This window comes from Musa acuminata, chromosome BXJ1-9 (genome assembly GCF_036884655.1).
Source record: "Musa acuminata AAA Group cultivar baxijiao chromosome BXJ1-9, Cavendish_Baxijiao_AAA, whole genome shotgun sequence".
NCBI classification, from domain to species: Eukaryota; Viridiplantae; Streptophyta; class Magnoliopsida; order Zingiberales; family Musaceae; genus Musa; species Musa acuminata.
The window spans coordinates 41,783,635-41,853,530 of record NC_088335.1 but is presented as its reverse complement, the minus strand read 5'-3'; the positions used below and the strand labels follow the sequence as shown (position 1 = coordinate 41,853,530).

General features: G+C 41.9%; 7 protein-coding genes and 2 long non-coding RNA genes across 14 annotated transcripts; 7 read left to right on the top strand and 2 right to left on the bottom strand.

The window, feature by feature from the left end:
• Window positions 1-19,868: 19,868 nt before the first annotated feature.
• LOC135594343 (GTP-binding protein SAR1A-like) lies at window positions 19,869-21,107 on the bottom strand. The gene is made up of 3 exons (XM_065084736.1): window positions 20,825-21,107; window positions 20,603-20,734; window positions 19,869-20,359 (listed from the first exon to the last, which is right to left on the bottom strand). The coding sequence occupies exons 1-3, from the start codon at window positions 20,951-20,953 to the stop codon at window positions 20,039-20,041; spliced, it is 582 nt and encodes a 193-aa protein (XP_064940808.1). The 5' UTR covers window positions 20,954-21,107; the 3' UTR covers window positions 19,869-20,038.
• LOC135594344 (uncharacterized) lies at window positions 20,273-20,522 on the top strand. Its single transcript, XR_010480067.1, has 2 exons — window positions 20,273-20,411; window positions 20,491-20,522. It is a non-coding gene; the product is annotated as an uncharacterized LOC135594344 (long non-coding RNA).
• Window positions 21,108-23,663: 2,556 nt separating the features above from the next.
• LOC108951194 (uncharacterized) lies at window positions 23,664-24,430 on the top strand. 2 transcript variants are annotated; one of them, XR_010480066.1, is made up of 2 exons: window positions 23,664-24,142; window positions 24,255-24,430. It is a non-coding gene; the product is annotated as an uncharacterized LOC108951194 (long non-coding RNA). The 2 variants fall into 2 exon arrangements; XR_001975510.2 differs by having other exon boundaries at window positions 24,243-24,430.
• A 2,526-nt stretch (window positions 24,431-26,956) lies between these two features.
• On the top strand, window positions 26,957-27,322 carry LOC108951203 (NRR repressor homolog 3). The gene has a single exon (XM_018818043.2). It carries the CDS (start codon window positions 26,957-26,959, stop codon window positions 27,320-27,322), a length of 366 nt encoding a protein of 121 aa, XP_018673588.2.
• A 760-nt stretch (window positions 27,323-28,082) lies between these two features.
• LOC135584576 (histone-lysine N-methyltransferase ATXR4-like) lies at window positions 28,083-34,060 on the top strand. 3 transcript variants are annotated; one of them, XM_065083693.1, is made up of 9 exons: window positions 28,083-28,423; window positions 28,505-28,636; window positions 28,993-29,048; window positions 29,745-29,871; window positions 30,004-30,073; window positions 30,175-30,354; window positions 30,429-30,627; window positions 31,482-31,553; window positions 31,674-31,743. In XM_065083693.1, exons 1-7 carry the CDS (start codon window positions 28,151-28,153, stop codon window positions 30,440-30,442), a joined length of 852 nt encoding a protein of 283 aa, XP_064939765.1. In that variant the 5' UTR covers window positions 28,083-28,150; the 3' UTR covers window positions 30,443-30,627; window positions 31,482-31,553; window positions 31,674-31,743. The 3 variants fall into 3 exon arrangements, with proteins under 3 accessions (XP_064939765.1, XP_009418369.2, XP_064939764.1); XM_009420094.3 differs by having other exon boundaries at window positions 30,429-30,640; window positions 31,674-31,736; XM_065083692.1 differs by lacking the exon at window positions 30,429-30,627 and adding an exon at window positions 32,197-34,060 and having other exon boundaries at window positions 28,084-28,423; window positions 31,674-32,110.
• LOC135593556 (protein WHAT'S THIS FACTOR 9, mitochondrial-like) lies at window positions 32,359-35,823 on the top strand. 2 transcript variants are annotated; one of them, XR_010479691.1, is made up of 2 exons: window positions 32,359-33,824; window positions 35,432-35,823. XR_010479691.1 is itself a non-coding variant. In XM_065083691.1 (1 exon), exon 1 carries the CDS (start codon window positions 32,359-32,361, stop codon window positions 33,739-33,741), a length of 1,383 nt encoding a protein of 460 aa, XP_064939763.1. In that variant the 3' UTR covers window positions 33,742-34,060. The 2 variants fall into 2 exon arrangements, 1 of the variants encoding a protein (XP_064939763.1); XM_065083691.1 differs by lacking the exon at window positions 35,432-35,823 and having other exon boundaries at window positions 32,359-34,060.
• Window positions 35,824-38,467: 2,644 nt separating this feature from the next.
• On the top strand, window positions 38,468-46,399 carry LOC135594120 (protein SMAX1-like). Its single transcript, XM_065084537.1, has 2 exons — window positions 38,468-38,473; window positions 45,230-46,399. The coding sequence occupies exons 1-2, from the start codon at window positions 38,468-38,470 to the stop codon at window positions 46,397-46,399; spliced, it is 1,176 nt and encodes a 391-aa protein (XP_064940609.1).
• Window positions 46,400-48,532: 2,133 nt separating this feature from the next.
• On the bottom strand, window positions 48,533-52,480 carry LOC103998590 (thioredoxin domain-containing protein 9 homolog). Its single transcript, XM_009420093.3, has 4 exons — window positions 52,322-52,480; window positions 51,936-52,208; window positions 49,033-49,191; window positions 48,533-48,944 (listed from the first exon to the last, which is right to left on the bottom strand). The coding sequence occupies exons 1-4, from the start codon at window positions 52,343-52,345 to the stop codon at window positions 48,765-48,767; spliced, it is 636 nt and encodes a 211-aa protein (XP_009418368.1). The 5' UTR covers window positions 52,346-52,480; the 3' UTR covers window positions 48,533-48,764.
• An 8,741-nt stretch (window positions 52,481-61,221) lies between these two features.
• On the top strand, window positions 61,222-64,834 carry LOC103998589 (ACT domain-containing protein DS12, chloroplastic). Of its 2 annotated transcripts, XM_009420091.3 has the most exons (10): window positions 61,222-61,493; window positions 62,059-62,116; window positions 62,186-62,311; window positions 62,475-62,569; window positions 62,775-62,859; window positions 62,984-63,043; window positions 63,915-63,970; window positions 64,211-64,316; window positions 64,394-64,462; window positions 64,615-64,834. In XM_009420091.3, the coding sequence occupies exons 1-10, from the start codon at window positions 61,357-61,359 to the stop codon at window positions 64,675-64,677; spliced, it is 855 nt and encodes a 284-aa protein (XP_009418366.2). In that variant the 5' UTR covers window positions 61,222-61,356; the 3' UTR covers window positions 64,678-64,834. The 2 variants fall into 2 exon arrangements, with proteins under 2 accessions (XP_009418366.2, XP_009418367.2); XM_009420092.3 differs by lacking the exon at window positions 62,059-62,116 and having other exon boundaries at window positions 61,296-61,493.
• Window positions 64,835-69,896: the final 5,062 nt, after the last annotated feature.

The window sequence follows — 69,896 nt, the reverse complement described above, 5'->3', positions numbered from 1 at the left end:
CCTTTTAATTAATTAATATTTTCTGAAATCAGGGACATAGAGGAAATTTCTGTATTCATAAGGGTATTTTCGTAATTTGGATAAAAGACAGAAACTGGAATTTCTCAAATTCCGAGGGGCAAAACTATCTTTTTGCCCAGAAAACCCTAATGCCCTTCTCCCCCTTGCTGCTGCGCCGCCGCCGCCGCCACCCTACTGGCGCGGCCTGTGCGGCGAGGGCGAGGGCACTGCCCTCGCCTGCAGGCGGCACGCCCGCTGGGGGCGCTGCCGCTGCAGGTGGGCGCCCCCGCGGGCGCCGCCGCCTCCGCGGGTGGTTCTGCCCGCGAGTCACACCCGCAGGTGGTGCTGCCTCGCTAGCGACCGCCCCTTCGGGGTTTTTGCCCGTGGGAGCAGCGGCCACAGGCGCCGCTGCCCTACGGTGCCTCAGCCCGCGCTGCTGCCCCACAGCGCCTCTGCCCGCGGGCTCAGCGGCCGCAGGCGTTTCTACCGCGCGGGCTGCCAGCCCCGCCGGCCGCAAGCCTGCTGCAAGCAGACCGCCGGCCGGCTGCTGCAGGCACTGCGCTTGCGCATGCGCCGGCACCGTGCTGCCTGGCTGTGGCTGCGACTGGCTGCAGGCATGCAGATCGAGGGCAGCAACAGTTGTTGCCCTTCCTCGCTTTTGCGTCAACGATTTTGACGTCAAAATTCTTCCTAAACACAACACACGCAGTTCAAAACCAATCATTCGCACGAACAACCTGGCTCTGATACCACTGTTGGGAAATCAATGGGGGCGACATCACATGCGCAGCGGAAGAACAAGAAAACAAAATCCCCGATTCCCAAAAAGATGTTCATTGTCGTGCGAAGATTGGTGCGAAAAATCCGCGAAACATAAAACTGCGTATATTGATTGTGTTACCTAGGGAGATCGTATATCCCTGTTTCCTTGCAGATCCTTAGGAGAGGGTGAAGGAGGTCAAGCGTCCTCCTCTCTAGCGGAGATTCACACAGCATGGTTGCGACGACGCTCCTCAAAACTCCAGGCCTACTCTGAGGTGGAGAGGGAGAGGAGAATAGGAAAGGCAAGCAAAGACTCTAGCCTATGAGGCTGTGAATCCCTCCTATTTATAGAGATCCCGTGTCAAACCCTAATAGGTCCTTCCCTAGTGGGTATTGGATCTGCATCCAATAAGACAAGGGCTCCGTCGGATATCTCATATCCGAACCTCTACTCATCGCAATGCCTACCATATGTGTGTGACCCTCTAGGCCCAATATCGAGCTGGTCGTGAGTCATACCTGTCAGAACTCCTTCTAACTCAGTGAATTATTATCTCTGTAATAATTCACTCGACTCATCGACTACGGACGTACTAGGCCACTACGCCGTAGTCCCCAGACGATATAGGGGAATCCAATCCATTGGACCTGTCTGTCCTCAGTTACCATGTACCTATAGTCCCTCATCCATTTAATATCCCATAGACCGTATATCAAGCATGGTGCTGTCAGACCCATACGGTTTCTACTCGAGTCTCGCTCTAATCGGATTCTCCCGGAGAACTCTTTCTCTCTCAACCCGAATGACCCTGGCCAGGGATTTGTCTGAGCAAGAACACATAGGATATTCCTCTCATGACGCCGAGAGTGGATGATCCTCTATTGACACCTAATAGCCCTCGTAAGGTCGACTACCACTCCCAATGACCAGTTGTACTAGATCTGGGGACAGCCAAACCTATAAGTCTGGTATCAAAGAGTGGAGCACTCATACAGGACATCCTTGGTGTCTCAAGTCTAAGGACCAGATACACCACTAGGACTACGGAATCACTGTCTGACAATAAGGCATCATCAACCATCCAGCATTCCGTAAGCGGATCAATCAGTGAACTCATTCTCCAATGAGCACCTGTACTATATCCCTAGTGTCCCTACACGAGCAGCTATGAGACCAGCTGCATCCATCATATGAACGGGTATACAGCACACCAGTCTATCCGGTTATCACGATGTCCCTCTCGAGTAACCTATGACCGGGATTATTTATGATATGTGTTTAAAGGTGAATCGATCTCATTATCGTGATCTCATCACGATCCGATTCCCATTGTACAAATCCAAGGACATCACAATATATGTATGCATTTATGCAATAGTTATAAAGTGATATATGCCAAAATATAATAAGCAAAAAGATTCTGTATCAAGTCACACGTGTCATCACTCACGTGATTGGCTTGTTGGGCACCTATGACTAGCAGCAGCTACCCGGCCCGCCGAGGCGTAGGGTGAGCCGGCCCGACCTGCCCATGCTAAGGTCGCCGCTCCCCGCCTTGGGAACTTCCTGAACGCAAATATTTCTCTAGATAAAAGAGAAAGGGCTGCTCCGGACCCCCAGCCCGATGAGGAGCCCACGGGATCTCGTAGACCAGATGCGGTATTACCGTTTCCACCGACAAAATGGGCACGACATGGAATAGTGCCGGGAGCTAAAGCGATAGATCGAGGAGCTGATTCGAATGGGGCACCTCGGCCGCTACCTACGACGAGATAAAGAAATTTCCCCGCGGCCCGAGGGCCCAATCGAAAGGCAGATCAACGTGATCATGGGCGGCCCGACGTATGGGGGAAACAGTATGTTGGGGCGGAAAGTGTATGCCCGCGCCACCGAAGACTATGGGATCAGACCCGGTCCCAAGGTCACATTTCCCGCCGAGAGAGCTGAGCAACCCGAACACGATGACGCGTTGGTGGTGACCGCCAGGATCGCCAACGCTTGGGTAAAAAGGATCATGGTCGACATTGGAAGCTCGGCCGATATCCTTTATCTGGAAGCTTTCCAAAAGCTCGGGCTCCTCAGCGATGCCCTGGAGCCCATGAGCTCAGCGCTCACCGAGTTCATCGGCGAGTCAGTTTCACCTTTGGGCGCGATCACCCTGCCCCTAACCCTCGGAGAAGAACCAAGGACAAAGACGGTAATGGCAACCTTCTTGGTAGTCGACCTCTCTACCGCCTACAATGCGATTCTGGGACGCCCCACCCTCAATAAGTTCAGAGCGGTTATCTCCACCTACCACCAAACCGTGAAGTTCCTGACCCGGGAAGGGGTCGGAGAAGTCGGCGGGAGCCCTCGCGAATCAAGACGATGCTACATGACTGCGGTCTCCCTACACAAGAGGAGGAAGGATGAACCGCCCCTCGAAGACCCCCGAGAAGCAAAAAAGTCATCCCAGCATCCCGAGCCTACATTAGATGTGCCCATACTAGAAGGACGCCCAGATCGAATGGTGAAGATCGGGTCTGAGCTTCCCGATCAGGAGCGAGCCCAGCTCATCAATCTTCTCCAGGAGAATGTGGACCTCTTCGCTTGGTCACCAGCTGACATGCCAGGTGTCAACCCAGAGGTATCTCAACACCGCCTGTGCATCTCTCTCGATGTGCAGCCGGTGAAGCAGAAGCCTCGACAACTAGCCCCCGAACGCCAGCGGGCCGTCCGAGAAGAAGTAGGGCGACTTCTGGCGGTAAGCTTCATTGAAGAGGCCAACTACCCCCGTTGGTTATCCAATGTAGTCCTCATAAAAAAACCTAATGGGAGCTGGAGGATGTGAGTTGACTACACCGATCTTAATCGTGCTTGCCCAAAGGATTGCTACCCCCTCCCGCGGATCAACCAGTTAGTCGACGCAATGGCCGGCCACGCCCGCCTTTCCTTCATGGATGCCTTCTCCGGCTACAACCAGATCAGGATGGCGCTTGAGGATCAGCAGCACACCGCATTTCTCACCGACCAAGGAGTATACTTCTACAAGGTTATGCCATTCAGATTGAAGAACGCGGGGGCTACGTATCAAAGGACCGTGAACAAAATGTTCGCCCACCAGATTGGGAGGAACATGTAGGTCTACGTTGACGATATGATCGTGAAAAGTCGCACGACAGCGACTCATTTGTTCGACTTGGCGGAGACTTTCGACACACTATGAAGATACAACATACGACTTAACCCCGCCAAGTGCGCCTTCGATGTTAACTCGGGCAGATTCCTCAAGTTTATCATACATGAAAGGGGAATCAATGTGAACCCTGAAAAGGTACGGGCAATCGTCGGCATGCAGGCCCCTCAGACAATTAAGGAGTTGTAGCGCCTGAACGGGAGGCTTATCGCCATGTCAAGGTTCTTGTCCCGATCGGGCGACCAGTGCCTTCCCTTATTCCGGGCTCTGAAGGACCCCAAGGACTTCGAGTGGACGGCGGAGTGCGAGGAGGCTTTCACCCACCTGAAGGAGCATCTGGTGTCCCTCCCTCACCTCGCTTTGGTATCCCCTCGGGAAAAGCTGGGTGTTTACCTGGCCGCCTCACGTCACGCAGTAAGTTCTGTCCTGGTCAAAGAGACTTCTAGATGGCAGTTACCGGTTTACTACACTAGCCACGTCCTTAATGGGCCCGAGGGGCGATACCCTCTGATCGAGAAACTGGCGCTGGTGCTCGTATTGACCGCTCGGAAGCTACAACCCTACTTCCAAGCTCATCCAATCGAGGTAATCACCGACCAACCGCTCCGATAGATTTTGTCTAAATTTGACCTCGCAGGTCACCTCCTCAAGTGGTCAATAGAGCTCGGTGAGTTCGATGTTCAGTACATCCCTAGGACCGTCGTCAAATCGCAGGTGGTGGCCTACTTCATCTCCGAACTAACTCAGCCCGAGGCCGAAGGGCCGGAAAGCCTGAAGATGGAGTGACTCCTCCGCGTTGATGGATCGTCCAGTCGTAAAGGCGCGAGGGCCGGGTTGGTGCTAGAGGCCCCCGACGGGCGCTCGTTCGAGCGCTCCCTTCGCTTTGGATTCAAGGCTAGCAACAATGAGGCAGAGTATGAGGCGCTGCTGGCGGGACTCAGACTGGCCGAAGAAATGCAAGTTGGCAACATACACGTCCATTCCGACTCGCAGCTGGTAGCCAAGCAACTCTCCGATGGGTATGAGGCTCGGGACCCAATCATGTCGAAGTACATGGTGGAGGTAAGAGCCCTTGTCACCCGCTTTTCCCGCTTCACATTATCCAGGGTGCCAAGATGCCAGAACGATCGTGCGGATACATTGGCAAAACTGGCTTCTGGTTCCAAGGGCGAGCCCGACGTGGAGGAACTCCCTGCCTGATCCATTACGGTCGTAGCGGTGGCCACCACTAGCCCACCAACAATATGGGTGCAGGAGATGCTACGATTCAAACGTCACGGGACGTTTCCCAAGGACGAACCCACGACTCGGTGTCTGCGCCGAACCCAGGCCTGGTACTGTGAAATTGGCAGATGGTTATACATTAGGTCATATTCACGCCCCCTCCTGCGCTGCCTGGAGCCCAAAGAGGCTCAATCGGTTCTCGCTGAAATCCACGACGGCATTTGCGGTGAGCACATAGGTGGGCGTACCCTGGCGTTCAAGGCGCTTCATCAAGGTTACTACTAGCCCACCATATGCCGTGATGCGAGATCGTATGCGCAGAAGTGCGATGCATGCCAGAAGCATGCACCAATGTCCCGGCAGCCGGCGGTACCGCTGACGCCCATCGATTGCGCATGGCCTTTCGCGTAGTGGGGGATGGACCTTCTCGGCCCCTTCCCCCCGGCTTCGGGGCAACGGAGATATATCATCGTCGGGGTAGACTACTTCACCAAATGGATCGAGGCCGAACCGCTGGCATCGATAACGGAGCGTCAGGTAGAGAGGTTTGTGTGGAGGAACATGTTGAATCTCGGATTTTGATGATGAAGTCAATTGTCATTTGTTGTCTAATCTATGTGTTGAGATAAGTGTGCATGATTAACTACGATGAAAGTTAGACAAGCAGCAGGAGTTGCGTCGGAGTCAAGTTCATGATCACGTTGGGAGTTCGAGAGTTCGACGGAAGTTCGGACGGTCGTCGGAGGTTCTGCGGGAACAGATCCGAGAAGTCCAGAAGCTGCAAAACTGTCTTGGAAACTTGTTCGTAAAAGCTGCAGGAGTTACATTTACGTTTCGATTCTGCAAAACTGTCTTCTGCGCTTTTACGAACAAGTTTCCAAGTTCAGATCCCTTTGAAACTACGTTTAGACGTAAATCTACGTTTAAGCGTAAACTGCGTCTAGACGTAAAAACTGCGTTTAGACGTAAACTGCACAAACTATGTTTAAACGTAAAACTGTGTTTTTGACGTAAACTGCACAAACTGTGTTTAGACGTAAAACTGTGTTTTAGACGTAAACTACTTTCAGACGTAAAACTGCGTTTAGACGCAATCTGCGTTTAGACGTAAAACTGCGCTTAGTCGCAAACTATGCTTAGATGCAATCTGAACTTAGACGCAATCTGCGTTTAGACGTAAAACTGCGCCTAGTCGCAAACTGCGCTTAGACGCAATCTGAACTTAGACGCAATCTGCATTTAGACGCAATCTGCATTTAGACGCAAACTGCATTTAGACGTAAACTGCGCTTAGACGCAAACTGCGTAAACTACGCTTAGATGCAAACTGTGTTTAGACGTAAACAGCGTTTAAACGTAAACTGTGTCTAATCTTAAAATCGGCTTTTACATCGAAATCATTTTTATCAAAAGTACGCAGCTTTCAGTTTTAATCGAAGAAAGATTTCCGCTGCACTAATTCACCCCCCCCTCCCCCCTCTTAGTGCTCTCGATCCTAACAATTGGTATCAGAGCAGGTTAACTCTCTAACGGATTAAAACCCAAGAGAGATGGCATACGCCGGAAACCAAGAGGGGCATTCTATTACGCGTCCACCCATGTTCAGTGGGACGGACTACACCTACTGGAAGACCCGAATGAGGATCTTCCTTATTTCTATGGACTTTGAACTGTGGAATCTTGTCGAAAACGGATTTTCGAAGTCTTCTCTTCCAATGATCGATTGGAATGATTTGGAGAAGAAGGCTTTCGCTCTTAATGCAAAGGCTATGAATGTCTTATTTTGTGCACTTGATAAAAACGAGTTTAACCGTGTTTCAACTTGTGAAACTGCATTTGATATTTGGCACACACTCGAAGTGACCCACGAAGGCACAAGTAGAGTAAAAGAGTCAAAAATCAATTTGCTGTTACATTCTTTCGAACTTTTCCGGATGAAACCGAGTGAAACCATTGGCGACATGTTTACCCGTTTCATGGACGTCGTCAATGGTCTAAAAGGACTCGGAAAAAGCTTTTCGGATTTTGAGCTTGTTAATAAGATACTAAGATCCCTTCCTAAGAGTTGGGATCCAAAAGTAACTGCTATTCAAGAAGCAAAAGATCTACGAAATTTTCCTCTTGAAGAACTAATCGGGTCATTAATGACCTATGAGATGACTTGTAAAGCTCATGAAGAGCAAGAAGGCATCCTTCCAAAGAACAGGAAGGATATGGCACTTAAAACTTCTGAATGCCACTTGAGAGAAAACTCAAGTGATGAGGACTGTGATGATGATTTGGCACTTCTAACAAGAAAGTTTAAAAAGTTCTTTAAAAGAAACAAGTTTAAAAATGATGAAAAAATAAACTTGAACCCAAGAAGGACCAAGTAATCTGCTATGAATGCAAAAAGCCTAGACACTACAAGAGTGATTGTCCCCAAGTCAAAAGGAGAACATCCAAGAGGAAGGCGCTTCAAGCAACATGGGATGACTCGAGCGCATCCGAAGAAGAGGAGTCCAACACCGAGCAAGTTGCTCATTACGCCTTAATGGCTATCGAAGATGAGGTAACAAATTCAATAGATGCATATTTATCATTCGATGAATTATTAAATGCTTTTCATGAATTGTTTGATGAGTGCAAGACTATCAGTAGTAAATACAAATTGCTAAAAAAGGAGCATGATAGTCTTATTTGTAATTTCGATAAGTTAAATGCTGAACATCATGATAGTTTAAACTCATGCATAAAATGCCATGATCTAGAAAACTTCCAAAAGGAAAACTTGCTACTTAAGGACACCTTGAAGAAATTCGAGGTTGGTAGCAAGTCATTGAACATGATCCTTACGAACAAGGGTCACGTGCCAAAAAGAAGTGTAATTGGATTCGTGAGAAGTCCTCACCAAAATCCAACCACCTTCATAAAAGGCTCCATCTTACATATTCAACATCAAGACAAATGTAACTTCTGTTGCAAATTTGGACACAGGACGCATTATTGTCCATTCAAGAAAATAAGTCCAAACAAATTAATCTGGGTTCCTAAAGGAACCATGACAAATTCTATGCAACATGATAAAAAATGTAGATCTATTTATGAGGCACCCAAAAGCAAATGGGTACCTAAACATCATCCTTTCTTGTAGAAAACTAAACCATCGCAAGCTAGGAGCAAGAGATGGTACCTTGATAGTGGATGCTCAAGGCATATAACCGGAGATCCATCTCAATTCTCTAAGCTTACTAGCATAGACGAAGGATATGTCACCTTCGGAGACAACAACAAGGGTAAAATCATTGGCAAAGGAACCATAGGTAACAAATCCAACTTCTCTATTGAAGATGTTTTACTAGTTGATGGTTTAAAACATAACCTCTTGAGCATTAGTCAATTATGTGATAAAGGATATATTATCAGATTTGAATCTAATGCTTGCATCATTGAAAAACCACACAAAAACATATCTATGATTGCATTGAAACAAAATAACATATACACTATTGACATCAATGATTTGTGTAATGAAATGTGTTTTTCTGCTTTGAATGAGGATGCTTGGATATGGCATAGAAGATTAGGTCATGCTAGCATGAAACTAATCACTCAAATATCATCCAAAGAACTTGTAAGAGGAATTCCTCATATCAAGTTCATCAAAGACAATGTATGTGATGCTTGCCAATTAGGTAAACAAATTAAGAGTAGCTTCAAATCTAAAAATCAAATAAGCACATCTAGGCCCTTACAATTGATCCATATGGACTTGTTCGGACCAATCTCCACATCAAGCCTAGGAGGTAGCAAATACGCCTTCGTCATCGTGGATGACTATAGCAGATACACATAGACTTACTTCCTAAAACAGAAAAGTGAATGCCTTAGATCCTTTACCAAGTTTTGTAAACTTGTTCAGAATGAGAAAGGGTCTACGATCTCATCAATTAGAAGTGATCATGGTGGTGAATTTCAAAACCATGATTTCCAGGAATTTTGTGAACTCAATGGTTACAACCATAATTTCTCTACTCCTAGAAATCCTCAACAAAATGGAGTTGTAGAAAGAAAAAATCAAAATTTACAAGAAATGGCAAGAACCATGTTGAATGAACATAACCTACCGAAATACTTTTGGGCCGAAGCCGTAAATACTGCATGCTACATTTTAAATAGAGTTCTAGTAAGACCTCTACTAACCAAAACTCCCTATGAGTTATGGAACAATAAAAAACCCAATGTTTCATATTTTAAAGTCTTTGGGTGTAAGTGTTTTATCCTAAATGAAAAGGACAACTTAGGAAAATTTGATGCTAAATCCGATGAAGGAATCTTTCTTGGTTATTCTACTGTTTCTAAAGCCTTTCGTATCTTCAATAAAAGAACTTTGATTATCGAAGAATCCATTCATGTTGTTTTCAATGAGATTTCCGAAATCACGAAAAATGATCTTGACGAAGATGTTAATTTTGATTCCTTGAATTTAAATGAAAACCCTTCTCCAACTAGCAACTTGGATACATCCACTCCCGAAATATCCTTACCCAAGGATTGGAAGTATGTAGATGCTCATCCCAAGGAGCTAATCTTAGGAGACACGTCAAAGGGGGTTCAAACACGATCTTCTCTTAAAACTTTTTTGTGCAAACGTCGCCTTTCTCTCCCAAATTGAACCCAAAAGCGTTGACGAAGCCATGAAAGATGATTCATGGATTATCGTAATGCAAGATGAACTGAATCAATTTGAGAGAAATGAGGTGTGGAAGCTTGTTCCTAGGCCAAATGACCATTTAGTTATTGGTACTAAATGGGTTTTCAGAAACAAGCAAGATGAAAATGGTATCGTGGTTAGAAACAAGGCTAGATTAGTGGCCAAAGGTTTCAACCAAGAAGAAGGTATCGATTACGAAGAAACCTTCGCACCTGTGGCTCGATTGGAAGCCATAAGGATGCTCCTTGCCTATGCTAGTAGCAATAATTTTAAGTTATTTCAAATGGATGTTAAAAGCGCTTTTCTAAATGGCTTTATCTCCGAAGAAGTTTATGTTGAACAACCTCCTGGATTTGAAAATAATAGCCTCCCTAATCATGTGTTTAGATTAACTAAAGCTCTCTATGGTTTAAAACAAGCCCCAAGGGCTTGGTATGAGAGACTTAGTTCTTTTCTTATCAAAAATAATTTTACAAAAGGCAAGGTTGATACTACATTATTCATCAAGAATTTTGAAAATAATTCTCTCATTGTTCAGATTTATGTTGATGATATTATCTTTGGCTCAACAAATGAATCTCTTTGTGAATCTTTTGCTAAAACTATGAGTCTTGAATTCGAAATAAGCTTAATGGGAGAATTAACATTCTTCTTAGGTTTACAAATCAAACAACTAAGCAATGGCATCTTTGTTAGTCAAACTAAATATGCCATGAATTTATTAAAAAGGTTTAATATGAACAACTCAAAGGCTAGTAACACTCCTATGAGCACCTCCACTAAGTTAGAAATTGATGAAAATGGAGAAAGTTTTGATCAAAAAACTTATAGGGGTATGATAGGAAGTTTGCTTTACCTCACTGCCACCAGACCAGACATCATGTTCAGTGTAGGACTTTGTGCTAGATTTCAATCAAACCCTAAGATATCTCATCTCAAAGCAGTTAAAAGAATACTTAGATATCTTAATGGAACCACAAATCTAGGATTATGGTACCCAAAATCAGAAAATTTTGAGTTAACAGCTTATGCTGATGCGGACTTCGCTGGGTGTAGACTAGATAGAAAAAGCACATCAGGATCATGTCAATTTTTAGGACATACCCTTATTTCCTGGTCATCTAAGAAATAAAGCTCAGTTGCTCTATCAACAACCGAAGCTGAATATATTGCAGCAAGTGCATGCTGTGCACAAGTTGTATGGATGAAAAACACTTTAGAAGATTACAAAGTTAGTCTTAAAGATATTCCCATTAAATGTGATAATACGAGTGCCATATGCTTAACTAAGAATCCTATACAACACTCAAGAACAAAACATATTGATATTAGATATCAATTTATACGAGATCATGTCACTAATCATGACATAACCATAGAGTTCATTGATACTAAACATCAACTAGCTGACATTTTTACAAAACCTCTAAGTGAAGAACAATTTGATTTCATTCGAAGAGAATTAGGAATGATGATGTGTCCGAATAAATAAACTTGTTAAAATTATTTTCCGGACTTTATTAAATGATCAACATGTATTGAAATGCTTTGTCTTCATATCTTGTCCGAATACATCTCATTATTCGAATGCTATGAAACAGATTTTCTCGTACACTTTCATGAAAAATAAGTTTCTGAAATAGATTTGATGAAGTGATTCATGTGTATATTCCATTCTGCAAAATCTTTACGTATACAATGGATTATAACAAAAAGGGGAAGAAGCATTCAAAGCAACATTATTATGTTTCCTGATATCATAATTACTATGCTTTTTGTTGATGACAAAGGGGGAGAAATAAATGAATTAAATGAATTGATAAACATTGCCATGATTATTATGTCTGTGTCATACTTTGTCTATGAGTGATGCTATAAACACTGCTATGATTATGCCATCCTTGCATCACCAAGAGATATATGAACATGTGCTAAAGTTTGCATTATGCTCTGAGTTGATATCATATCATGTGAAGAAAATGCAAAACTTGCTAGAATATTACAAATGTGTGCATCATGTAATAGTACTTCATAGCTTTATATGATAATGTTCAAGCTACATGATGAATAGTTACAAACACATTCATACAAACTTGATGATGTATGTCAAGTCTTGACATCATCTTTGAAGAGATACATCATGACGAGTATCATGATGGGAGTGTTGATAAGTTTAACTGATCTAACTTATCAATATGTCACTTGAATTCTTAGGTCTTGAATTCAAGGTTGACTTATCTCAACTATGGCATATAGACAAGGGGAGTTAAGGATAACTCCATTATCAATTGATTGTCATCATCAAAAAGGGGGAGATTGTTGAATCTCGGATTTTGATGATGAAGTCAATTGTCATTTGTTGTCTAATCTATGTGTTGAGATAAGTGTGCAGGATTAACTATGATGAAAGTTAGACAAGCAGCAGGAGTTGCGCCGGAGTCAAGTTCATGATCACGTTGGGAGTTCGAGAGTTCGACGGAAGTTCGGACGGTCGTCGGAGGTTCTACGGGAACAGATCCGAGAAGTCCAAAAGCTTGCCAAGCGAAGCTCGTCGGAACTCGCCAAGTGAATCGTCGCAAAGTCCAGGAGTTTGCCGGAAGTCCGCAGGAGCATCACCGAGGGTTCATCGGATGATCGACGGAAGTTCGCCGGAAACTCGCCGGAAGAAGCGATTGACGCACCGAAGCAAGCTGCAGGAATTGTCTTAGATTTAATCGTAGTTAGCACATTGGTTAAGCTAGAAAATGGGAGGTGATCCCATTAGCTTAATCTTGGGGCAATTGGGCCCTTGAAAAATCGAAATTGGGCCGAATGGAGCTAACCATTCGGACCCTGATTGCACCAGGAGGTGCAACCGCCTAGGCCAGGAGGTGGCACCGCCTGGGCTGAGTTTTTTAGCGAGACTGGGCGGTGCAACCGCTCCAACCAGGAGGTGGCACCGCCTGAGCTCAGTCTTCGAGCTCTGGCAGAGAGGTGCAACCGCCTCAGTCAAGAGGTGGCACCGCCTGGGGCTCAGTCTCCGAGCCAGACTCAGGCGGTGGAACCTCCCTGTCAGAGAGGTGCAACCGCCTGGGCTCAGTCTTCGAGCTCTGCCAGGCGGTGCAACCTCTCCAGTCAGGAGGTGCAACCACCTGATCCCGGAATTCCGGGATTTGATCGTTTTGAGCTCCAAATTTGAATTGGGTTGGGGCCTATAAATACCCCACCCATTCAGCACTGAAAAGATACAGATCCACACTGAATTTCTGATCTTTTCTGTGATTCTAAGAGCTCAAATTTGTGTAAAGTCCTAAAGTTCTCCTCTTTCTGTTCTTCAAATTCTGAGTTGTAAAGAGAGGAGAGAAAGGATCTGTGAAGGTTGTCTCCTGAGCCTGTCAAAAGGAGAGAAACTATAAAAGGGCAGTTGGCCTTCGCCTATTGAAGGAAGGCCCCTAGTTGACGTCGGTAACCTCGTCGGTGGAGGAAGCCAAAAGTGGAGTAGGTCAAGACTGACCGAACCACTCTAAATCTCTGGTTTGCGTTTATTTTGAGCACTTTATCATTACTGCAAACCTCCTACATTGCTTCTGCTCTCTGCGCCTTTACGAACAAGTTTCTAAGCGCTGATCTTTCCGAATCCGCATTCAGACGTAAATCGGTGTTTTCGTACGATATTTACATTATAGTTTACGTTTACGTTTCGATTCTGCAAAACTGTCTTCTGCGCTTTTACGAACAAGTTTCCAAGTTCAGATCCCTTTGAAACTGCGTTTAGACATAAATCTACGTTTAAGCGTAAACTGCGTCTAGACGTAAAAACTGTGTTTAGACGTAAACTGCACAAACTGTGTTTAAACGTAAAACTGTGTTTTTGACGTAAACTGCACAAACTGTGTTTAGACGTAAAACTGTGTTTTAGACGTAAACTACTTTCAGACGTAAAACTGCATTTAGACGCAATCTGCGTTTAGACGTAAAACTGCGCTTAGTCGCAAACTGCGCTTAGACGCAATCTGAACTTAGACGCAATCTGCGTTTAGACGTAAAACTGTGCCTAGTCGCAAACTACGCTTAGACGCAATCTGAACTTAGACGCAATCTGCATTTAGACGCAATCTGCATTTAGATGCAAACTGCATTTAGACGTAAAATGCGCTTAGACGCAAACTGCGTAAACTGCGCTTAGACGCAAACTATGTTTAGACGTAAACAGCGTTTAAACGTAAACTGTGTCTAATCTTAAAATCGGCTTTTACATCGAAATCATTTTTATCAAAAGTACGCAGCTTTCGGTTTTAATCGAAGAAAGATTTCCGCTGCACTAATTCACCCCCCCCCCCCCCTCTTAGTGCTCTCGATCCTAACAGAACATTGTTACCCGGTTCGGTCTACCAAGAGTCATCATCACCGACAATGGAATGCAGTTCGCCAGTGCTCGGTTCAAGGATTTCTGCGCGACCTATGGGATACAGCTGAGGTTCAGCTCGGTCGCACACCCCTAGACGAACGGGCTGGCCGAGGTGACCAACCGAGCCATCATAGGCGGACTCAGGAGAAGGACGCTCACGGCCCAATCCACTTAGGTTGACGAGCTCCCGAGCATCCTATGGTCATTGCGGACTACGCCTAAAACCGCGACAGGGGAATCCCCTTACAGTTTGGCCTTCGGCGCCGAGGCCGTCCTACCCACTGAAGTAGAAATTACCACACCACGCACGGAATCTTATGGCGAGGAGACATCAGCTGAAGGGCTCCGGGCCGGACTAGATTTGCTCGAGGAAAAGCGAGCCAACGCACATCTGAAGGACCTCTCCTACAAGAGAGCCGTCGCTAGGATTTACAACAGAAGGGTTCGTCCCAGACCTATCAAGCTGGATGACCTAGTGCAACACAGGACCGAGGTAGGTAACCCGACCCGAGCGCACGGTAAACTCGCTCTCAAATGGGAAGGACCTTATCGGGTCGTCGGGATTGTCCGACCGGGCATGTACCGGCTCGCAACGATGTTTGGCTGTTCTTTGCCAAGGATGTGGAACGTCCAAAACCTTAGGAAGTTTTTTGCGTGAGAAGGCAAAAGCTGACAAATAGCAAAAAAAGAAAAGTTTCTTTCATTTATAAAAAACTAGGACTACAGGACTCGACCATGACTTACAGATTGACCGACCCCCTAAAAAACTACAGAATTACAGGACCCTTTTATTCCTTCGGGACCTCCACACGATCGTCGAAGGGGACATCCTCGGGCATGTCTACCTCCAGATCTTCAGGATGGGAAGCAAAGGGGTCCTCCTCTACCTCGAGGCCGGGGTGGCGCGCACGGAATCGGCCCAAGGCGATCCGGTATCCATATGCGAAGGAGACCTGCCCCGTCCGCGTCAGCCCGAGTTCGAACCCTTCGAACTTCTTGTAAGTCTCGAGCAGTTCCTTGTCTTTGTCTGGTCGGAGGCACGCCTCCTCGGCGAGTGCCTCAGAAGCTGCTCTCGCCTTGGCCTTTGCCTCCCCCAACTTTTTGCTGAGGGTGCACGCCTCCATCTTCGACAAACGGAGCTCGGTCCGCTCCACCCGTAAAGTCTTCTGGAGCTCCTTATTCGAACTTTCTAACATTTGGAGCTTCGATCTAAGCGAGCCACCTCCGCCTCCGAGTCCGCCGCACGTTTCTCGGCAACTGCCACGGCCTCCGGGCCCGCCCCGGCTCGGATCTCCTCCACTTGGCGGCGTAACTCGGCATTGCGCCCGCTAAGGCCCCCGATGACCCGGCCAGCGTCCCGCACCTGATCCATCAGGGTCGTCGCTTAGTGTAAGCCCTATAAGAAAGAGGAGAGGTCAGGAGGAGCACCGTCGAATGTATAAATAGAAATAGCAGGCGCAATACTTATCATGGTCAGGGACTTGGCCGATTTGCCAAGCAGAGCCTCCGAGGGCAAGGTGTATATATCCCGAGCCATGTCGGGATGAAGCGCACCCTGGAGGAATGTGGCGGAGGAATCCCCTCCGGCCCACACTCTGTCCCCCCAGGACAGGCCCCCCCAGCGGGCGACCAAGGGGTCGTTAGCCTCCCCCGCCGGGATCTCACCCACCACCCGCGATAGAAACGGCTCGTCGTCGCACACGGGTAGTCTGCACAGATCGCGCACGGAGGGAGGGCACGGGCCTTTCCCTGTCGCCTCCCAGCTGGGTCCCGCCATGCCTCGAAGTGGGCCCACCTCTACTCGGTCCCCCCGTCCCGGGGCCGCCTCAGCTCCCTTGGAGGCAATGATCTTTGCCTTCTTCCGAGGACGTCCGACCGCAATCTCCAACGGGGCATCCTTCGAGCCAGGCTTCGGGGCGGCCGATGGGCGTGGAGAGGAACCCGGCGACGCCCAACTACCTAGAAGGGATAGGAGGTTCACCATTTCTGCAAAAAGTCGAACTAGAGTTAGAACTTAGGGCGAGCCGCGAAATACCCGGACCGGACACTATTAACGTACCCTGAGGCGTCGAACTAAGACCCACCTCGACCAACCACCGCTCGGTCATGTTCCGGATGGCATGGGAGCTGGGGAGAATCTCCTTGAGCCTCCTCAGATCCCTGCGCTCCTCGTCGCTCAGGCTCGGGGCGGTGTTGTCAATCGCTCTCGCGGACCACCGAACCCCAAAACCCCAGTCTCTCGCACAGCTGACATAGAAAACCTCCCCTTCCACCCTTTATTACTGGAAGGTGCCCCCCTGACTCGAAAGCCCACTCGGGCTGATAGAAAGTAACCCCCGACCCTTTGGAAAGACGAAAGCAAGAAAGGAAAAGGTTGTGGGTGGGGGTGATGTTGGCGTAGTGGCATTCCCCTAGGAATGCCACTAGGTAGCGCCAAGAGTTTGGCGCCACCTGAGATGATAAAATTCGCCACAAGAAGATACAAGAGACGATGACGGGGTGAAGGGGAAGGCACAGCCCCACCTCTAGGGCATCTAGGGTTAGCGCAAAACCCTTAGGGATCGGGTCGTAAGCCCGCTGCTCCGGTTCGGGGGCGCTGAGGATATAATCCTCCGGGACGCCATAGCATTCCCAGAGTCTCCTCAGTGATGACCCGCTCATGGTAGAGTCGAGGTCATGCGGCCACATTAAGGCCTCAAGAGCCCGCGCCGCTTCCCCATCGGAAGACTGGACGGGGGACGACGGAAGGGGTCTCCCCCTAGCTCTATTGGAAGATGAAGAGGAGGAAGAGGAAGAGGAGGTCATTCTTACGGACCTTAACAGGAAACAAGAAGGGGCTACTTGGGGAAGAGAGGCGACGCTGGAAGCAAGGAGAACGGTTGGGAAGGGGACATCAAGATCCGAAGAAAAAGACTCAGCGGCGAGAGATGGGAACGAAGCCAAACGCGCCTTATTTAAAGGAGAGATCCCGCCGAAACCAGCGTCTTTTCGCATCCCGGAAGCGGGCGACAGCCCACTCATGTACTCGCCTGCCCACCATGTCACTTCAGGAAGGCCAAAGGACGTCCCGCCATAAATGAAGGCCTAATGCGGCAACCCAGAGGCAAGCCAAGCAAACGGCAGAGCCCCAGTGCATCGAACCCGGTGCCTGTAAGCATGCTGCAGCGCAAAGAGCTGGCTCCCAAGGACTCATGAGGCAAAGGAGTCCCCAGCCCCCCACCACAGGTAAGTTGGTATGAAGGGACAGCAACACAAGTACCCGCTCGGTTGCTGACTGCTCGAGTATGCCTCTGTGCAGCCCGCCTGCCAGAGCGTATGCCTCGCTTGTCGACTGACCGAGACACACTTGGGCGGCCAGCCCGCCTGCATAGTGCTCCTCGGCTCCATGCTCCTCGAGACACATCTGCGCAACCATCCCGCCTATGTAGTGCTCCTCGGCTCCATGCTCCTTGAGACACTCCTGCGGCCAGCCCGCTTGCGTAGTGCTCCTCGGCTTTATGCTCACAGAGACATACCTGCGCGGTCAGCTCGCCTGCGTCGTGCTCCTCGGCTCCATGCTCCCCGAGACATGCCGACTGCCTGAGTACGCCTCTGCGCAGCCTGCATGCCTGAGCGTTTGCCTCGGCTGTTGACTGACCGAGACACACCTGCGCGGCCAGCCCGCCTGTGTAGTGCTCCTCGGCTCCATGCTCCTCGAGACACTCCTGCGCGGCCAGCCCGCTTGCGTTGTGCTCCTCGGCTCCATGCTCCCCGAGGCCGTGCCTGCGCGGCCAGCCCGCTTGAAAGCTGAAGCCATGCCTCAGACTCCCGTTACAACGACTAACGCATAGCTTCTTTCCGAAGGGGAATATGATGAGGATAGTAATTATGATAAGACTCGGCTGACGTCAGATGACGTCTCGATAGACACAACAGCACCTGGTCAAACGGACCAGAACACCGGCCAAGGCGCATTAATGACCTGCTTAGGCTCGGTTCCTCACGCCACACCAACACCAATGTCAGACGCTACCAGCCTGCCCCCTGCAAGCGGGCACATCAGGAAACAATGAGCTTCCCTATAAGTACCCTCGCATTCTGAACGGAGAGAGGGAGGAGAAAAAGGAACTTCCTCGTCTGAATCCCCTTTGTCATTGATTAACTTGATCGTCGGAGGGGTCGGGTCGAGCACCTCGACCCGACCTTTGTGCAGGGGCGAAGCCGAAGGTCCCCGCGAGGCATAAAGGCGATGAGTTCTTGCACGGAGGGCACGACGACACCGTCCCGACCTCAGCGTCGACCGTCTCGACAGGCTCGAAAGCCGTCTCGTGAAGATCCCCATCAGCTGGACCTGAACCAAGTCGCGTCGATCCCGAGGCTACGACTCAAGGTTGTTTACCACAACACCTCCTTTTACTCTGCTTAAGTTTTCTGCGAGGTAGTCAGGTTTTCTTTGCAACCAGAGACAGGTTGACGATGAATTGGACCAGACCGAAGTAGCGAGAGCGCGGTGAACGTCTAATGGTACTGGAGACGTCAAGTCACCACTGGTTTGGAAGCGCTTGGAACCTTTTGCATGCATCATGCCCTGAGGAGAGAGAGAGGCTATCGCCAACGAGGTGGAGTCTTGAGAAGACTCTTGTATTTTCTAGTTACGGCTTTGCAGAAAGCCACCTGTGGCAGACATCGAGGTGACGAAGAGAGAGAATATGGCTCTAGTGATCTCCTGCTATCTTTCAGGATAAGATAGAGTGACGATTCAAGTGAAGGATAAGGGACAGGCAGAAGGAGCCATTGAATGCTGTCTCTGACTTTGATGTGCGTTTGTGCTCATCCAGGAAAGATTTTCCTGAATCAAAACTCACGATGGATGATTGTTCACAGTACTGTTTCCTGGTGCAGTTGATTGCATGGTCCAGGTTTTAGGTTGATGATGATAACAGGAGGTGTTATCATGATCTGTTTCCTGGTGCCGTGGATGATGATACAGAATAAATCAGGGGGAGTGCATGTACCGAGGAATTTAAGGTTTGTGTTTGGCCATCAGTTTCTGAGACGGACATTCCTGTTCCGAATCCATTTCTGGGCGCCCACAGCAAGTTCAACTAATGTGGGGTAGATGAGAATATACTACACTGCTAGAAATTGACAGAGGAACAGTTCAATTTTGCTTCTCCTAATTATAATATAATAAGTTTGGCGATTAAAAATAATTTAATATTTTTAAATTCGTTTTATATTGATTTCATTTATTGTTTTGGTGGTAAGAGTTGAAAGAGATTTTATGCCAAACTTTTGTATATGTTTAAATTAATTGTCTATATATATCACTTAAAATTTTTTTCTTTACATTTCTTCTTCTTTTTATTTTTATAAAATAATATTCGATTTTAAAATTTTATCATTAATAATCAAAATCTTTATCGATTAAACTAATCATCTTCGTGCATTGGTATACCACCCTCAGCCAAGTTGGTCGCTGCTATTTGATTATGTGAACTCAACTTTACTTAGATATTAAGAACAAGTAGTTAACCTTCATAGAATTATAAATTATAATTGACATTTGTTGTGGGTCATAGTTTTAATTAAAATTACTCATTCGAAAGTTTAAATAGATAAATTTTGAATGAAATTCAATAATCCATTATTTTAATTATTAATCTTATTTTCACACTTCATCTTACACATCATTGTTTTCCTAACAGCTTCAAGTTTATCAGAGAGTGTTTTACACGACACAAAAAGATGCAGCATGAAGAGCACACCGAAACACACTGTACAAGTAGCGAACAACTGCGACAGCCGAAACCTCCATTACTTGATGTACTGCGACAGCCACCTGAAGCCATCAGCGTACCCCATCTTGCGAACTACGCTGCACATGAAGAGCTCGACAGGGCGAATGCTGCTGCCGGTGTAGCTCACCCTGCCCTTGCCAGTGGTGCAGCCCGCGAGGCCTAGATGGTAACGGAGCTCGTCCTCGGAAGCCGCGTAGGGAATGTCGATCTTGTTCCCGAGCACCAGGAAGGGAACGTTAACGAGAGCCTCGTCGGAAAGCAGCGCATCCAGCTCCTTCTTGGACTCCAAGAACCGGTCCCTGTCGGCTGCGTCAACGATGTAGGCAACCGCATCCATCTGCAGGATTCAACCATCGTTACAACCATGGAGCGACGAGAGCAATGTAGAGGTTCAAAATCTGGAGCACAGAATCTGTTTGTGAAATTGCTTGGCTACCATATGCATATCTGATGAAGTGTTGCTTGCAGAAAATAATGAGAACAACTCGATTTCATGTATATATTCCAACAATCTTAAGCGCCATGAATATTGCCACAGAAGAGCATAACGTCAATACATCCGAAGTACCATGCGAGGTACCTTTGTGTAGTAGTCCTTCCACAACCTGCGAGCCATCCGGTGACCACCTAAGTCGAAGGCAGTGAACCTGATCTTCCCAATCATCAGCTCCTCCGACGTAGGGTGCTGCGTCGGCTGGTGCTGCCCCAACCTCTGCTCGTTACCACCACCACCATCCCAAAAGAATGAGAACAGAGCATGAACGATAAAGAGAGAAGCAACAAAAGAAGCTGGGTTAGGCACCTCATCTTTGAGCATGTGGAGCAGGGTGGTCTTCCCGGCGTTGTCGAGGCCCAAGAACAGGATCTTGGCCTCCTTGGCCCCCAGTCCAAGCATCCAGAGGATCCCATACAACCAGTCCACCAGGAACATCTCCTCCTCGACGAGAAAGAAAACAAAGGCGGCGACGAGACGAGACGACAAGGGCGGTCGTATCCCCCCAGTTGGGCTCGTCGAAGGTAATACTTGGGTTGGGTTCGTCTTCCTAGTGTTCGTCAACGTTGGTGGAACTTGAGAGGCCGACGCAATGTACAGTTTTATAGGTTCTTTAGATAATGGGACACGTAACATTATTTTATATGACCATTGCGAAGTTTGGTGTTATTGTAAAAGAATGTCTGTCATTTGTCGATGTGGAAGGTGGTAATTGGTCGAACAACGTGGATCCGCAGGATAGGACCGGCAAGATGATGATCTCTACGAAACGAGGTGTGACCAGGGTGTAGACAGACCCGGTCCATTCGCTAAACCAAATCAATCTCGTGCGCTCCGTCTGGTTATTCTCGGTTCGGTTTTCTACGGTTCGCTTTGTAAAATGGGTTTAATTCATTTAAAAGTTCTAATAATTATCATCTGAGTTTGGTTTTATTTTTTAGATCCTTTAAATCAAAGGCATAAAAATCCACCGCCTATTCCACGCTAAGTTTCGAGGATGTGGCAAATCATCATTGGTCTACGAGCGTGGAGCAACGTGACTGGGTAGACTTGGATATAAAAATTGCAAGGATGCGTATAAAATAGAGAACTGAATCCCTGCAAAGTTTCGAACTCGAAACTAAGCTCCCAAGTCAAAGCGGTCCTTTTCAAACGAACGCAGTGCCGTTGATAGAAGCTTCGTACGATTTCTATATAATATATAATAGATAATTATTTTTTTATATATCAATTATAATATTAAAATATTGAATATATTCATATCTTTCATAAAAACTTAATATATAATATTAAGTTTTTTGATCGAATATATATATATATATATATATATATATACGAAGAGATGATCACATATACGAAGAGACGTGTGATCATCTAACTGAAACTTCACGTGGGCATGTATAGTGGTGAATTGATTGGATCAGGCGGAGTCGAAGTGTGTAAATGCTAAGTCAATTTATCAACAAATTAGGGGCAATGCAGCCCGAGACAACTCAAATAGAGGCCTTCATCCTGTGTTATAATGCACCACTGGCTAACCACAAGTTTATGACTCCAGTGCCAGCTGCAACCAACCTGCATGGCTCATTTAAGGTCCATCCACCTAACCCCACCCCCTCCACACTCCACGGGTGGTTGACGCATTCATAGTATAGCTAAAGCTGCGAGCACCAGTTCAGTGGGGCCCGTTCCCATAAATCTGGTGCAACCAGGATCTGTCTCTCCTCGACCTGCGCCCGAGACAGAATCTGATGCTATTTACCGATGCATCGAGCCCGACATTCCAATAGCTGAGTTAAGAGGCTCGGATCGGACCCGACCCCTGGCCTGCGCAGGGCCTGCCGTGCCTGCCCAGGGACTCTGCCCATGCCCGTCGCGTTCAATCCCGGTCCGACCGCTGTCGCCGGTGGAGCGCGTCCGTGTGCCAAGCTCTTTATGTAGAGCAGACGCCGCATTGATTGATTCGGTCTCTGTTAGTCACTTCTCACCTCGCTGTTCTTGACGTGCGAAGCACTTGATTGTATTGTTCGAAGCCGTATCTCAGTATTCGAAATCATTCCTGCCCATATCGACGCACAGATGATGGCGCTGTCGAGCAGCGGATACTGTGGTGGTTGGCTCATTCATTGGCACTCACTCATCGGCATAGCTGGAAACGGGTGGATTATTATTGTAGAGACATTGCCATTCCTTAACTCCAAATTACGACGACGATGATGACACAGAAATTGAGAGGTGGGTTGCTGCATGTCAAAGCCATGGGTTTCGCGTGGGTGCATTAATGCCGAAGACAAAACCAGTGAGGAAGTGGACGAACGCAAGCAGCCAAGGCGAGAACAAAAGCCAAGGAGGAAGCTCTCGGTCGCCCCTTTATGACTCCCCCAACTGGGAAAGCTGGCTCGGTGGTTTGCGAGGACAAAACCCGCTTTTTATGCACAAAACACTGGCTTTTCCTCTCCAAGTCCTCTTGGCCTTTTCACCCATCACAGTCGTTGGGAATGCGGATGAAAAGGAGCTCAAAGAGTTCCGTGACACTGATTAGTGTATATATACCATGACAAATCGTGGTTCAATTGGCAGAGTTGGCCATATCCGCCCTGACTCGCACAGAGTTGACTTGCTCATCCTTCTTTTGCTGACCTTGTTAACCATCTGACCAGCTCTCGTGGAGCTAAGTAGCCTCTAGCGCAGCTAACTGTGAAGAATCCGTAAATGGTTTTAAGTAGCTACAGAACATTCAAATTTAAGTTGATCTGTTCACAGGACAAGTGAATATGGTATGTGCAGTACTGTCGCACCAGAGATCCATGCTGCTGTGCAACTGGAATGACCAAGCCTCAGAGCCTCCCCACCCCGTTGCAACAGTCTTTTGATGGATACTCTGGTGGACGAAGGTAGCAGGGGATAGCTTGATGGTGGGCAGCAGTGAAGATTTAATGATTTATACTCCACTCGTACTGTCAATAGCTTATTTGTACACCTTTCCAGCTGTTTGATTTATGAGAACAAGGTCTTATTAGGCATCTGTTTGTGCCAGCATTTCCTTCGAGTGGTGCCAGCTTAAGCTGACAAGAACAGAGAGTGAAGCTAAATTGGCCATGTTTTGAACGCAAAACCGAGAAGACAACGCCCGCCATCCACGCTATCGTACCAGTGGCATTCCTGGCATTAAGCGTTATATCATGGGCATTTGTTCCAGCACTGGCTCTCTTATACAACGCAGGCAGGAACTCCCTTCAAACCAAGACGGCCATCAACGCCCCACCTCTCTCGTCTTCTATCCGGTGGAGCTCGGATTCCGACGGGGTTTAGCGGCGGCGATGGGAAGAGCCCCGGCGGGGTGAAGCCAAGAGCCCGGGCGACGTCGATGGCCGGGAGGAGGGCGGGATCAGGTGTGGTGCTGTGTCTCGTTCTTCTGATGAGCTTCTGGCTGTGCTTCGACTGTAGGAAGGTGGCAATTCGGACATTCCCGGCCGACTCCAATGCTTACCGAAGAGAGAGGACGCCAGTTATAGGGAGGAGACCCGTCCCTATCGGCCCTCCTCCGCTTCCGGCAACGGCGGAGAGGGGTGGTATGGAAGAAAGTAAGCGGCGGGTGCCGAGCTGCCCGGATCCGCTCCACAACAGGTAGCTTAAATGACCTGCGCTTACCATGGGTTTGTGGGAAGAAACACAAAGGGGTGGTGTCTCCGAAGCTGTCTTTTTTACATCTTATTTTATATATCAGTTTGGTGTATAGGTAATGGAGTGAAGAGAAGAAGAGAAAGGCTTTGTATTGGGAGAATCTCCTACACTGAATGATATGTTGATAAATCTTTGGGATTAGGAACGAAATTGAGGGAGATTCTTAGCATACAGAGCTTGGCTCCATGTTCAGAAATAGCAAGGGCAAGAAATAAAACATTATCTTTCCTATTTGTTTGAATTCTCCTCACTCAAATCATTCTGCTGGTGCTCTTGAATTCCTGTAAACAGCATGAGCTTGTCATGGCATCAGACATTTTTAATGACAGCAGATTAAGCTTCCTCGAAATCAAAGAGTAGAGAACCTGCTTACATGAACCCACCTTGAGCAGAGAGTCCTGCAGTAATTTAGTCTATTGCTTCTGGGTGTTAAGACCAAGCCAAACAGAGATCTGAAATCTAAATCTGTAGTAGCGCTGCTTACCCACAGGTAAGACAGACGATTGGAGGGTCAAACAGAGGCAGTGGGAGATTCCACTGATCAGTAAAGACAACAAACGTGTAAAAAAAGGCTTCTTTTCTCCGATTTGTTGGTCCAAGAACACATGAATCTCCACGAGGATGCCATCTCTCTCTCTCTCTCTCTCTTGCTGCTGAGGTTGAGGCTGTCGGAGTCAACTTGAGAGCGTCGTCGTTCCTTCTCCAGGTCTTCTCTTCGGTATCAACGTTTGCGATCATCATCTTCCTCCTAAAGTTCATCTTATCGAACTACAGCAAAATACTCGAGACCATAGAAGCATTTTCGTCCTTCTAGTGTAAATCTTCCGACGCGAATGCAGGGCTCCGAAGAACGACGAACCCACCCTGATTCCCGCATGCGCCGCGACGTACGGACTCAGAATCCGTCCGTTCATCACTCGCATCGCCTGATCGGACGGTGGAGGGCTCGTCCGCGGAGCATGGCGCGTGCGGTGGGCGGGGAGGCGACGGAGGCAGGTGGGGGTTGTCGGGTAGTCGCTTGGATGGGAATCTCTGCGACCCAGCGCCACTACTTCACTTGGTGTTGCATTCATTAGGATAATGCGTCGGGGGCTGCCACATTACTACTGCTGCCTACGACTCTACCCCGATGATGGTATGTTCATGAGGACACACGTCTCAAGAATCGTGTTGACATTGATGGCGATTCACTTCAATGTGGCTGAAGACGAGTTCGGCCGCAGACCCATTCTTGGTAATTTCTTTGACGGCTTTTGGTGTGGGTAAGATGGTCCATTTGGTTTCTTCCGTTCAAGATTTGATGTGAGAGGCATTCACCATCGTGAAGCAAAGAATGATGTTTTAAGGTGTAGATTTCTCTATATCGGAATAGTAGTTCCGTATGATATGTATTCTTTTTCTGGCACTGTCTCACTTCACCGCGCAATCTGTGTCTTTGTATCCGACCATGTTTGCTCGACAAATCAAAAAGACAACCACCGGCAGAAACTTCCTTTTGATCAACAGTGTGACAAGAACAAGACCAAAGCACATCTTGGAAGAACCATCAGCTTCTTCTGCGTCAGCCACATCCCCCCCCCCCCCCCCCCCCCCCGACCACCAAATCACTGAAAAGGAAAGGAATTGCCTATTTGTCGTGAAAGGGTTACTGAGCTCATCTCAAAGTACCCTGTTTATGAACACATCACAAAGGTAATCTAGTCATTCAACCACTGTGGCAATCAAAACCCAACTCTATCATTTTTTGTATATCATCTGTGAAACGATGCAGATGAAGAAAAGTAGGAAGGGAATAATACTGCGGGATTTGGTGGTGGAAAATGTACCGACAAATAGACACAGTTCCAGCCCAAGTCCGACAAGTCCGGACCGATATCAAGTGGCCTAAATAGGCCCATTTAAAGCAAAGCAAGCACGGGAAACAGAGTGGAACCTAATTGACGATGATATCTTGTTATAGAATTTCTCGTGTTGCTGACTTCTTCACTGATCCATTGGAATTAGATTCTATCCGAGTCCAATAATTTCAAAAAATATTATTTTTCTGTGTGCAAATACAATGGAAGCCACAGAATGGGAGCGTAAAGCAGCCTCCTGCTTGGGTTTCTCACGTCGACATCGAAACCGGGAACAACGCCGATCAACACGAGCCCATTCCACGGGCAACGGACGCCGTCATTGTGTGACGTCACGCCTTCTTCGACCCGCTGCGACAGCGCTCACCTCACCGGCCTCACGTCACCGATGAATCACGAGGGAGAACCCACCGCCGGCCTTGGTCTTCCTTCCCCAGTCGGAAGAATAACATAATACACGTGAAGGTATTCCTGCAACATGTAAACCCGCGCCTTTTTGTCTGCGCTACGCATTCGCTTACGTAAGCGCCCAAAAAGACATTCAACTCACCCAGATTCTCTCTTATCAAAGAACTGTCCCTATCGTATACCATCGGCGATCGAGGGGTATTTTCGTAAAGTTGCATGCCATCGTGGCATTCTAATCCGATTTAATCCCTTCGGCGCTCCTTCTTTCTTCGTCTATTTATATTTGTATTTTGATCCGTCAAGCTTTGGGAAACAAAACCATAAAGACTTGCTTTTTAACAAGACACGGAAATATCATTAAATGGGAGGAACTCGGATTCAACACGGACGTCCTTCTGCCTTCCGCCGACTATTTAAGCTCTCATGCGGCGTCAGACACGTCACATCTCCGCCTCAGTTCTGATAGGTTTCCACCCTGTTCTTACGTGAGACCATGGACTCTGGGCGACGAGGGAAGAAAAGGCCATGTCCAAAGCCGTCAACTGCACCCGCAGGGCCGTCTCCGACTCGTGAAGAAGACGAGGAGGAAGAAGAGATGGAGGAGTTCTACGCTTTGGTGGGAAGGATCAGAGAAATGAGGGACATGCTCAAGTCCAACGCAGGTACGAGGTTGGCCAACGCAGCGACGCCGCTTTGGAAGCCCGCGTTCAAGTTGGAGGACTTCCGGCATCGCGACGAAGCCGAGAGCTCGGCGGCGGCATTGGTGGAGCCGCCGAAGGAGGAGAAGAGAATGAACGAGGAGGGGAAGAAGGAGGCGGGGAAAGAAGAGTGCGGTTTGGATCTCAGTCTTGCTCTCTAATGTTCTGTGGTCAAGATGCGTACTCCACTGTGTAGTAGTAGTAGATTGGGGAAAATACCCAAAGGACACTCTTTTTTTCTCTATTTCTTGTATATATTTTCATTTGCTTAGAACTATACAACTGGAAAAGTTTTCTGAGTGACTTTCATGGGGAATTAAAATACTTATTTTGAACCTTAAATTTATGATTCATTGTTCATTGATGCCTATACCAACCATGAAAGGACATAACATACATGTGATATGCATGAATAAGCTGAGGGATACGAACCGTTAAGATCTTACTTGGTTGGACAGCACAAATTAAGACAAAACTATATCAAATTCACCGTTCATCTGTGTATTGTTTCTGAAACCGAAAAATATTTACATAATTTTTATTCCACTGTACGAAACAAAAAGATTAAAAAAATAGACACTTCTCTCAACAAAAAAAAAAAGAAGAAGATTTGGTGTCTTCTTTAGAAAATGGAAGCGACAGACATTAGGATATTAGAAAAAAAAATGAAGGCATCATCCGAAGAATTTGTAGGATCCAATTCCAACTCGTAACGGATTGTCCTGGTCAAGCCGGAATCCAGTATAGCTCTTGACATAAAAAGTACCCGATAACAATCTGGGTCCGACACGACGGCCACGTACAAGCTCCGAGCGTCAGACACAACCGCATTCTGATTCGTGCAATCACATGGTAGACGGTCCAGATCCGAGGAAGGATCAGCTGTACAACTCAAGTCGCCCAGTTAGGCCCAGAAGGCCTTTACTAGTAGCCAACCGTTGTAGAGGAAAAGAAGCTTCTGACAGCACCGAGTCGACGGCGAGGCACCGATGTTTGCAGCCGGCGCTGCCCTCTCTCGACGCCGGGCCTCGTTGGAACTGCTTCGCCAATTGCGCCGGACCACTTCTGTCGCCCCACCACAGCCGCCCTCCCTCTCCACCGTCGCGGTGGCGGCAGAGGGCATCGGCCCACCGCCGATTCGCGTCTCGCTCACCGAGTCAGCCGGCCGAGGCGTGTTCGCTACCCGAGGAATCGCCGCCGGCGAACTCATCCACTCCGCCCAGCCTCTCGTCGCCCACCCCTCGCCGTCTCTCCTTGACAAAGTGCTCTCTCTTTCTCCTCATTTCCGAATCCCTCCGATCCCCCTCTTTCTCTGATTTGTGATTTCGGATATGAAAACCTAGGTCTGCTATTACTGTCTGAGGCGGTTGCAAAAGGAGGCATCTCCGATCGGTACCTCTATACCGGGAGAGAACGAGAGCTCGAAGACTACCACTTGCTATTTCTGCAGCGAGAGTTGCAGAGAACAATCTAAGGTCTGGTCTGGTCTTCTTTTCGTTTTAGCTTCTATTGGGTTTACACATCTCCTACTATGCTTTTGCTGCATTGTTCGCATATATCCTACACTGTAAATGTTTTATATTTTCCTTATGGTATTGTGTTATGATACTACGTTTGACATACTTTTTTGTAACAAAAACTTCTAAGGATACAAGCAAAACTCATTTACTCCTATGCCTTGGGGTTTCTCCATAACCATCAAGCGTCTTCTGAAATATCTAGTTTTGCAATAAGTTCTTTATTTGGCCATTTATTCTTATACTTTCTTTGTTTTGAACCAGTGTCGACATGTCTACTAATATGCTCTTGTGAATATTGCGCTTTCTTTCAGGGTTTCTATGAGGTCGAGAAGGGACTAGATTGGACTTTGTTTGATGACCATTGCAGGTTTGCAGGAGAACTTAATTCTTGTGGTCATTATTTCCTAAAACTTATTTGTTCTTGAGGAAATTTTCTCCACTAGTTGCATAAAGTCGTCAATCAATCATCCATGATAATGATATTCATTTTGTTTGTTGTTGTCTTTGAATCTGTTCTTGACTTTACATCATCTATCTTGCATATGGAGCGACATTTTCATTTTAAATATAATACTAATAAGTTTTACTTTTCTGAGGCTCTTGAGGTATCTCAATTGGAGTAGGCAAACCACAAATTATGTGCATTTGGTTTGTTTGTTACTGCATTTCCCATAATGCTTCTTTGTGGAATGTGACATGGGAAGTGTACTGCTGTGAATGTTTGCTAAAAATGACTCCACCCACCACTTCCATAATGGGCCGATGGGCTAGCATAGATCTCTCACTTGTTTGTTGTTTCTTCCAAGTTTTGGACACGCATCCTACAATAGTTGTTTGCCATAGGCATGTCTACTAGTTTAACATAAGCAGAAACAATTTGCAATAATATTGTGTAGCTAAACAAGATTGAAATGTCTTATGGGCATATTTCTAACTAATCTTGACTTGAGTCACTTTAAAATATCAGATTGGTGTCGAGAATATTTTATAGACTGTGATTGTGCAATGTAATTATGTGCAATTATGTAAATGAGTTATTTGTCTCTCTTTATATTTACTGTAGTATGAGGAGATTGAAATATCCTTTGATGGTGAAGCGGCTGGCTTGTATGATTTTATCAGGAGCAGCATCTGTAGATTGCCTTGACATACTCCAACCAGCCAGTTTACATCCTGAGACACTTCTGGAGGTGGGGATCACACTATCCAGCTACGGCACAAACAACATTCTTATTTCTTTTTCACTTTATGTGGCTACAACTTACAAGATATTTATGCTATTGCCTCACTTCTTTTATCTTTTTCTCTTTATCCATTGAAAGATGGAGGATGAGTTTCAATTGTTGAAGGACACTTTTACGAAGGGGCAGTTTAAAAATGACTCAATGACATGTATCCTTAATATTGATCTTCTTACTTGCTTTTATTGCCTACCTTGATTATCTATAGATGCGCTGATAATTGAGTAGAAACATTTTTCCTTCATAAACTAGTTTTAACCAAGGAGTGGTACATCAATGTGCTTGCAAGGATTCGTATAAATTCTTTTCGCATTGAGTTGGTTGCAAAAACTTATGAAGAAATGCTTACATCAGCGGCTGCCTTCATTGCAGCTGATGCTGCTGTTGGGAATGCTATTTATATGCTTCCATCATTCTACAATCATGATTGTGGTAAGCTCTCATTATCCATTTTCTTTATTGATTTTCTTACATCTATCTCATGGACCTCTTTTGAATTTCCTTAGGAAATGTTTACTGAAGCAAAAAGTGAATACCTTTCTGTTGTGGAATTTTTAAATGGTTCATCTTAAGGATAAAAATTCCATTCCATTGACACGGGGGGTACCAGCTGGTGGCTAAAAGTCTATATGTTATGCCATCCCTAGAGATTGCCGTATCTGCTACTGGATTTAAACTTCCCTCCAAGGATGATATGCGGTTCATGTATGTTAAAGAGGTTGTCTCCATTGCTATTTTCTTCTGGTTTGGCTTAAAAAAAGGAAAAAATAAAAACAGTAACATTACAGTTATATAGTGACAAGAAAAACCTTGTAAGTTATATATATAATATATAATATATACAACAGAAAGTGTAGTGGTAGAAATGGATGAAGGTATATAATTTAATTAGTTATATAATATACCTGATTATTTTTTAAAAATTTGTAGATAGAAATGGATGAAGGAATTAAAGTGTAGTGCTAGTGGCTTTGTCCAGGGCAAAACCTGGTTTATTCTTTTTCATCTGTGATGTTTTAGATCTATGCTGCTGACTGTCATGCTGTTTGATTCCCTCATCAGAATACACGATGCTGGAAACTGTCAGTTCCATGGAGCATACTTTACGTACAAAAGCATTCTTGTTCTACTTCTTTTATGTCCTTGATAATATCCTGTTTAGACTTAAGAGCAAACAATCATCTATCCTTATGGTTCAACTCTGTGTAGATTTCATTTGGATCTCAAAAATCTGCTGTTAGTGGACACACTTTTGCAGAACAATGACTAGTTATTGCTGATATTCTGAGGTATCAAATTTGTTATTTTCTTTAGCATTTGATGGAAGGTACATCTGTTGCAACTGACATTTAGCTGCGTTCAGTAGGATTAATGAAACCAAATAAGGGATTTAATTTGTGCCATTATGTCATTGTTGATGATAACGTCATTCTTGATGGTGTGATACAGTCCATGCTCTGTGTCTATTGGGTGTATGTTATACAATATGTATTTCTCTACGTGCCTCTCATTTTCATGTTTGACAGAAGAAGCTAACCTGAACATGTTAATTTTCGTAGATCCAAATGCACATATCATCTGGTTAGATAATGCAAATGCAAAGTTGAAGGCCCTTTGTAACATCGAAGCAGGTTTATTACCATATCTTAAAGATTAAATATTTTTTTGAACAGTCCACTACTTGGAAACTCAGTGAATCTAAAAATAGGAAGCTATTTCTTGATAGTTGATTCGATTTCTTTTGTTACTAGGTGAGGAGCTTCGCATTTGCTATATTGATGCCAGCGTGGAATTTGAGGCTCGACAGAAAATTCTTGCTGAAGGATTCGGTTTCCAGTGCGGCTGTCTTAGATGCTCATCTCGTGATTAAGAAGCATGGCAACCCCCGCCCGTGCAGGGATTAACAGTTATATAGCTTGATTCAACAAGGAAGCAGATCTCAATTTCGGTGCAAAAGGAACATATATGTGTAGTCATGCGGGCCTTGAGACCAGACATTATGAGATATGGTTTCTCCATGTCAATGTAGTAGATAAACTTCTTCTGTTCCTGTTTTGTTTTCCTTTCACATGACAAGCTTCAAAGTTCATGCTACAGGACAGTTCTCATCCTTCATGGTGATGAAGATGAGGGTAAACTTGTACTCGTTGGTTTTGGCTGAAAATTTCGACGGTTATACTCGACGAAGGTAAATTGTCTTGATATCCATGAATTGTATGATTCGTTTTGCTTCAGAATTGCACTGGTTTTATTTCCTTGTCGAAAATTCCTCAGCGAAGAGCAGATGTAACTGCTGTGGTGTGGTGAGGCTTTCTGTGTTGCTCTCGTGCTCAACATCCGCAATCCTTCCATTTCTTTAAGATTCGTGCATGTCCCCAGATAGTAGCAAGTATTAAGCCTTTGCTTGCTTGAGCCTCAACCGAAGACAACTTGCTGATGATCGCGATGATGTTGAGCCGGGGCAGTAAAACCCTCGTCGCCCTCCACCGTCATCATCTGCAGCTGCAGTGCGGACAATGGGGGTGGTGGTCGCGGCGGTGGCTGGTGAAGGTTCGGCTCAAGTGGGTCAAGAACCGTGGTCTCGACCACATCATCGACCGCGACACCGACATCAAGGCCGCCTGCCTCCTCAAGGACGCCATCGCCGCCGCCCCTTCCGGCCTCCTCCCCGCCCGCTCTCTCGCCCGGTTCCAGAAAAACCTCGGCCTCACTGTCCCCGTCCTCCGCTTCCTCCGCCGCTACCCCACCCTCTTCCGCGAGCTCCCTCACCCCCGTTTCCCTTCCCTCCCGGCTTTCTCTCTCGCCCCCGCTGCCCTCCTCCTCCACCGCCGCGAAAGCGAAACTTTCCAAGCCGCCCTCCCGGAGGACGCCGCCCACCGCCTTGCTCGCCTCCTGATGATGGCTCGCTCCCGCGCTCTCCCCCTCTCCGCCATCTTTCCACTCCGCTACGATCTTGGCCTTCCCCCGGACTTTCCCTCCGCCCTTGCCGCTACCCGCTCGGACCTCTTCCGCCTCTCCCGACGCCCCACTGACGGCGCCTTCATCCTTTCCCTCTCCTCCTGGCCCGATCACCTCGCCTTCTCCGCCCTCCAGCTCCGCCACAGAGATGCCCTAGCACAGCCCTCCTACCGCGACTTCAAGAAGCCATCCGTATCCTCTGCCGCCCCCCTTGCTTTCCCCATGCGCTTCCCCAGAGGCTACGGCTCCATGAAGAAGGTCAAGGCCTGGATGGAAGACTTCCACCACCTCCCCTACGTATCTCCCTACGAGGACGCGTCCGGTATCGACCCCGACAGCGATCTCATGGAGAAGCACGTCGTTGGGGTCCTGCACGAGCTCCTCAGCCTCACGATCCACAAGAAGACCAAGCGGAACTACATTCGCAGCCTCCGAGAGGAGCTCGGCCTCCCCCACAGGTTCACTCGCGTGTTCACCCGCTACCCGGGGATCTTCTATCTGTCCCTAAAGTGCAAGACCACCACGGTGGTCCTTCGGGAGGGCTACCAGAGCGGTAAGCTGGTGGATCCGCACCCCCTCTCACTTGTTCGAGACAAGTTCTTTTACGTCATGAGAACAGGGTTGCTGTATCGGGGCAAGGGCATGACAAAGCTAGTTCTTGAGGAGGATGACTTATTCGGCGAAGGCAATTGCAGGGAGGAACAAAAGGAACAGATTGCCATTGACAATGAGGAGCAGGATGGTGTTTACGGTGAAGATGTTGGTTTTGATGATGATGATGTTGATGCCAGTGACAATGATGATGACGAATGCTATGAGTTGGATGATTCAGATGATGAAGATGGATCAGACAATGGCTGAAATTTTGTTTACAATCAACCGGAGTTTCTTTTACCCCTTGACACAACAACTATATATGTTTTTAGGTCAGCAACCTCATCAAGGTAAGGAACATGACATATTCTGCAATCTCACTTGGTGATTTGCTGATATTTGATGGAAACTAGTTGACAATAGAAGCACTATTTCTTCTTAGTTTCCATTAAAATCTTGCTACTATTTTGTAGTCATTTTTGTTATGGCAAGTTAGACATACACCTGGTTGGATCCTTTCTAATAAGTGGACATGAATATTTTATACAGTGGAATATTGATACTCTGCATATTTTGGTTGGTTTTACATGAAAGTAGTTTGTGCTGGTTTAGTCTTGTAAAGTTTTGTGTTTGATATTTGAAAGGTAGAATATAACAAGGTAAAGCATCATGAGTTTAGTGTGTAATACCAAGTTTTTTTTACTAGAATTGTTAAACTTAGATTATAGAATATTTTGCTCTGATTGTTGAGTAACAATCAGAGCATACATATAGTTGAGTAACAAAATAGATAAACATAACCCATGCCCATAACACTAAGCACATACAAAGTAACAAATATCCAAGTGAAATCTGAGTATAACTCAAATAGTCATGCCATGATATTTTAGTCCTGTTTTTTATTACTGATTCTCTCTTCCAGCAATTTTTTCTCATTTGTTGTACTTATCTAAAATATGCTTAATTTGATCTAACATCTTAGTGATTTTTTTCCCTATGTTTAACTTGATCCACCCTAGTGCCACTCTCCTTTTGTCTCTCTTCTTCATCATCATCCAATGTTGGATAAGGCACAACATAGTTTGATCATGAGGGAGAGGCCTTTTTCTTTAAAACGCCTTCCGTAATAATAGATTACTTCTGTAATATATTTCACCCTGACTCGATGAGAAATGACTACTTACATCTTGATTCACTTGCAAGTTCTTAAGGAGTGCCTAAATGCTGATCTAAAAGTGTAGACCAACATTCAGGATATTGCTTGAGGTAATCATTTTACGTTGATCTTTCCTCGGTAAACATGGTTTAGAGTCAGAATCAGTTGATTCATGCATGCAAGAGACATGTGGATCTTGGTCTGACAGGTCAACTGTAGGTCTTGAAAGTTACAACCAAGATAAATTGGCACCTAAGATTCACATTTTCTAATCATTCCTGACAGAATCTGACAAGACACTGATGTTATTCTGTCTAGGTCAAAGTTCTAGTTTATAATATCATGGGGTAACACATCTAATTGATTCTGGGCAATTTTTGTGATCTAACTTGTTTAAAATTATTGGCTGTTGCAATATTCGTTGCTCTCATGCATTAAATAGTTTCACTGAAGTTTGAGTGGGAAATGCACTTGAAGTTATGGTGCAAGACAAGTTTCTGCTTTACAGAAGTGATTTATAATTCCTCACCTTGTTTCAAGTTCTTTCAACAATGTTCTTGCCTTTTATTATCTTGTTTGTTCATTCTGTTGCCTCTTTTTCAGAGGCAACTCATTGTCCACTGTGTCATTTTGAATGTTAATACACAGTCATTTTTTTCTCTTTTTTTTTTTTTTTTTTCTTATGGGATTTAGTCCCAACTGGATCGGCATGGAAGGTAAAGCTGTTACTATAAAGAAGCCATTGTTCTAGTTGAAGAATCTAACGTTCTGCCAACCTAAACACTTCCATATATTGGGCAGGGCATCGAGAGCAGAGTAGATTCCGAGGACGTGTATCCCTCTGGAGCCCAATTTGACAAATGGGCAATCATGAAAGTTACGAGTATACATGATAAAGTGTTTCTTCTACATGAACGTCTCAAGTTTGACTTTTTGCCGTCTTGATATCTTTAGATCTTCTTATAGCTTCAGTGAGAAAACCATTCTGATGATTTATTTTGCAGTTGTATGAAGCCACTTTTCTTGTTAGGTTTTGTAACCCTAGCTCGCTAGTCACCAAAGAGAACTATCTAATAATGCATCATTTGCTAGGCCATCAGCATACATAAGTATTTATTGTTCTATGGGACAAAGCCTCAATGCAACAAATTAAAGTTGGAAGTTATATGGTTCTATAAAACTCTTTATTATGATATTGCAATTTTTTTATGGATTATTTGTTTAGAAAAGCCATCTATAATTGATTTTTGCCTATAATGTTTTGGGTAATGATATTTGTGATTTTATTAGAAATGATCATGATAATGGTATTCATAACGATAATGATAGTGATAATTATAAGATGGTGGTGGTGATGGCGATGATGATGATGATATTGTTTTAGCAATGATAATGGTATTGATAATAGTAATGATTTTGATATTGGCAATGATAATGATATTAATATTGATAAAAATATTGAGAAGAGCAATGAGAATATTAATATTATTTATAATGATGTTGATAATTATATTGGTAATGATGTTGGTCATGGCAAAGATAATGAGGTTGGTTATAGTGGATAATAATATTGGTAATTATTAAGAGAAAATATCGTTGACATCTTGATCAACTTGACGTGATCCAGACTCATGTGTATAGGAATGTTTAAGGTGTTTTTGATGTGAAAATATTGTGCTCCGAGGTGGTTCCAAGATGGAAGTATTACATTTTTAAAATGTTGTTGGCACGAAGACGGTGAGGATTTCAACTCAATTCCTCCGATACTAAAGTTAGTAAATCAGTAATTCTTCTCAAGGAGTTATCTATTTTTTTTATTTTGGATACGTTTTTATACCTTTGAAGGAGGGGAAGTAAGTTTATAATTGTCTTCTTTATCATGAGAAGAGGGTCTAGGATTACCCTTCTTGTCATAAAGGGAGAGATGAGAGTTTGCATTTCTCTTCCTCGTCATAGTGAATAAGGAAGTTTGTGTTTTTCTATTATAACCTTCTATACATGTAGGCGGATGACATGTGTCTTGCGTGGTGATCACGTGTCAACTGTTGATAAATTCCATATCATTTATCCTCCCGCCGCCCCAATGCATGATTTATGGCTCTTACAAGAGGGATTTGAAGCATATTATTTGGTTTTTCCATCAAGGGAGTGTTTGGGACCTTATTTTGCTAGTCAAGGTTTCCTGATTCAAGTGTCTTGGATATGTTGGGCTCGTGCCTCCATTGTAGCAGTTTTTCTTTGACGCTGGTCGGATTTCTTGATTCATACATCTCGAGCATATTTGACTTATGTCTCTACTGTAGCAGATTTATTTCGATGCCGATTGAGGTTTTCTCGACTTACACGTCTCAAGCACATTCGACTTTGCGCCTCTATTATGGCGAATTAATTTTGGTGTCATTTGGTTTTTTCGAACTCACACATCTCGGGCGCATTCAGCCTTGCACCTTTGTCGTAACAAATTTTTTTCAATGTTGATTGTGTTTACTCAACTCACACGTCTCGAGCACATTCGATCTTGTGCCTCTACCATAGTGAATTTATTTTGGTATTGATCAGGTTTTTTCAACTCGTATGTCTCGAGCACATTTGGCATTGCGCATTTGTCATAGCAAATTTATTTCATTGTCGATTGAATTTTCCTAACTCATATCTTAGGCGCATTCGACCCTATGCCTCTACCATAGCAAATTTGTTTCGGTGTCGATTGAGTTTTTCCGACTCACACATCTTGGGCACATTCGGCCTTACGCCTCTACCGTAGTGAATTTATTTCAATGTCGATCAAGTTTTTCTGACTCACATGTCTTGGGCGCATTCGACCTTGCACCTCTGCTATAGCAAATTTATTTATTCTCTCCATCGTGGCAGATTTCAGGTCTTCTTGCCTTAGCGGACTTCAAATCTCCCTTTCATTGTAGTGGGTTTCACACCTTCTCTCTGCCCATGATGGATTGCTAAGTCCTCTCTTCGCCATAGCGGTATTCAGACTTTCCCGCCATGGTGGGTTTTGAATTTGCCTTTGCGTCGTGGTGGATTTCAAGACCCCTTTCCGTCGTGATGGATTTCGGGTCTTCCCACTATGATGGTGGGTTTTATACCTTCTCTATATCGTGGCATATCTCACAATTTTCTTTCTTGGGATGTGTTCTTGAAGGGACATTGGTTTTAATTGTGGGAGGAGAGGAAATAGTCTCTTCCTTATAAATCTCGTCCTCATAGGGTGGAACTCATATCTTTATTCGAGCCCTCGAAGTTCAGAGTTTAGAATCTCGGGAGCTTTCGGCCTCGCCCCTAATGTTTAGGAGCCTCTCCCCTTCAGTTCTTGATAAAGTGGGTAAGTCTTCGAGTCCTTCATTTTGACGTCGATTCTGCTCTTCTGTTTCAGGTTGGGATGTTTCTCCTTTCTCATACAAGTTCTTCTCGTTCTTCTAGTCGTCAATCGGTCGAGGTTCGTGCTCCCCCTTCAGGTAGTCCGAGGGTAGAGGTAGTTGAGTCCTCTCCATCAGAAGGGGTTTCTTCGGTTGACTTGAGGGCTTTTCAGGATTTAGAGTTTATAAGAAGTGTTCATGATTGTTATACGGTGGTGAGTGCACCTACTTTGGATCGCTTGAGAACTAAATATTTCATCTTGTCTAAATTTGTCTTGCAATTTCTCGACTTGGTTAGCATCCGTTTGATTTTATTCCTAGGTCTATTTGCTTGTCTTGTATGCTCTCAAGGTGGGCCTCTGACTTCCTTTCTATCCGGTGATAGTATCATACCTTCAATGGTGGGAATATCACCTTCCTAAATGACGCTCAACTCGTGACACTATATGATATTATTCATCGAGAAATGCCGGTATGCCGATACTGTCCTGACCCACACCCTCTTTACTGCTTGTTTCCGATTGTGTAAGAGGGGTAGTGGCTACTACTTAGCCACTCATGGAGGTTTCAAGGTTAGCTATGCCTTTTCTAATAATAAGGGTTGGAGAGAGAGCTTCTTTTATGTGAGTTCAAGTCTTGACTAAGGTTTTAACCTTACCTAGTCGTCACGTTGTATTGATAACACCCCTCTCTTCTTATTGGACTAGGAGGCGGGTCAAGTGTTTTATCTAGGAGACATTTTTTTCCTCTGAGATAGTCCAAAAGATGGATAAGGAGTGGTTGATCAACGTGAGCCTTAGCCCGACTCCTAAGGGGACTCGAACCTCATCTTGCTTTGCTTGGTCTTTCATTTTAATCTTCAATCTTGTGATTTAGACCTTTCTTACAAGCATGAAACTATATGCCCTAAAAAGGAAGGAGCTCAGTTCTTCATTAAAGGCTGTAGAGCCTCGATTGGTCTTGACGGCCACTCGCAAGCCATCATTAGAGGAGTTGGTCCCGTTTCGGTCTGACCATCATGATAGTAATGACCGATCGAAGAAAAAGCACGAGGTCCTAGTGAAGAGGATTATACGCCCTCAAAGGGACATTACGCCCAAAGGTCCGGTTTAGGAAACTGAGCTTCCGTACAGCACTAGTACCCCTAAAAGGCCGAAGCTCCAGGCTAGGCTCAGGAAAGAAGGGGAGCATGACAAGGTTGACGTTGGACTTGTGCAGGGGAAAGTCCATGCCTTTCACGGCCTTACAAATGGCTAAAGTTAGAACTTGTGTGCTAGTACCTGAATAGACTCGGGCTGTGGAATGATGCTTGAGTTAGGTTCTCCAACCTCGCTCAACTCTATCATGCTCTCACTATCTCCACCAAGAATGTATTCCTTCTCAAGGAACACTACCCTCTTGGTTATAAAGACCTTTTGGTCCTCGGGGTGATAGAAATAATACTCACAAGTTTCCATGGGGTATCCCACGAATATGCATCGCTCCGTCTTGGGTTCCAACTTATTGGGGTTGTGTCTCTTAACATAGGTAGAGCAGCCCCAAATCTTAACAATCTTAATATTACGCTTTTTTCCTTTTCATATTTCATATGGTGTAGACACTACCGACTTAGTTGGAACTTTGTTTAAAAGGTAAGTTGTGGACTCTAGGACGTATTCCCAAAATGAGATGGGTAGGTCAACGAAGCTCATCATGGATCGTACCATATCTAATAGTGTGCAATTCCTTCTTTCTGATACAACATTGAGCTGAGGTATATAAGAAGGTATCCATTGGGATAGAATACCATAATTCTCGAGGAATTAGGTGAACTCTATACTCAAATACTCACATTCTCAATTTGATCGAAGAGTCTTGATACTCTTTTTAGTCTGGTCCTCTACTTCATTCTTATACTCCCTAAAATTTCTCGAAGGCTTTGGACTTATACTTCATCAAGTATACGTGACCATATGTAGAAAAATTGTCAATGAAAGTAATGAAGTAGGAGTGACCACCTATGGTTTGGGTTGACATGGAACCATATACATCGCTATATATGAGTTCCAGTAACTTAGTGGCTCTCTCTCCAGTTCCACTAAATTGAGAGTTGGTTAGTTTTTCACGAAGACAAGGTTCGCAAGTTATATATGACTCGTAGTCGAATGGATATAAGTATCCATTCTTTTGCAATTTTTGAATCATTCTTTCATGGATATGACCTAGCCTACAAGTATACATTGTTCACTTCATCTTATTTTCTCTTAGATACACTTACATTCATAATGTGTGAAGTAGTATCTAGCATAAATATGTTAGGATCAAGAGCGGCACTAAGAGCGGGGGCTTTGAGGGGGGGGGGGGGGATGGGGGTTGAATTAGTGCAACGAAAAAATTACGTCGATTTGAAAATCTTCGTATGATAAAATTCGATTCCGACGAAAACCATTTCATTTTTCTTGAATAAGTAGAAAGGGGGATTGGATAATTTGTAATGAAGTAAAGTTGAATGTAGTAAATAGATTAAGCAGTAAAGAATGAACACATCGGAATTTATAGTGGTTCGATCATTGTGACCTATATCCACTTCCGATTCCTCCTCCGTCGAGGTCACCGGTGTCCACTAATGGTCTTCCTTCAATAAGCGAAGACCAACCTCCTCTTTACATCACTTTCTTCTTTTCATGGGTTTAGGAGATAATTCTTACAAGCCTCATACCTGTTCTTGGATGATTACAAAGCTAAAGAGAGGGAGGAGGAGGACTCTTTTCACTTTTACAACACTTTTAACACCCCAGCACTTAGAGTTTTTTCACACTTTGATTATACTTTTGTTACTCTTTCATGCAAAAAAGGGTGGGGTATTTATAGGCCCCAATGGCTTCAAAATTGGAGCCAAAAAGTATCTCATCCCAGATTTTCGGGGTATTATCGGTACCACTGCTTGACACTAGATGGTACCACTGCCCAGTCTGGCGATACCACCACCTGACAGGTAATAACTGTCGGCGGTACCACCACTCAATCTGGGTGGTACTATCGCCCAGACCACTTGGGAGACTGTTCCCTAGGCGGTTCCACCGCCCCAGTTTGGCGGTGCCATCGCCAAACAGGGTCCTGCAACTTGGTTGGGCCTTGAATCCGACCCAAACCAGTTTAATTACGGGCCCAGTTGGCCCCTAACTGAGTTAATGAGATTACCTCTCAAACTAACCTTACTTACGTGTTAACTACAATTCTTAAGGCATACTCTAAGCAAATTAAGTCTAGTTAGTCTAGGTTTCTTTCGGCAAGCTTTTGGCGAACTTCTAACAATCTCTCGGTAATGTTCCACCGAACTCCCGGCAAGCTCCTGGACTTTACGATGATCTTCTTGGCAAGTTCCGACGAGCTTCTTTAGCAAGCTCCTAGACTTCTCGATCAATTCCGGTAGAACTTCCGACGAACGTCCGAACTTCCGACGAACTCTTGAACTCACAATGAAATCTTGATCTTGACTCTGACACTTCGTTTTGCTTTATGACTTGATTACTATCGTAGTTAATCCTGCACACGTTTCTCAATATATAGATTTGATCAAATAATTTACTAATTGATTTCATAATCAAAATTCGAGATTCAACAATCTCCCCCTTTTTGATGATGACAATTAATTGATGACGAAGTTAACTTTAACTCCCCCTATCTATATGTCATACTTGAGAGAAGACACTCTTGAATTTAAGGCATTTGAATTTAAGCATCAATCCGATAAGTTATATTCATTTAAACTTATCAACATGCACATCATGATACTTATCATGATTTACCAATTCAAAATACGATACCACGTATTTATCAATAAAAATAATGTCAAGGTATGACATCCATTTTCAAATCCAATATAATGAGATGATAGAAAATCATTATTTTTAAGTATGATATGAATTTCAAATATGAAATTTAACAAGATAACAATTCTCAATATGAGATGACAATTCATCTTTCCTAGGCATGATATCAATTGTACATAGCAAGTTAAGCTCATGATTACTTATCATAATGATAGATATTTATCAAGCATTCATGAAACATTTCAAGTATCTACATATGATGCATATGTAATACATTTTGATATGTTTCAAGTATTTGCGATGTGTTGCGATGTATTTGACGATTTCAATTATATTTCAAGCATTCACAAAATATTCAAGCATTTACGATAATATTTACGACAAGATACATTTTATACATTTATCTCAAACATTCATAATGCCAATTTGTCATCAATTTGTCACATTTCTCCCCCTTTGTCATCGACAAAAAGGAGAACTATTCAACAATGCAAGTGTGGTGGTAAAAAACTTCAAGCAAGTTCCACACTAGTTTATCTAAGTTAGCAAAAATGAGAAGAGAAGCAAAAACTTTGCATGATAACTACTTTTGGATAAGTTAACATTTTTACTTTGGATGCACAAAAGCTTTTGGTTCTTCTTATGCAAGTTTCTTTCTTCCTTTGTCATAAAAAAAAATAAGAAGAAGAGGAAGAAGAGTAAGGAAGGAATCCATCAAGAACCAAATTCAAAAACCAAATGAGTTTCATTGAATTAAGCTTCTAGTTCAACAAGGAGAAGGGATTCATGAAAATGATTAAGATATTCATACAAAATCAAATCTTCATTCTTGCAAGTGATCATCAGATACTAAATATTCATAAAATTCTTCTTTCATGAGAAGAGTAAGGAGGAATTCATGGGAAAGGAGCATCATATGAAGGATAAAAAAATCCACGGATAAAACTTCATAAATCAAATTTGTTTCTCATTAAAAATTCACAAGAGTGAAATTCGTGAGAGATGTACTTGTCAATGAATTCCATGAGTGAAGGGACTAAGTGTATAAAAAATCATTAAGTGATGAAGCAAGGGTATGAAATAAATTTGATACCAAGTAAATTGATATTCCAAATTTCATGAAAGCCTTATTTACGAAATGAAATAATTTCATGAAAATTTTATTTTAAAAAATCGAGAAAGTCCAAAAAAGATATACAACAAACTCATTCATTCAGATAATTTAACATTCATAACTCTTTTCTAATAAAATCAAATTGTTCTTCAGGTTTTGTAAAGATATCGACTAATTGATATTTCGTATCAATAAACTCTAAAGATATGTCATGGTTATTAACATGATCTCTTATGAAATGATGCCTAATGTTAATATGTTTAGTTCTAGAGTATTGAATAAGATTTTTTGTTAAACATATTGTACTTGTGTTATCACATTTTATGAGAATATTCTTAAGGTGAATCTTATAATCTTCTAATATATTTTTTATCCATACAACTTGTGCACAATATGCACCAACTGTTATATATTCTGTTTCAATTGTAGATAATGCAATTGAGTTTTGTTTCTTAAAAGACCAAAAAACAAGTGCATGACCTAATAATTGACACGTTCCGGATGTGTTTTTTCTATCTTCTCTACATCCAGCAAAATTCATATCAACATAAGTAATTAATTCAAAGTTTTCATATTTTGGATACCATAATCCTAAATCAGGAGTTTCTTTTATATATTTAAAATTTTTTTAACTATTTTAAGATGAGATAGCTTAGGATTAGATTAAAATTTAGCACAAAGTCCTACGCTAAACATGATGTCCGGTCTAATTGCGGTGAGGTATAGTAAACTACCTATTATACCCCTATAAAATTTTTGATCAAAGCTTTCTCCACTTTTGTCCATGTTTAACTTAGTGGAGGTACTCATAGGAGTATTGATAGCTTTTGAACCATACATATTAAACCATTTTAGCAATTCTAATGCATATTTGGTTTTGACTAAAAAAAATACCATCACTAAGTTGTTTGATTTGTAAGCCTAAAAAGAAAGTTAGTTTACCCATTAAACTCATCTCAAATTCTTGACTCATACTCTTAGCAAACGATTCGCATAAGGATTCATTTGTAGAATAAAAAATAATATTATCAACATAAATTTGAATAACAAAAAAATTATTTTCAAAATTTTTAATAAACAATGTAGTATCAACCTTGCCTTTAGAGAAATTATTTTGGATAACAAAGGAGCTAAGTCTTTCATACCAAACTCTCGGGGCTTGTTTTAATCCATAAAGAGTTTTAGTTAACTTAAACACATGATTACGAAAAAAAATTCTCAAATCTGAGTGGTTGTTTAACATACACTTCTTCGGAAATAAAGTCATTTAAGAAAGCACTTTTAACATCTATTTGAAATAACTTAAAATTATTACTACTAGCATAGGCAATGAGTATCCTTATGGTTTCTAATCGTGCCACAAGAGCGAATGTTTCTTCATAATCGATACCTTTTTCTTGGTTGAAATCCTTGTCCACTAATCTAGTCTTGTTTCTAATCACGATACTAAATTCATCTTGCTTGTTCCTAAAGATTCATTTAGTACCAATAACTAAATGGTCATTTGGCCTCGGAACAAGCTTCCACATCTCATTTCTCTCAAATTGGTTCAACTCTTCCTGCATTGCAATAACCGATGAATTATCTTTCAAGGCTTCATCAATGCATTTTGATTCAATTTGAGAAAGAAAAGCGACATTGTCACAAAAATTTTTAAGAGAAGAACGAGTTTGAATCCCTTTTGATGTGTCTTATATGATTAGTTCTTGAGCATCTATATACTTTCATTCCTTGGGTAAGGATATTTCCGAAGAAGATGTATCCAAAGTTGCTAGTTGGAGGAGGTTCATTTAAATTTAAATCATCAAAATTAAGATCATCATCAAACTCATTTTTCTTAAATTCGAAGACTTCATTAAAGACAACATGAATAAATTCTTCTATGACCAATGTTTTTTTATTAAAGACACAAAAGACTTTTGAAATAGAAGAATAATCAAGAAAAATGCATTCATCGGGATTTTGTATCAAACTTTCCTAAGATATTTTTTTTATTCAAGATAAAACATTTACAACCGAAAACTTTAAAGTACCAAACATTAGGTTTTTTTTTTATCATTCCACAATTCATCAGGAGTTTTAAAAATAAATAATCTTACTAGAATCCTATTCATGATATAACATATTAACGACTTCGACCTAAAACTATTTTGATAGACTATGTTAGTTTACTTAGTAATCGGGAACTCGGTGATGACCGACCGATCTGGTCCTCGGCAACTCTCGAGAGTCGAACTCTCCGTTGGAGAAGACGCGCCAGGACTGGACAGAGTGCACGTAGGATGAGCTCTCCAACCATCAGAGGGCCAAAACCGCCGCCATTTCCGACGTCAACGCCTTGAAGAGGCTGTTCAAGGGGCTCGTCGACAAGGTCAGCCGGCAACAGGAAGCAGCCTCTGCCATCGCTGTTGTTGTGATGCAGTTGAAGTCCGAGAGCAGGAAGCGGGCAGGCAGCGGAGCTAGAGGTGATTCCTGGCTCCTGTTCACCGGGCCTGGCAAGGTCGGAAAGTGGAAGATGGCAAACGCGCTGTCGGAGCTGGTGTTCGGAACTGGACCGACCACTGTTTGTTTCGGTGGCGCCGCCTCACGTACTGGCGGAGACGATGGAGGGCAAAACGTCAAGTCGCGTGGTAGGACTTCGATGGACCGGGTGGTGGAGGCCGTACGCCGGAACCCGTTCTCCATGATAGTGCTCGAGGATGCAGATCAAGCAGATGGGCTCGTGAGAGGAAGAATCAAGCGCGCGATGGAGCAGGGCCGGCTCGTCGACTCCTACGGCTGGGAAGTCGGCTTGGGAAGCGTATTTTTCATCCTCACCTCAAGCTGGCTACCGAAAGAGCTCAAGAGAACCCACGACTCCCTCATCCAATGCGAGGAGAAGATTCTGCAGTCAGCCGGCCATAGGTGGCGACTGCAGCTGTCAGCTCAGAGAACCCCCGGAACGCGCTGCTTCGATTGGCTTCGCGACAGTGATCGATCAGTGAAGCTGAGACGGCAGTCATCATCCGGCGGAGGCTTGTCGCTGGACCTAAACTTGGCAGTGAGCAGGGAGGACGAGGCCGGGGAGGGGTCGAGGAGCTTGAGCGACCTCACCATGGAGCACAAGCACAAGGGAAGGCTTGCCGCCAGGTGTTCGATGTCGCCCTCTGCCTCGGACTTGATGGAATTGGTGGACAAAGCCATATCGGCCATAATGGGCTATGGAAGCTCACTAAAGATCGACGACGACGTCATCGACCGGGTTGTCGGTGGTATTTGGGTAGGAAGAGCAGCATTCGACGAGTGGGCTGAGGGAGTACTGACGCCTTGCTTGCGGCAGTTGAAGTGCAGGTTGAGGGCAGATGACGTTGCGGCGGTCGTCCGGCTATCTGTGGTGAAAGGGGGTGGAGCGGCGACGAACGGCGACCAGGATTGGCTACCGGCGACGGTGGTGATCGCCGTCGATGAGCTGCAGAAGACGCCATGGACATGATCAAAGACTGTAGTTTCTTTTTGTTCTCTCCTTACTGCATACATAAGTTAACACTGTATACTTTTGCCTCCATTCATCAAGAACACACTTGTGTTGGTTCTTCTGCTTGTGTTTGGGTTATCATCTGAAGCATGAACACATCACTCTAAACCGTGAATCCGGTGCTCTTGTGCTCGTAACTAAGAAATAACACATGACCTGGATCCAACTGCACGAGGAGTTGCCTGGACGAAGCGATGCAGGCAGTGACGGGAGGGAATTGTGTGAGGAGATGAAGTCAAAGCAAGGAAATGGCAGGGGGACAAGAGTCGAACACTTTGGCGACCTTTTTGCCTTTTGGCACATTAAGCACAGTCTGAGCTTTCGGGGTGGATGGCATTGAACTGCTTGGCACACATCCACCTCCCCATGAGGGAGGAGGGAGGAGGGAGGAGGGAAGGAGGTCATGTGAAAGCAGGGAGGAGGAGAGAAGAGATTGAAGTATTTTGAGGGTCAGAACCATATATTACATAAAGAATATTATTTTTTGACCAAATTCAATTAGAATTGATATATTATATAAATATACATCGTAGGATTTTTATGGATTACACAATTCATGTTGGAAACACTCAGACAAATAAATTTTTTTTATTCATGATTCGAAAGTCGAGTCAAATCCGATGCATTGAATCGATGACAAAATTTGACATTAGCAAATATGAAATTTTATGCATCTTGTAATTGAAGTTAAATTTTATAATTTTCAATGTTGCAGCTTTCCCTTCTGCTGCACCTCTATTGTAATTTTCTTCTCTACTATAGCTTTCTCCTTTGTTGCGGCTTCTTCCTTTGCTACAGTATTGCTATAGCTTTCTCCATTGCTGTAGCTTTCTCCTCTTCTATAACCGTTGCCGTCGCAGCTGTCGGACGAAATCGATGCGATTGAGCTTGAATCTACAATTTATTTTATTTGAGACTGAAATAGGTGGCTGTCATGTCGGTTAGTTGGGTGACGAAAATTTAATTTGGACGTAATCTATAAAACTAGTGTCGATGAGGGTATATCGTGGTTCGAATGCGTAAGCAAGACGATTAGTTCAAATTAGAAACATGTCTATCTCGATGTCACTCTCTATTTATGGCAAAAGAGAAATATTATTTGAATTAAATTATTTTGAAACATATGAAGATTGATTATTAGAGACTCGATGGTGATATGGCCAACCACATAGGTAGACTTTCTCTCTCTCTCTCTCTCCTGCTTTGATACACGAACAAACAATAGATAGAACCGTACACACACGCGCACACACACACACTCTCTCTCTCTCACAGGTGTGAAATAGTAATACACGCAGAACACTACTCACCTTGTGATGAACGTTTACATCCAAGCATGTTTCATGTTTAGCTTCTTGAAAAGACTTCAGCTAACCAATGGTGATGTGTTGGTGGGATAAAAGATGAGGTATCGACCTGTCGACAGCCATATATATATCATAGTTCCCGGTATCAACAAGAGTATCACATCTTTGGGACTACATATACGTGCGTGAAGTCATCATGAGCAATAGAATACGAGCTGCATGTTAATTCTTTGACGTGCATCGATTAAACGCATCAGTAGAAGTCATCTCCATCTTACTCCCACCTCATGAAACTATGTTCTTAATTCTTTTATGCAAGCATCATGGAGAAATATGCAAAGGCGACAGAGGAAAAGTTTATGACAAATATATATAATTAAACGGGCTTTTGTCACACACACACCTTTGAGGTAGGTAATGGTTTCTCTTAATATGTGCGTAGGAAGCATAACATTTGGAAGCATAACACATCTTTGAGGTTTCATAATCTTACTCGATATTAATCATGTTAATATCTTTTTCTTCAGACACTTGCCATTTTCCATCTGCCATATCATATGCAGCACTTCCTCCTATATTAAGCTTTTCCAATAAATGTTTGGCTCTCTGAACAAATTCTTCTCAATAATATTGAGATCACAATACCTGAATTTTATACATCACATCAACACAAGTAAATCTTGAGGCAAGCAAAACCTAAGAATTTACCGTCCTCATGGCTCAACTGGGCATAACACCATCTCAGAAACATTTTCTGGGTGACTCTGTCAACTGGGATTGCTCGTTTCAACTCTAAAGCCATCTCTCAAATTCATGAAAACAATATAAATCATCACCAAAACCAATTCCAGATTTGGACTAAGATACATTCAGATTGCCAAACAAGAAGTCATGAATGCAGATGCACATATCAGAGGAATATGGAGGAGAATTTAGCTATTCCGGTAGGAGTGGTATGCAAATCTCAACAGCCTTCTGATCCTCTCAGCCCAATCCACACCGAGGTAAGCATCCGACTATTCTGAGTCAGATGAGTCAGCTGTTTCAGATTGGCGGACGCTTCTCTTAGTTCTGCTGGACTTGACTGGATTGGATGATGCTTCACCGTCGAAGAGGATAACTTGTGACCTGGCTAATCTCTCCTCCAGCTCTTCTGTACTGAAGTCATCGGTGCCTCCGAGCTCATCAAAACCCACCTAGTGTGTATTTTGAAAGATTACATGTCAAACGTGCACACATTCGCTGATATTCACTCATCAAATCGTGAAACTTAGCACTGCTTACCACATAATCCTCGACTTTGGCATTCTTTACAAGAGCGAGAGTCGGTAATACGGCAATCCTGAGCTTCTCGGTCAAGAAGGGACTTTTCTCTGCATGAATTTTCAGAAAACGTGTCTCTATATGTTGCTTTGCTAGAACACTCAGATGCTTGTCCATCACCTGCAAGCATACACAATGACCAACTTCTTTTTATACTCAAGAAGATAATTTCCATAGAGAGAAGAGTATCACTAGTTTGAAGTGACAACAAACTAGATGGAAATCTCATGTCTGAACTCTATAAATATATAAATTATCACCCTTATCACCCCCAAAGTCCGTCTTCCATGTGACCAAACACACCAGGTGAACCAAGCAGAAGTAGGACTTAAAGATTCTAATCTAATTAATACTATGTCATATCATGAGAACAATAAAACTCATATAGCAACTTATGGCACCAAAGAAAAAGACAATTATCAATTTTAAGCTTGGGGAACATTCATGCAACAACAAAAAAAAAAAAGTTGCATCAAGCCCTGCCATATCTTCTCCTAATTTCCAAATATTAGTTGCATTATAGAATGATCGTTTCAAATTCTGTTTGTTCCTTAACAAGCAAAAAAAACTTTTTTTTTATCATGCCTGGTTCCAGAATGCCTACTCTGATTATGTGATGTATTTAAGCCTTGAGATCATATTTGTTTTGTCAGACAAAAAACCAGTTGAATGTGATAAATATGTAATAAGTTTTAACTCAAATAAAAGCCCCTTTCTTCTCATAGGTATCCTTCTTCCCCTGGTGTTTGAGAATTCTCTTTTCTTCTTTCCTTTTCTAAAAAATAAAACAAAAAACAAAAATTCACTCATTTCATCTTTTTCCCCCATCTCTTATTGTATATGTTTGTTTGCCATTCATTTTCTTTTTACCTCAAGACCTCTCCCTCTCACCCTTCCATATTCTCTTTACTTCTTGCTTCCCATCTCATCCATTAATGGAAAACCAAAACAATATACACACTCCAAAAGAAGTCACTTAAATTATCCCTATGTTTCAAGCTTAAACCTTAGTTCTATCCATGTAATCCAAGATCCATCTATTTCAGTCTTCAAAACCGGTAGCAAATTTTCGTAAAATACAAAATTTAGGTAGTTGATCATCAAAATCATTGTACAACATAGTGGCCAAGGAATAAAAGACTAGTCTGATTAATTCTACATAAGCAAAAGCAAATCTAAACCCACTCTAGATCATAGTCAGGATATTGATATGAGTTGGGCAATCTTGAAAAACAATGTCTCCTGTTAAATTACCACTATCTGATGTTCAAATTATATCTGTGATAAATGACTGATACTAGTGGAAGCCATACTGCAATGCGTATGATCAATTAAAAACAACAAACAAATACACTCCCCAGAGGAATTCTGCCTAATTTTTCCCAATACTCCACTTCATCTCTATCTAAATCCTTAAAATTCAGATCCATCCATTTCAAACCACAATTTTTTTTCTGAAGTACACTCTTCAATGAAATAATCAGCAAAATCGTGGGGAATCATATCATCTAAAAAAATCCCACAAAAAGGCAATACAAGGCTGTAAAAGTATATAACCATGGTTAACGAGGCGACTGGGCATAGGAAGATCATGGGGATAGAGGACTACAGTCCTAGAAGTCAACGGGTGCATGATACTGAAAAAATCTATTAGAAAGACAGCTGATCAAGTCGAAACACCAAGGATAGAAGAAAGATGCTAGGAAAACAACTTTATGCTAGGAATTCAAAGATGCTAGGTTCGAAACAATAACAGAGAAGATGCTATATTTTCACGAATGGTTATAAAATTGATTGACGAGTACTGATTTTGAGCAGTGGAATTATGCTGCATATGATACTTCCACAGAGGAACCAAAGAGTAGAGATCATGTTTTGAAAATTTCAAAGATCAAAGGCAAAAACAAAATGCAAGATTCTAATAACAACCAGGATTATAGGATGAAAAGCAACATAGTCATACAGGTCAGTTGTTCAGCCACAAGGGCATGGACTCGTGTTGTCTGCCTTCTCATTTAGTGAGAAAACCCGAAAGGACTAAGCAATAAACCAGAAACTTCTGGCATCGCTAGTTTAATTGCTCATTAACAGTCTTATGTGGTAAGCAATGCATAAAAAGAAAGTAGCATGTATTTTCTAGTCTACTACCACGACCATACCTGTAGAAAACATGAGCAAATTCTACAGAGTTCAAGTATCACAGTTGATATTAGACATGTTTTTCTCACATTTGACATTGGTTCATTTAAGAAAAATCAATGCCCTATCAAACATTTGTTGTAGTATTGAAGAAATATATTATCTGTGGCATCTCACTCAAGCTTATAAAGCACAAATGGTTTCATTGATCTACTAATTACCCAAATTAACAACAAAAAAATATAGAAATGTTTAATTTGTGACCAATTAGGCGTGCCAAGATAGGCAACTAAATGAGTGTTAATCAATTAACACGGTATGGATATGTTCAAAGGAACCTATAAAAGTCAGGTGAGACGATTAGGAATAATGGCGCAAAGAAAGGTAGAGAGAGGCCTTAGAAATGTTTACTAGCATTAAGAAAAGTAGATCTGAATGTTCCTCTACACAGAGATTAAGGGAAGGAAAAGATCCACGCAGCCGAGCCAAATAACATTTAATTCTAGATCCGATTTTTTTGCAACTGTTAATGCAGCAGATCTAAAGTATTTAATTTCTTCAAATGCAATGTTCTACTGACAACCATGATGAACATCGCAGGCAGCCTTCCCCAGTGAATCACAACCTTTTCTTCCAGCAGCTCCCCACATTGCAAATTTAAGAAGGAAAAGCAAAACAAAATGGCTACTTTGATGAACTATTATCGTGGGGATCTAGCAAAATACCTTGCAAGGCCAATTCTCGCGGTAGAAATGGCAGACGACGCGATCGCTGGCTTTGACGGCCGCGAAGAATTCCTTCTCGGGGATCTCAGAGTATTCGCCGTGGCCGAGTGAGATCCAGCGGCTCCGCTTCTCGGCCATCTTCTTCAGCTGCTGCAACCTGCGCTCCCGCAGGGCCTCGAGGTCGTCGAGGTCAAGTCGATCGATCGCCGCGATCTCGTCATCGAGCTTGTCCTCGACGGCCTTCGCCACCGTCAACACTTGCTGCTCGATGATCTGGAAGAACCCCAGAAAACGATCACGATTCCTCCCCAAAAGAACGAAACATACTAACAAAATGAACATTGAGCGAGCGAAGAGAGATCTGGCATTTGAGTTGTATCCCTCACCTGCTTCGCTTGGGTTGCGTCCATGACGGGATCCAATTCAAGCCCTAAGCTCTCGACGTCGGTGGTCGCCTAGGCAGAGAACACAAGACCATCAAAAACGCCCGAGAATGTGTACGCTGCTCCTAAGTGTGACATGATCATGACCATCAACACTAATTTTGATGCAGTCTTCGTCGCCTATCAGGCTCGGGGATGGTAACGATGATCTTTTAAGTCGATCTCGATCATTCATAATCATGGGATCAATCTGGACTGTCCAATAAACGAACGCTGATGGCGGATCGTGAGCCTCACATCTCACATGATGAACGTGACCGATTCAGCTTCTTCCGAAAACCAATCATGACCGCTCATTCGATCATAGGTCGATCATCACGGCTAACACCATGTTTAAGGACGAACGAGAATCCACATTTCATAGCCACATCTACGGGTCTGAAACCACCAACAAGAATATATATTATTAGTTGATAAACCTAAGAATAATTTTATTATTTATGTACGAAATAGAAGATGATCGAACTATATGTATATAGAGTTCGATCATCTTCTATTTCGTACATATATAATAAAATTAGGAATAATTTTATTAGCTAAGCTAACCATCATATTATTAGTCATCTTTAATGAATTGATTGTATTCCTAACTTTTTCCAATATTATATAATCAATTAAGCTAACATCCCTGGGTTTGATTTAGGTTATTGTTATAGGCAATTTAATCTTATAAATATCATCGACACTAAATTTACTAATGGGGCATATTTATTGCATTAACGTGTGTCATTGGGACATGCCATATTTTTTGTGCGTGTATTCACAGACCTAATCGCAACACAGCTCACACTCTTCTCATGTCAACATTTCATCGTGTGGCTCAACATGAGGTTGAAACTCGGACATTATTGATATATCATATGTAGTAATTTTAATGCTAGTCGATAACAGATTCAAGGCAAAATCAGACATATACCCCTCGAAAATAAGTAATTTTCCATACTTACCTCTCTAATCAAAATCTAGCATATATAATTATTTTTTTGTTAATTAAATAATTAATTTTAATTTTAAATAATAATAGTAATATCATTTAAAACCTATTATAATGATCATTAATTATATATATATATATATATATATATATATATATAAACCCAATAATTTTCTTGGATAAATGATAATGAGTAGGACATAAATGAATATAATATATGCGATGAATATTAATATTTGAAGGAATGATTTATCAAAACTATATTAAAAAAAGTACGATAAGTCTAAAATTATAAAAGCTATAAATTTAATCATCTTAAACTTATCTTCCTTTAATTTATTATCACTATTGACATAAAAATACAAATTTTATAGTGAATTTCTTAGAAAAACCTTTTTTTGTCATATTTCCTATAATATCCTTAACAATTCACAAAATTAACTCACACGTAATATTTAACTGGTCCACATATTTAGATCGATAAAATATTGTACAATGTTTATATATTTGGTTGTTTATATGATAGGATAAATAGAAAAACGTTGTACACGAATAAATACAAGCAAATCGTAACAAAACATAATTAAACAGAAATCACAATCATATAGAACATCAATATTTACGTGGAAAACCTCTCCAAGGGTAAAACTCACGAGGCAAACTAGAGAAAATCCACTATAAGAATAATGAATATATAAATCTTAGAATCTCTTGCTCAAAACCCAAGCAATAATCATAAGAGAATAATTTGGATTATATCACTGTGCATAATATCCAAAATCTTCCCAAGTAATCACAGCAAGAATCTACTATAGATTTGATTTAACCGAGAATACTGTATGGATGATCGAGAACAGTCTCTTTGTATTATCCTTAGCTTCTTCCCTTTCTTACTCTTATTTTTTTACCCTTTCCAACTACTACAACTTCTTTCTTTTTCACAACCATCACTACCCACTTTTTTCTTCCCTAGCCACCATAACTCTTAGTTAAAAGGGGTAGGATTTTAAATTAAATAAGAAAGGGTTAAGGTTAAAGTGAGTTATGAGTAATTAAAGTCATGGGCTGTCAACCCAACAACCTCCTTCTTCAATCGATAAAGGAAATTATCCCATAACTCCTAAGTTGTGTCGATCAACTGTCGGCATATCTCCTATCTTTCTTTCGGTAAGATCTTTGTCAACATGTCTACTCTATTATCATTAGTGTGGATTTTTTAAAGTTGCAACTACTTCTCTTCAAGTGCATTTCAAATACAGTGGTATCTGACATCTATATGCTTTGACTTGGAATAAAAAGTTGGATTCTTACATAAATGGATGACACTCTAGCTATCGCAATGCACCATATAGTTTTCTTGTTTCAGTCCCAATTCTTGTAAAAATTCTTTCATCCATAATATTTCTTTGTAAACATCTATAATAGCAATATATTCTGCCTTTATGGTAAGGAAAGAAATACACCTTTGCAATTTGGATTGTCATGACATAGCTCCCCTGCAAAAGTAAGTATAAAACCTAATATAGATTTTCTTGTATCTATATCTCTTGTCATATTTGCATCTGTATAACATGTCAACATAGGTGGTCCACCTTCAAAGCTTAGACAAACTTTAGAGATCCCTCTAAGATATCTAAGAATCCACTTCATTGCTGCCTAGTGTTATTTGCTTGGATTTATAAGAAATCTGCTAATAACACCCATTACATATGTGATGTCCAGCCTCATACATATTATTATGTATATTAAACTTCCAACAACTGAAGTATAAGAAACCTTTTGTATTTTCTCCTTCTCCCCATCATTTGATGGACTTTGCTTTGAGTTCAACTTGAAGTGACCTACAAGATGAGAACTAACTAGCTTTGCATTGCTCATACTGAACCTTTTCAATACCTTCTTGATGTATTTCTCTTGTGACAACCAAATCTTTTTAATTTTTTCTATCATAGAAAATCTACATGCCCAGTATTTGCTTTGCTAGTCCCATATCTTTTATCGCAAAAGACTCACTTAGTTCTTTCTTCAATCTATGAATTATAGACATATCTTTCTCAAGGATAAGCATGTCATTAACATAAAGTAAGAGAATAATAAAATCCTTACCAAATAATTTGATGTATACATAATGAAATGAAGCCATTCTTTTATATTTATTTTTGATCATAAATGAATTAAACTTTCTATACCATTGTCTTGGAGCTTGCTTCAACCCATACAAGCTCTTCCTCAACTTACCGACAAAATTTTCTTCACCTTTGACTTTGAAACCTTCTAGTTGCTCCATATAAATTTTCTTCTCCAAATTACCATGAAGAAAAGTTATCATCACATCCAATTAGTCAACCTCCAAGTCTATGTTAGGATCAAGAGCACTAAGAGGGGGGGGGGGGGGGTGAATTAGTGCAGCGGAAATCTTTCAACGATACAAAAACGTTCGAACGATAAAAAACGATTTCGGTATGAAAGCCGATTCTAAGATTACTTTAACTTAAGATCAAGCGAGATGACGTTAAAGTCAATCTATGAAGGCAGTTTGTAGTTATGATGAAAACCAGAATATAAGCGCAAACTGAAATATGACGTTCGTACGAAGAAACTGATTTACGTCTAAATGCTGATTCGTAAATCACTTGATTAGGCGAGATGCAGCTTAAGCAATGATATAAAGGCAGTTTGCAGTTAAGATAGAAATCAAAATGTAAACGCAAATTGAAATATGATATCGTACGAAAAAACATATTTACGTCTAAACGCTGATTCGGAAAGTGCAAAGCTTGAAACCCGATCGTATATGCGCAGAAAGCAGTAAGCTTTAGAGGAGGTTTGCAGTAAAGATAATATGCTCAAAGTAAATGCAAACCGAGATTTAGAGTGGTTCGGTCAATCTTGACCTACTCCACTTTTGGCTTCCTCCACCGAAGAGGTCACCGACGTCAACTAGAGGCCTTCCTTCAATAGGCGAAGGCCAACCACCCTTTTACATTTTCACTCCTTTTGACGGGCTTAGGAGATAACCCTTACAGAATTTTCTCTCCTCTCTTTACAACTCAGAACTTGGAAGAAAAGAGGGAGAAGAACTTTTGGCCTTTACAACAATTTTGAGCTCTAAGAATCATAGAAAAAGATCAAGATTTCGGTGTAAGTTCATGCCCTTTCAGTGCTGAATGGGTGGGGTATTTATAGGCCCCAACCCAGTTTAAATTTGGAGCTCAAAACTGTTAATTCCCAAAATTCCGGGATCAGGCGGTTGTACCTCCTGACTGGAGCGGTTGTACCGCCTGGTAGAGCTCGAAGACTGAGCCTCTGGGTGGTGCCACCTCCTGTCAGGGACGGTTGCACCTCCTGCCAGAGCTCGAAGACCGAGCTCAGGCGGTTGCACCTCCTGACTGAGGCGGTTGCACCGCCTGGCAGAGCTCGAAGATCGAGCTCAGGCGGTGCCACCTCTTGTCAGGGGAGGTTGCACCACCCAGTCTCGCTCAGAGACTGAGCCCAGGTGGTGCCACCGCCTGGCTGGAGCGGTTGCACCTCCCAGTCTCGCTCGGAGACTGAGCCCAGGCAGTGCTACCTCCTGGCTTGGGCGGTTGCACCTCCCGCCAGAAATCATGGTCCGAATGGGTTGATCCATTCGGCCCAATTTGGGTTTTTCAAGGGCCCAATTGCCCCAAGATTAAGTTAATGGGATCACCTCCCATTTCCAACTTAATCATTGTGCTAACTACGATTTTTCCTAAGACATTTACTGTAACTTGCTCCGGTGCGTCAATCGCTTCTTCTAGCGAGCTTCCGACGAACTTCCGTCGATCATCCGATGAACCCTCGGTGATGCTCCTGCGGACTTCTGGCAAACTCCTGGACTTGCGACGATCCACTTGGCGAATTCCGACGAGCTTCTTTGGCAAGCTCATGGACTTCTCGGATTTGTTCCCGCAGAACCTCCAATGACTGTCCGAACTTCCATCGAACTCTCGAACTCCCAACGTGATCATTGTCTTAACTCCGGCGTAACTCCTGCTGCATGTCTTTCTTCCATCGTAGTTAATCCTGCACACTTAAAACAAAACTTCGATCGAGACAATTAATCCTAAGCAATTAACCAAGTTGTCCGGCATGTCATTGGTCCCTCGACGCTTCGTCCGATTCTTCGGCGCATCGTCCTCTCCTGCAGCCTATTGCCCAATCGGCCAGTTGACTCCACAACTCCGATATCCTTGGCACAATACCCGCTCTTCTTGGCCCGATGCCCGAGTCCATGGCCCGAAGCTTTCTATCGATATGTCGACCGATCCACCGGCCCGACGTCCAATCTTCTGACATGTTCCTCCGGCACAACATGATTTTCCTGCTTTAATTGTCTCATTCTGATCGAAGCATCCTGTGTCACTCAAAATGCAGATTAAATCATAAACATATATCAAGTAGTTTCATCATCAAAATACGAGATTCAACAGTCTAGACTAGTAGCAATACCAAGAGCAATATGAATAGAAGATATTTTAACAACAGGAGAAAAAATCTCTTCAAAATCAATACCTTTCCTTTGACCAAAGTCTTTCACAACCAATCTAGCTTTATACTTTGGTTGAGAACAATGTTCTTGAGTCTTCGACCTGAAAACCCACTTGTTCTTCAAGGCTTTCATTTCCTTTAATAGTTGCACCAAATCATAAGTGTTATTCTTTTGTAGAGCATCCATCTCTTTCTACATAGCAACTAATCACTTTTTTTTCTGCTCACTTTCAACATCACATACTCATATGTAGAGTATCTTCTAGAAGGTTAACGTTATCTAAAAGATCTTCTTAACTAAAGTTCTGCGGGAAGTTGCACCCCAACTTCATGCTCAACATGTCCTATAGGCAGATCAACATCGGACTCTACACCATCTTCCTATACATTTCCCCTATCACCATGATGTATTAGAGGAGTAATTGGGTCACAATCTACTAATCTTTCTGTAGAAGTATTGGTTGGTGCCTCCTTCTTCAAATCCTCAAGGGTTTGATCCTCGAAGACCACATCTTTGTTTCTAAACACCTTATGCTTTTCTGGATCTCAAAGCCTATAACCAAATTGATCATGTGAGTAGCTAAGAAAAATAAATTCTTTAGTCTTATCATTGAACTTGGACCTCTCAGTATTTGGAACGTGTACAAATGCACAACAATTAAACACTTTCAAATGCATATAGGAAACATCTTTCGTTTACTATACATGCTCTGCAATATCACCATCTAGGGTTGTACATGGTGATAAGTTGATCACATCAAATGCAGTCCTCAAAGCCTCATCCTAAAACTTTTTGGGTAGCTTAGCTTGTGAAAGCATACATCTTATATTTTTCATTATAGCGCGATTTATCCTCTCAGTAATTGCATTATGCTGAGGTGTATCAAGAACTGTCATCTTATAATAATCATTAAACAATTATATATACTCATCTTCATTATCTGATCTTATGCATTTCAATTATCTTTTTGTCTCTCTTTCAACTCTAGCATGAACTATTTGAAAATATTAATAACATAATTTTTGGTCTTCATAGCATAAGTCCAAACTTTCATAGAAAAGTCATATATAAAAGTGATAAAATAAAGTGTACAACTGATACTAGAAACATTAATAGATCCACCAAGAGTTTTATCCTTAAATGACTACATACATATATATAAACACGGTTTAAGACATATATTTTTATAGATAAAGCAATACTAGCAAATAAAATTTTATGTTATTTACCAGCCAAATAATCAATACAAGAGTTCAAACATGTACCTTTAAGGTCCGGTAATACTTTTCTCTTGGAAAGAGCTTGTAGCTCATTCTCGCTCATGTGTTTCAATCGCCTATATCATAACTCTATGCTGAAGTCTTTTTTTATAACATTTAACTATTCATCATAAGCTTTAGCTTACAACCTGTACAAAGTATGACATTTCTTCTCACTAGCCATAATAAGAGAATCCTTATTGAGCTTCTATAACCCTTTGTGAAATATGCTATCATAGTCTTTATCATCTAATCTTCCAATTAAAATTAAATTTTGTAGGGAAGTTTGGGGGTGACATCATATCCACAACGGAAGAATAGAAAATAAAAACCCTAAATTTTCCAAACATAAAATATAAATTTTATAGTGAATTTCTTAGAAAAAACTTTTTTAGTCATATTTCCTATAATATCCTTAACAACACACAATAACAACTCACACATAATTTTGAATTGATCCACCGATTTAGATCAATAGAATATTGTATACTATTTATATATTTAATTATTTATACGATGAGATAAACAAAAGGATGTTGTATATGAATAAATACAAGCTGACCATAATACATCAAAATTAAACAGAAATCATAATCAAATAGGACATCAAGATTTACGTAAAAAATCCCTCCAACTTGATGAGTAAAAACCATAGGACAAACTAGAGAAAATCCACTGTAAGAATAATGAATATACAAATCTCAGAGTTCCTTGCCCAAAACCCAAGCAAAAATCATAAGAGAATAATTAAGATATAAGAGTTATGTCACTGTGCATAATATCTAAAATTTTCCTAAATAATCACAATAAGATCTACTGTAGATTTGATCTAACCTGAGACGAGAACACTATATGGATGATTAGAAACAATCTCTCTATGTTGCCACTATCTCCTTTCCTTTCCTTCTCTTATTTTTTTATCCTTTCCTACTACTATTGCTTTTCTTTTTTTCACAACCATTACAGCCATGATACCTCCTTTTTTTTCTTCCTTAATTGCCCGAACTCTTAGTTAAAAGGATTAGAATTTTAGGTTAAAATGAGAAATGGGTAAGGCTAAAGTGGGCTAGGCTGTGAGCCCAACGTTATATTCCCAAACAACCATATAATTATTTTAAATTATATACTCCTAAACTAAAAAGATAATTATTTAAAATTATATTTTTATATATCAGATGAATTTTATAAGTCTATTTATCTCAATGACTTATAGTACTTTATTAAAGGCGTCAAAAATACTATATAAGTATAATAAAAAGCGCTATAAGTAATAGTGTAAATCTAAGGACGATTTCCTTAGAAAATATTTATATTTTAAATATTTGTCAAAAAAATATCTTCTGTTATTTCCAAATAATATTTTAATTAAAAAATCTAAAATATCTCTTAAAAGTTTTTTCTAAAATTATTTATTTATTTATTATTTGTTTCAATTATTATATTATTTTTATTTCATTTGCTTATAGTATTTTATTGATATACTAAAAATATTATAAACATTATTAAAAAATACTATGAGCGATATTATCATATCATGTCTTTTTTTTTTGTTATCATTGTTCACACATATCATTATAATATCATATTTTAAGGGTTATAATTAGTTGTTTAAAGTTAAAAAATTTATTTAGATGGTTTATGATGTTTTCAAATAGGCTTCATAATTTTTTTGTTATGATGGTCAAAACATTATTACAGACGAAGTCTTTGAATAATTTAGATTATTTTTTTGAAATTAAGAGGTACACTGTTAAAAAAAATAAAATAGAAGATATCAATTAGAAAATACTAAAAAATATAGTATTTTTCTGAAAACTCATCCTAATCCTTATGCATCGAATATTATATGGGTGTAACCAAGTATCATTTAACTATCCTGTCAAGAGGACACTTCAGAAATTATGTCAAATACGAGCCTCGCTGGGAAATATAAAAAAATACTTTTGAAAAAAAGGGTTTTCGGGAAATTCGTTTGGTTTTATTGGTAAAGACCCTTTTATTTCATTTGTCATTTGTCATTTTTCATTTTAATTATTTACTTAATTCAATGCGTACCGCTTGTATTCATCATTTTAGACACAATGACAGGTTGTATTGGATGACAGGCCGAGGCACGGCTCCTCAAACCCCCCACCCACCCCCACCCCCCACCAACAAATGCTGCTTTCGCTGCCGCCGCCGCCCTAGTAAGGACCGGAAGAGGCGATCACTTGACCAAAACTAGGGTTCTTCTTCCATCCTGCTCCATCTCTTCCTCTCCATCCAAGCAAGAAGCATGGAAGCGCTTGCAGCGGCTTCGGGGAGCCTCTGGTCGAGCGCTGGTGCGAAGCGGGGAGGGTCCGGCTTGCCGTCGCTGCGGTGCTACTCGCTTCGTGGCCTCGGATCTGGGGTTTCCAAACCTTTAAAGGCCAGGTTTTGCTCTTATTTCCCTTGTGGTTCTTGCTTCATATGGTATCTGTTTTGATTTGGGGATTATTTCTGGGAATATGATGCGATATTTAGCTTTTGTTTTGAATCTTTGCTGCAATTTGTGCAGTCTTCACCCCCTCGTTTTCTAATTTGATGTCAAAATGAGTATTTTTGGGCGGTTAGTGTGTAATTCATTGTTCATTATATGTGCCATATATATTTCTTACGTCATAACTTGTTGGATGATCCGGTGAGATGTTTGAGTTAACCTCCATGACATGCTCAGCAAAAGAGGCACATAATAATACCGGTGGATTTGGAAGATTTGGGTTGATCTGGGAGATTTGAATGGATCAGTCGAGGGCTTTTATGCTAATGAAATGTTATGTTGATTTGTTGTTCTATACTTGATAATCGATAAGCCCAATAACGATCGGTTTGGAGTATGTGCACATGAAGGATATAAGAAACGCCATAAAAGGAGAAGAAGGCTAAACTTCTGAATTGAATACTTGTTCTTGCACGTGTGATTGTTTTCCTCTGATCTTTTATTGTGGAATATTGTCAGACTGCCATCTTATGTAGCCGTACGCACCCCTAGAGCTGCATACCCAACTGCTGTTGAGGTATTGAATCACCTGTTCAGGGCATTTATCTGGAAATGCATCCTTATTTTCTGTACTTTGCTGTGACAGGATGGGAGTTCTAATGAGACTGATGCAATTCCTACCCCCAAAGTCATAATTGACCAGGACTCGAGTCCAGATGCAACTATTGTTGAGATAACCTTTGGTGATCGTCTTGGAGCTCTTCTTGACACTGTATTGACTAGTGTTAACTCTCTCTCTCTCTCTCTCTCTCTCTCTCTCGTGTGTGTGTGTGTGTGTGTGTGTGTGTGTGTGTATTGGGGCTGGGGGTACATCTGTTGGTCTTCTGGATTATAATTGCTTTTTTCTGACAAATTTCTATTTTTGTATTTGGAAGATGAATTCCCTGAAGAACCTAGGACTACATGTTGTCAAGGCTAATGTGTACATGGATTCTTCTGGGAAGCACAATAAGTTTGCAATAACTAACAGGTGAACTCTCTCTTATCTTATTATCCAAAAGGTTAGTATTATAAGATTTTTCTGTCGGGCTTAAATTAGAATAGTTTATCAAACTGCCGCAGCTTTGTGTATAAAGTTTGACTGTTATTCCTTGCATATCACTGATAAATTTGCTTGTCACAGAATCTTTTGTAGAACAATAAATGCTGACAATAGCTAGGGGAATTATTTGTAGGTCTACTGGCCGTAAAATTGAGGACCCAGAATTGCTAGAAACAATACGTTTGACAATTATCAATAATATGCTCCAATATCACCCGGTAATTCTAATTATCCTGATTAGAGTTTTGTGGAGTGTTTTTCTCCCATGGATAACTTTGGTGAAACTTGCTGAAAAGAACTTTCCGATTTGATTCTGTTGTTGATACTTTGAGTCACTGACAGGAATCTAGCAGCCAATTGGCTATGGGAGCAACTTTTGGAGTGGAACCACCCGAGCAGAAGGTACTTCAGTCTTGTCATTTTTTCATCTGAGAAGGGCCTATGAAACATCAAGAATATCTATGTGCTTTTAACAGAATGGAATTTCACATGAACCAGGGAATATGAGTTTCGTCCTTCTACCATTTTTTTAAAACCAATATTAGGTTCATTCCATCCTTAATTCTTGCATAAAGATAATCTGAAGGAAAATTTCTTTTATCTGCACATGCATAATCTGCAGTCTGTCATCAGATCTATCCTGATTGCACCTCATATGTGGTTTAAAGATGACCTGACAATATATTCTGCGGTGTGCCTACCACTTGTACGGAAATATAGTTAGGACCAAATTGCGAAATGCCCTACTGAGAATGTCTAGCTTTCGTTAAAAAAATGCAGCCCTAATGATATACTTGCTTGGGTTATACCTCTTCATTTCAAAAAATGTTTGCCCCATTCAACTGATTCTTGGTTTTCATCATGGACTTCTATTTGATCATTATGGCTTGTTGTTGTACTTGCTATTTTATCATCCTGCTTTGGTCCTGTTTTGGGCCTCCTGATATTACAAATTGTGCCTCTAGTTCTTTTCCTTCTTCCCTTCTCGAGGATTGCTTAAAAAACTTTTGTCCAGTTTGAGCCATTCCAAATCCAATGGCACGGGCACATGGACCCTCTGTGTAACTCAATCAGCTATGAACAATTGTTCAATAATTGTGGCCGATTCATTCAGAGAGAGGTTAAGATAGATTTATCTGGTCTATGTTGTGGATAGTATATGTTTGTAAAACAAATAAAACGAGGATGGATATTTGTTCTTGGTTGTCTCAACCTCTTTAATTTGTTGTTGAAGCTGATGAAAATGATTGTCATCCTCATTCCTATGTTTCAGGTTGACATTGATATTGCAACTCGTATAAATATTTATGATGATGGACCTGACAGAAGGTATGTATGTTAGGATTAATTTCAAACTTTTCGTCACCGGAGTAAAGGTGCGGACTCGTGTTACGGGGATGAGAAAGAAAGCATGTTTATTGTAGATGCTATTACTATTATCTTTTCCGTGACTCTAAATTGTTCTCTGAATACTAAAGACCAGTGAATCCATGGTACCATGAATACTCTGTCCTCTTAGTCATGACGACTCCTTGCTTCTCAGCTTACACAACATGAACTTTTCTCCAGCTTACTTGTGGTAGAAACAGCAGACCGCCCGGGATTGCTAGTCGATCTTGTTAAGATCATCACTGACATAAATATAACAGTTCAGTCTCGAGAGTTTGACACGGAGGTAAAAAATCTGTTCATGTGGGGTTCATGTTCGTTACATGTAATGGATCTCTCAAATTGAACTCTGGCTGCATACAGGGACTGTTGGCCAAAGCAAAATTCCACGTCAGCTATAGGAATGAACCAATCATGAAGGCTTTGCAACAGGTACAATTTTCTGATTATGTATTTATCTAGACACACCTTGCAGACAAATGACTGCCTAATCACGGTTTATGCTTACTTTTCATGGTTGTTGATTTTGTTGGGTCATTTTAGTGTATCCCCACCAGATGCATTGATGTGCATGTCCTCTGTAGGTTCTCTCTAATAGCTTGCTTTATTTCTTGAGGCGGCCTACCACCGAGGACGCAAGCTTTTAGTTGACCTTCCATATTTACTGCGCTGATGGCGTTAAATGATGTGTACGCGTATCCCTATATCTGTTGACCTTTTCTTTATCGGTGTGATTGTACCGAAGAATGTTCATTAATTGTACGAATCAAAGAGCTCATATTCTATGATTTTTTTTCATGTTTATTCAAGATTGTCTTATTATTTTATTTTAATTTTGCCTTTTAAGTTCAGTGTGATTTTTTTTTCGTTTCGTTTTAACAATTTGTCAAGTTCTTAAAGTTCTATATATACATTTATGTATATACATACATATATATAAATATATATATATACATGTATGTATATATGTATATATATATATGTATATGTATATATATATGTATATGTATACATCATGCATATATACATATATACATATATACATATATATATATATATATGTATACATATATACATATTTATATATATATATATATACATACATACATACATATATATATATATATATGTATATATATATATGTACATATATATACATATATATATATATATGTATATATATATGTACATATATATACATATATATATATATACATATATATACATATATATATATACATATATATACATATATATATATATACATATATATACATATATATATATATACATATATATACATATATATATATACATATATATACATATATATATATATACATATATACATACATATATACATATATACATATATATATACATATATACATATATATATATATATACATATATATATATATATACATATATATATATACATATATATACATATATGTATATATGTACATATATACATATATATATATATGTATATATGTATATATGTATATATGTACATATGTATATATGTATATATGTACATATGTACATATATAGCTTCAAGTAGTTTTGTTCGCCCAAGAACAAGTCTGGTTGTCGGTTCATCAAGTATTGTTCGGGCAATCAGATAGTAAAGAGTTCTGGGCAGAGGAGAGTACTAGCTTTGAGGCGAGGTGTGGTCCCAAGTCGTCTTTATTCGGCTAGTGGTCCAAAGAGTAGATCAACTGCCAACAAATAAAGAATTGAACTAAGTAGTAGAGGACAATAGAGACGGACTCTCTTGGCTGCTAGGTAAAAAGGTCCTTAGACACAAGCACCTTCAGCTCTCTCTAAGTCAACTCATATTGGATCTGAAACTCCTCACTCCGGATGTATTAACTCAAAACTCCTAACTAGTAGTTGTAGTAGTTGCCTGTTCCTACTCTTTTCTTTCATCATATCTTTCTCTGGATCTTGATTGAAATAGCTTCTCCTCTCGCAAACACATTAATTGAATCTATCTCGCCCGCCTCTCTTGCAGTAAATTAATCCATCTTACCCGCCTCTCATTTAGGAATGAAAACTCACACTTATTTCACACCAAAATGAGGACTTGTCGACTTGCCTAGTTGCTTGGCGGACTCTCATCTCACTCTTGCTACTATACCGTAGTCAACTAATAAAGAATGAAACACAGAAGAAAGAAACAAAAGGTATTTAATCTCCAGCGATGGAATACCCAGCGATTCTCCACTCTTACGTCAGAATTCCAGTATTAATGAATAATTGACCTCCTCTGCGCTAAGTCTTGAAGCAGAAGAAACATCTTCAGCAGGAACAAGATCATTTAAAGAGTCAGATGAAGGATAAGCTAAAAGCGGATCAACAAGTGTAGAGTCAGGAGTTAGAAATGAATGATTTGTTGTTTCATCGGCTAAGCTAAGGTTCGAGTGTCAGTTGAAAATGGTGGTGTTGGCTTCCTTTCGCCTTAACCTGTCATTGAACTTGCTTGCTCTGCCCGCGCACCAGTACCATCTTCTGGAACTCGACCTATAGCTCTAAGTGAGAGTACGTGGAGTAGGGCTTTTCATGGAATTTACAGTATCAGGATCCGAATCCGGGGAAGACGAAAACATTGGTGCGAGTAGCTCACTCATTTTGTATATGGGTAGGGTGGCGGGAGAAGGAGTGTCTTCTCTACATAGTTCTATACAAACCTCAGTTCTTATCTAGATTTCGTGATTTCCTCTTCCCTGCAACACTGAGGAATTCCATTTGATGGACCTAGAAGTGGAAGTCACTCTACAACTTCCTAATTCAAAGGATAGCTTTCATTCTGTGTTTTCTTTCTCGCCGGTAAACTCTCTTAGCGCCCGAACTCTTACGTTAGCCGAAATCAGAACTTGCTACGGGCAGCTACCATTAGCGCAACTCATTAATTTATGAACATGATGTAATATAATCGCAGTCCAGAGTGCTAGCTAAGACAAAACCCTACAAGGCATGTTTGTGAAGAGGATAGTTCATGCTTCGAAGAATCATATATGTCTCTAGATAGAATTAAACCTATAAAGATTCAAGGTGAATGCAACCTATAAAGATGAAAGGTATTACTTGCGAGTATCTTACTACCATCACTCAAGGAATAGAATTGTAATAGAGAGGGTAGGGTCTACTTGACGGTATTGAATTGGGTCTGTAGCAAGGCTTCCATCATATAGTTTGAGTGACTCGCCAGTAGACAGAGGTGTTGTAACTACCTTTACATCTTACATGTTCATTTTAGATAATAGATCTTGAATGTACTTTCGTTATGATAGAAAAAGCCCGGAAGATGTGTATGTTGCTTCCACTCCCAAAAAATAGCTCAAGGTTCTTAGATCTTTAAGGGAAAATCAATCTGCTAAATGGTTCAGGAATGCCTTGATTTCTGTAGGATTGTTGCCTGTGACAATACTATCATCCACATATACCAGAAGATATAATATATTGCCACTTTGGTGACGAAAAAATAAGGAGGTATCAGACTTAGAGTTGATGAAGCCAAGTGACACAAAAAACGAACCAAGTTCGGTGTACCAAGCTCTTGGAGCCTAACGAAGTCCATAAATAGCTTTTTGTAGTTTACAAATATGCTTTGGATATTGAGGGTGGATGAAGCCAGGAGGTTGCTGCATGAAGACATCGTCAGTTAGGGTCCCTTGTAGAAAAGCATTGTTAACGTCGAGTTGATGTAAATGCCAACCTTTTGAGATGGACAAACTCAGAATAAGTCAGATTGTTGTGGGTTTAACAACAGGGCTGAATGTCTCTGTAAAGTCAACACCAGGTCGTTGATGAAACCCTTTGGCCACTAGATGTGCTTTATATCTAGCAACGGATCCATCTAGGTTTCGCTTAATTCGAAAGACCCACTTACACCCGATGATGTTTTGTGTGGGATTAGAGGGTACAAGGGTCCATGTAGAATTATGGAGGAGTGCATCATATTCTTCACACATAGCTTTACGCTAGTATGGAGGATTTTTGGGCTTAAGTAATTGTGGTAGGTTCAGTGGTCTTTGTTGAGGATGTTGTGATGGTATGCAGGTCAAGGATTTGTCGTGGTTTAAAGATACAACTTTTTGAGCATGTTGTTATTGGATGTCCAAGGGCTATAGAGGGTGTTGTAGGTATAGGCTGTGGAGGGGCACAGATTAGGGTAGGCTGAGAGACTTCAGTGTCATTGGTCCTAGAGGAGGATAAAGGTAGTGAATGTAATTCCGAGAGAATACCTTCAGTCATAGGGGAACATTGTGAAGAAGGGAGAGGCACAATGGAGGGGGGGTGAGGACCTATTGCATCGGGTGAAGGAGAGAGTGTGGATCCTTAGGAGAAGAACTAAATGATATTATGGGAGACTCAATTGACAGGATTGATAGCGTACTCCAGTGATGTATATGTGATAGAGTAGGTCGCACAACAGGAGACTCAGGGTTATAAAACGAAAAGGTAGTCTCTATAAAAATAACATGACGAGACGTAAAGACTTTTCGGGGTTCATAGCATCTAAAAGCATTATGGTCCAGGGAGTATCCAATGAAAATACAAGGTTTAGATTTTGATATTAACTTATGTGAGGCATAGGGACGGAGCCATGGATAACATAAACATCCAAACACTTTGAGTTTTTGAAGATTTGGGGATTTATGAAATAATTTTTCAAATAGTGACTTGTACTTAAGGATAGGAGTAAGTATACGATTAATGAGGTAGACGACAGCTTGAAATGCTGCAATCCAAAAAGTTGGTGGCATAGAGGCTTGGTGTAGAAGTGTGAGACCAGTTTCAACTATATGTCGATATTTGCATTCAGCAGAACCGATGAGTTGAGGAGTGTGTGGAGGCGACTTGAGGTATTGTATACCACAAGTAGATAGGCAGGATGTGAGGGCTTGATATTCACCACCACCATCGGAGTAAACAGTTTTAATTTTAGACTGAAAGAAGTTCTCGACCAATCTTCGAAAGTTGGTAAAGATTGTGGAAACTTCAGATTTATGGTGAAGAGGTATAACCATATGTATTTGGTAAAGTAGTCTACGAAAATAACATAAAATCTAAATTTGTCAAAGGAAGTGATTGGAGCGGGGCTCCAAACATCAGTGTGAATAACCTCAAGGGGTTTAGTGCAAGATATGAAGGATTTTCCAAAGGGAAGTCTATGACTTTTATTACTTAAACAAGCATCACAATGAGTTATGATGTTATTGGCTGTAAGTGTAGGAAGAGAATAACGGGAAAGTAATTTTTGCTGAATAAAAGTTGAGGGATGACCAAGACGACGATGCCACACATCAGTTGGAGCTACGACCGAAGAGTAGGCAGTGGGTTGGGTGATTTGTGGAACTGACGGCCACTCGTAAATATTGTCTTTACTCTAGCCTCGAACCAAGGGTGCCCCCATGCTCAAAACCTTGACAAGAAAGGAGTTAGGAAAGAATTCAATTTAGGTATGATTTTGTTTGCAGAATTGAGAAACAAAAATAAGGTTTCGTTTGATATGGGGTGCACACAAAACATCATCTAGCGTAAACGAAGTGCCATGTGAATTAAGTATTGTAGAACCAGTATGAGTAATGGGGAGTCCGTTATCGTCACCGATGATGATGTCTTCGTTTCCGCCATAATTGTTATGGATGGACAAGTTTTGTAAATTAGAGGTGATGTGATGAGATGCGCCAGAGTCCACAATTCAATTTTGATGACTAGTAGTCGGAGTAGCTGTAAGATTTGCGTGAGGCCAATGCGACGGAGGAGGAAGTTTGGGTCGAGTTCTACAAAGTTTTACAGAGTGGCCAACTTTGTCACATAGTTGGCAGATAACTCGTTGTTGATTTATTTGATT

What these genes read in the sequence shown, in the direction of transcription:
- LOC135594343 (XM_065084736.1), bottom strand. Translation starts at nt 20,953, where the DNA reads ATGTTCCTGGTGGACTGGTTGTATGGGATCCTCTGGATGCTTGGACTG. An exon ending in TCCACATGCTCAAAGATGAG is followed by an intron (nt 20,735 to 20,824) that starts GTGCCTAACCCA and finishes GGTAACGAGCAG; the next exon opens with AGGTTGGGGCAGCACCAGCC. An exon ending in GGAAGGACTACTACACAAAG is followed by an intron (nt 20,360 to 20,602) that starts GTACCTCGCATG and finishes TGAATCCTGCAG; the next exon opens with ATGGATGCGGTTGCCTACAT.
- LOC108951203 (XM_018818043.2), top strand. Translation starts at nt 26,957, where the DNA reads ATGGACTCTGGGCGACGAGGGAAGAAAAGGCCATGTCCAAAGCCGTCA.
- LOC135584576 (XM_065083692.1), top strand. Translation starts at nt 28,151, where the DNA reads ATGTTTGCAGCCGGCGCTGCCCTCTCTCGACGCCGGGCCTCGTTGGAA. An exon ending in ATCCTGAGACACTTCTGGAG is followed by an intron (nt 29,872 to 30,003) that starts GTGGGGATCACA and finishes ATCCATTGAAAG; the next exon opens with ATGGAGGATGAGTTTCAATT. An exon ending in TAAAAATGACTCAATGACAT is followed by an intron (nt 30,074 to 30,174) that starts GTATCCTTAATA and finishes TTCATAAACTAG; the next exon opens with TTTTAACCAAGGAGTGGTAC.
- LOC135593556 (XM_065083691.1), top strand. Translation starts at nt 32,359, where the DNA reads ATGATCGCGATGATGTTGAGCCGGGGCAGTAAAACCCTCGTCGCCCTC.
- LOC103998590 (XM_009420093.3), bottom strand. Translation starts at nt 52,345, where the DNA reads ATGGACGCAACCCAAGCGAAGCAG. An exon ending in GCGAGAATTGGCCTTGCAAG is followed by an intron (nt 49,192 to 51,935) that starts GTATTTTGCTAG and finishes GTATGCTTGCAG; the next exon opens with GTGATGGACAAGCATCTGAG. An exon ending in CCAAAGTCGAGGATTATGTG is followed by an intron (nt 48,945 to 49,032) that starts GTAAGCAGTGCT and finishes AATACACACTAG; the next exon opens with GTGGGTTTTGATGAGCTCGG.
- LOC103998589 (XM_009420091.3), top strand. Translation starts at nt 61,357, where the DNA reads ATGGAAGCGCTTGCAGCGGCTTCGGGGAGCCTCTGGTCGAGCGCTGGT. An exon ending in TCCAAACCTTTAAAGGCCAG is followed by an intron (nt 61,494 to 62,058) that starts GTTTTGCTCTTA and finishes GAATATTGTCAG; the next exon opens with ACTGCCATCTTATGTAGCCG. An exon ending in CTCGAGAGTTTGACACGGAG is followed by an intron (nt 64,317 to 64,393) that starts GTAAAAAATCTG and finishes GGCTGCATACAG; the next exon opens with GGACTGTTGGCCAAAGCAAA.